The 70,425-nt window shown below is 32.9% G+C and overlaps 9 protein-coding genes across 14 annotated transcripts; 4 read left to right on the forward strand and 5 right to left on the reverse strand.

The window, feature by feature from the left end:
- Positions 1-7,311: 7,311 nt before the first annotated feature.
- Positions 7,312-11,728, reverse strand: LOC124842867 (GDSL esterase/lipase At4g28780-like). The gene is made up of 5 exons (XM_088097285.1): positions 11,404-11,728; positions 11,191-11,318; positions 10,742-10,984; positions 9,093-9,345; positions 7,312-7,761 (listed from the first exon to the last, which is right to left on the reverse strand). The coding sequence occupies exons 1-5, from the start codon at positions 11,720-11,722 to the stop codon at positions 7,526-7,528; spliced, it is 1,179 nt and encodes a 392-aa protein (XP_087953411.1). The 5' UTR covers positions 11,723-11,728; the 3' UTR covers positions 7,312-7,525.
- Positions 11,729-27,627: 15,899 nt separating this feature from the next.
- Positions 27,628-31,975, forward strand: LOC124834644 (tetraspanin-18-like). Its single transcript, XM_047309389.2, has 7 exons — positions 27,628-27,988; positions 28,263-28,362; positions 28,677-28,757; positions 28,863-28,967; positions 30,611-30,814; positions 31,545-31,593; positions 31,698-31,975. The coding sequence occupies exons 1-6, from the start codon at positions 27,789-27,791 to the stop codon at positions 31,584-31,586; spliced, it is 732 nt and encodes a 243-aa protein (XP_047165345.1). The 5' UTR covers positions 27,628-27,788; the 3' UTR covers positions 31,587-31,593; positions 31,698-31,975.
- Positions 31,976-33,791: 1,816 nt separating this feature from the next.
- Positions 33,792-38,380, reverse strand: LOC124834643 (uncharacterized). 2 transcript variants are annotated; one of them, XM_088097839.1, is made up of 4 exons: positions 37,793-38,380; positions 35,671-37,567; positions 34,902-35,013; positions 33,792-34,648 (listed from the first exon to the last, which is right to left on the reverse strand). In XM_088097839.1, the coding sequence occupies exons 2-4, from the start codon at positions 37,483-37,485 to the stop codon at positions 33,936-33,938; spliced, it is 2,640 nt and encodes an 879-aa protein (XP_087953965.1). In that variant the 5' UTR covers positions 37,486-37,567; positions 37,793-38,380; the 3' UTR covers positions 33,792-33,935. The 2 variants fall into 2 exon arrangements, with proteins under 2 accessions (XP_087953965.1, XP_087953966.1); XM_088097840.1 differs by lacking the exon at positions 37,793-38,380 and having other exon boundaries at positions 35,671-37,785.
- Positions 38,381-39,008: 628 nt separating this feature from the next.
- Positions 39,009-43,622, reverse strand: LOC124834641 (uncharacterized). Its single transcript, XM_047309383.2, has 7 exons — positions 43,230-43,622; positions 42,815-42,952; positions 41,770-41,886; positions 41,335-41,418; positions 40,996-41,098; positions 40,867-40,924; positions 39,009-40,784 (listed from the first exon to the last, which is right to left on the reverse strand). The coding sequence occupies exons 1-7, from the start codon at positions 43,258-43,260 to the stop codon at positions 39,381-39,383; spliced, it is 1,935 nt and encodes a 644-aa protein (XP_047165339.2). The 5' UTR covers positions 43,261-43,622; the 3' UTR covers positions 39,009-39,380.
- A 163-nt stretch (positions 43,623-43,785) lies between these two features.
- Positions 43,786-45,311, forward strand: LOC124834645 (photosystem I reaction center subunit IV, chloroplastic-like). Its single transcript, XM_047309390.2, has 3 exons — positions 43,786-44,172; positions 44,816-44,881; positions 44,991-45,311. The coding sequence occupies exons 1-3, from the start codon at positions 43,801-43,803 to the stop codon at positions 45,093-45,095; spliced, it is 543 nt and encodes a 180-aa protein (XP_047165346.2). The 5' UTR covers positions 43,786-43,800; the 3' UTR covers positions 45,096-45,311.
- Positions 45,312-46,287: 976 nt separating this feature from the next.
- Positions 46,288-48,907, reverse strand: LOC124834640 (protein LOW PSII ACCUMULATION 1, chloroplastic). Of its 2 annotated transcripts, none has more exons than XM_088095961.1 (4): positions 48,574-48,907; positions 47,088-47,645; positions 46,904-46,954; positions 46,288-46,648 (listed from the first exon to the last, which is right to left on the reverse strand). In XM_088095961.1, the coding sequence occupies exons 1-4, from the start codon at positions 48,789-48,791 to the stop codon at positions 46,507-46,509; spliced, it is 969 nt and encodes a 322-aa protein (XP_087952087.1). In that variant the 5' UTR covers positions 48,792-48,907; the 3' UTR covers positions 46,288-46,506. The 2 variants fall into 2 exon arrangements, with proteins under 2 accessions (XP_087952087.1, XP_047165337.2); XM_047309381.2 differs by having other exon boundaries at positions 47,082-47,645; positions 48,574-48,906.
- Positions 48,908-50,451: 1,544 nt separating this feature from the next.
- Positions 50,452-50,964, forward strand: LOC148194387 (S-protein homolog 74-like). The gene has a single exon (XM_088097212.1). The coding sequence runs from the start codon at positions 50,452-50,454 to the stop codon at positions 50,962-50,964; it is 513 nt and encodes a 170-aa protein (XP_087953338.1).
- A 2,928-nt stretch (positions 50,965-53,892) lies between these two features.
- LOC124834638 (putative glutathione S-transferase) lies at positions 53,893-55,727 on the forward strand. Of its 4 annotated transcripts, none has more exons than XM_088096694.1 (3): positions 53,893-54,041; positions 54,826-55,166; positions 55,254-55,727. In XM_088096694.1, exons 2-3 carry the CDS (start codon positions 54,852-54,854, stop codon positions 55,608-55,610), a joined length of 672 nt encoding a protein of 223 aa, XP_087952820.1. In that variant the 5' UTR covers positions 53,893-54,041; positions 54,826-54,851; the 3' UTR covers positions 55,611-55,727. The 4 variants fall into 4 exon arrangements, with proteins under 4 accessions (XP_087952820.1, XP_087952819.1, XP_087952822.1 ...); XM_088096693.1 differs by having other exon boundaries at positions 53,897-54,041; positions 54,832-55,166; XM_088096696.1 differs by having other exon boundaries at positions 53,897-54,041; positions 54,832-55,145.
- Positions 55,728-55,905: 178 nt separating this feature from the next.
- On the reverse strand, positions 55,906-59,690 carry LOC124834639 (monothiol glutaredoxin-S10). Its single transcript, XM_047309380.2, has 4 exons — positions 59,286-59,690; positions 58,700-58,774; positions 56,531-56,557; positions 55,906-56,224 (listed from the first exon to the last, which is right to left on the reverse strand). The coding sequence occupies exons 1-4, from the start codon at positions 59,644-59,646 to the stop codon at positions 56,148-56,150; spliced, it is 540 nt and encodes a 179-aa protein (XP_047165336.1). The 5' UTR covers positions 59,647-59,690; the 3' UTR covers positions 55,906-56,147.
- Positions 59,691-70,425: the final 10,735 nt, after the last annotated feature.

The following is a 70,425-nucleotide window of genomic DNA, read 5'->3' on the forward strand; positions in this document are numbered from 1 at the left end:
TATTATCTAAGTCGAATTTTTAAAAAAATTATGTATAGGTTTAAGTTGTGTTTTGTTGAGACAATTTCTTTTTGAAAAAGTTCTCAGATAACTTGTAACTTATAAAGATGAAGTTGTAAAAGTAAATGACAATTTTTTTTTTAATTTTCAAGTTGTAAGGGTTAAAAAGACAACTTTCATCTTAATTAACTTTAATTAATCATACATCCCAAACAAAGTCATGCTAAGTAGATCAATATTTTTCAAAATAACTTATAATCAAATCGTTCAAGAGTTAGTTGACTTCTGCCATAATAATTTTTACTAAGTCGTGTCATTGATGCATCTTTTACCAAAACCTAAGTTGTACTAAAGTCATGCATGGGATGATGATTTCCCTATTATTGTTGAAATCGTGAGACTAAGATAATTTTTATGATTTGAAAAAAAAAGGCTAAAGTTGTCAATTTCATAGACAATTTTCATCTTGTTTGGTAATTGCCATTTTGGCTTATTCTAGTATGCATTTTGCAGATATGGCAATTTGGAAAGCATAAGTGAGCTAGTTGACTAGTCACACTTGAAGAATGATTGTTTTGAGCCTTTTCCAGTTTTGAATTTTTGAATTTTCCCTTTCGTTTCTCAAGTTTTTTCAATTTTGGTCGAGAGATCCTTCTAACGGCAGCACAACCAACATGAGCATCAATCACCTCCTCCACCTAGGCGTTCAACACTAAGTTCACTTTTAAAGCCTCGTCGAGAGTACTCTAAGACTAAGCTAACTCTCGATTCAACCGAGCATATTTGATTGGGTCAATGTCCCTCTCCTCATTAGATGTTAGCTTTTAGTCAAGAAGGATGACACTGGCACTTAATTCCACGAGCACATTTAGGATCTTGGCACAAGAAAGCCCCATGTATAAGTGTTTCTTGGAGTTAGTTAAATCGAAGATCTTCTCACCAAGGCGAATATTAGTCACAAATGTACCCCTAACCACAAGAGTGGAGCTCTCACCTGCACCTCAACGAATCCTCTTCAGAGATTGCGTGGATGGAGACTTCTCCCATGGTGGTAGCGGGAAGACATGTCCTTCTTCCAATTCTTGTTGTTATTAGGAGGAGGCCAGCTGAAACATGCGCCAAGGACCATTTATTTAGGGTCTCCGTAGTAATCATAATGTCAAGAGTCTCCTCAACTTTCTCAATTGAAACAGGCTTGAACTTTTGCAACATCTCCTTAAAATAGGCTTTGTTCTTCGTATTGGTCAACCCCATAACATTTGAAATAAAAACAACAACTTAGCTAAGTTAAACTGATTAAAACTAGAGTTACGAGAAAACACTAGAAGGGAGTTGAATAGGTTTTCATAACCTTTTTCGCGGCTAGAGGACTAAGCATGATGTATGTAACACACATGAGTTATTTGTACTTTATCCATAAACATAATTCCGTGAAGATCATTTACAGAACTAACTCAATATTCTCCAAAAGATATTTAAGTGATAACATGTTGACGATGTAAACGCTAGCTGAAAACTTGATGTTAACTTGAGTGCCTAAAATGATTGCCTTCATCAAGAGCCAATTGTTTACAAAAAAGACTACAACGCACAAACAATTTTATAGTGGTTCACTTATTAAAGCTATATCTAGTTCTCCTTTAAGTTAACTTATAGGGTTTCATTAAATATTTAATGAAGTACAATTGAGTGTTTTAAATCACTCTTGGTGTTCCCAGTCGTATTGAGTAATCATTGTTACTTCTGACTAATTGAGTCTAACTCACTCCTGATTGCGTAGTATTATTCACCACTTTTGGTATCCCTATACGCTTCTAGTATCATTGTGATACATCGTCTAGTTGAGTATCACCTACTTCTTGTTGGAAAGTATTTTTCACCACTCTTGGTATCCCTTATCAGCGAATAACTTCGAGTTATCCCAAACCAGTTGAGTATTCTCACCACTCCTAATTTCTCAGTCAACAAGTAGTTGTTAGTTACCCTTGACAAGATGAGTATTCGCACCACTCCTGGTATCCTCAGCCAGTGAATAATCTCCTATTATCCTAGACTTGATGAGTATTCGCATCACTTCTGGTATCTCTAGGCACTCCTGGTATCCTCAGTCAACGAATACTGGTGTATGTGGCCTGCACACCGGTTAGTGAACCTTTAATTAAGGCCAAAGCACTGTGAGCAGGCTATTATTAGCTTACCATGGAAGAAGATTACAAGGTCTTTGTCCAGAAATGTAAAAGTTTTTAGGAGTATGGGAATTAAAGTAAAGGTGTCACTAGTAGAGCTACACAACATTATCTTTCATTGGTCATTCATGCAATGGGAAATGGACATCGTGGGTCTGTTCTTGACCGATCGTGTGTAGAAGAAGTTCCTTTTGGTTATCGCTAACTACTTCACTAAGTAGGCGAAGGCTGAAGCTTTGGCAACCATCACGACCTAACAAGTGTAGAAGTTTGTGTCGAAGATTATATGTCGCTTTAGACTTCCCCACATGATCATGACTGATAATGGTCGATAATTCATCGACAAGAAGCTCGACGAGTTCTACAAGAATTTGGGCATCAAACATGTCACCAACTCTATCGAGCACCCTCAAACGAAAAGTCAAGCCGAAGTAGTCAACGAGACCATTGTGGCTAAACTAAAATGGCGTTTAGGAGAAGCAAAAGGTGCCTAGGTTCACAAGTTTCCCAAAGTCTTGCGGGTTTATCAATGCTTAACGCACATAACCACAAGAGAGATACCCTTCAACCTTATGTATGGTATTGAAGCCATGTTGTTAGTAGAAGTGGGTGAACCCATGCTCGGAAGGCAAGTTCAAGACATGAGCTTAATGACGAACAATTAAGGATAGAACTTGATACTTTGCAAAAAAAGGAGAGAAAGGGAAGTTGTTTGGGTATAGGCCTACAAGAAGGTGATTACACGAAGATACAACACCAAAATCAAGCCCACAAACTTCAATGAAGGTGACTTAGTGTGGAAGAAGACCTGCGATGCTCCTAAGAAACCAATGCACGGGAAGCTCACAGTAAATAAGAGTTATCGAAGATTTGAAGAACGAAGTTTATCTCCTGGAAGAGTTGAATGGGAAGGAAATTCCCAACACATGGAAGACATCCCACTAAAAGTTTTATTTTAGTTAGAGTATGTCAATTATAAATTTCCCAACAATTAATATGGCAAGAAGTTTTGAATAAATTTCAAGAAATTTGCAAGTGCAAACCACGCGACCTAAGCCAACAAACTAACGAAGAGGTTGGTGAAGGATGAGTTCACATATGAACCCCTGCCAACCTCGTTGAGCCGATGAAGGAAGAGTTTATTCATGAATCCCAACCGCTTGGTCTAAGAACGAATGAGAAGAGGTTAGTGAAGGATGAGTTCACTCATGAACCTCTGTCAAGCTCGTCAAGCTAGTGAAGGAAGATTTCATTTGTGAACCCCTACCGCTCGGTCAAAGAACGAACGAGAAAGAGGTTGGTGAAGGATAAGTTCACCCATGAACCCTTTCCAACCTCACTAAATCAGTGAAAGGAAAAGTTCATCTGTGAACCCTTGACACTTAGTCAAAGAATGAATGAAAAGAGGTTTGTGAAGGATGAGTTCACCCGTGAATCCCTACCATCCTCTCTAAGTTAGTGAAGGAAAAGTTCATACGTGAACCGTTGCTGCTCGGTTAAAAAATGAACGAGAAGAGGAAGGTGAAGGATGAGTTCACCCATGAACCTTTGTCAACCTCAACACACTAGTGAAGGAAGAGTCCATCCATGAACCCCTACCGCTCGGTCAAAGAACGAATAAGATGAGGTTGGTGAAGGATAAGTTCACCCATGAACCCCTGCTAGCCTCGCTTATTTAGTGAAGGAAGAGTTCATCCGTAAACCTTATTGGTCGGTTAAAGAATTAACAAGAAGAGTTTGGTGAAGTATGATTTCACCTATGAGCCCTTACCAACCCTTCCGAGCCGGTAAAGTTTACTTGTAAATCATGGCTGCTTGGGCGACCCTGGGAGGGATCAATGAAAGTCAAATTCTCCAATGAGTTCATTCTAACCTCATCAAAATTAACCCAAAAGACATAACCGCGCAAAGAGATGATAAAGGGTAAGTTCATCCGAAAACCCCTCTCATTGGGTCAAAAATATCTCATAAAGAAGAAAATTTTGATAACCAATTTTAATCACATAGTAATCCCCCAAGTGTTTAGGAGATTTTAACTGAACGTTACGTGAAGAATTGATAACATTAGAGTAGCAAGTCACAAGCGACAAAATTAGGTAAATAAAAACAAAAATGGGAAATGTGATTTTATTAAGTATGGCAAATCATGTACAAAAAATCTAAAGGTCGACGGTTACATAGTCCTTTTAAAATCTGACAAAAAGGTTGTTTGTTTGTTGGCCACAAAAATAATAGGTGAAAAGCCTACTCATGGAGATCCACTCGAGCCTCGCCCTCGTCCTCTACGGCCACCTCTTCTACCGACGGGTCATCAACAACTTCAATGATCGGTTCAGCCTCAACATCCTTTTCTTTTGAGATTTCCTGGATGTTCATTAGCCGATTTTCATAAACGTCCTTGTACACATCGAACTTACCCTCGGCCAAAGGGATTCCATAAAAGAAGGCCGCCTAAAAGAGGGTCTTTTCAAAACCTATTTGGTGCTTGTTGAAGACCTCGTCTTGGGCCTCATTCAGCTGAGCGGTCAAGACTTCCTCCCTCTTGATCCATTATCCTTTTTGTTGGAGCAACTCAGTGTTTTGAGTAGAGAGCTCCTCTTTGGCCATCTCTAGCTTTTGACAATCTAGGGTAAGATCATCGTTCTTTCTTTGAAGCTAATAGACAAGGGTTACGACATCCTTCTCAATCGTTCAAAGTTCCTCGATATAGAGGTTGGCCTCTTCGAGCTACTTTTGATAATTGACCCGTGCAATGGTGGCTTCATTTAATTACACTTGTAGGTTAGCCATCTTAAGAGAAGGACGAGGAGAGTGGCCCGAGCGTTTAGATCAAAAACAATATCAAACTTTCCATCTTAAGAGAGCTCACACACCACCTTGATCTCCTCTTCAACAAGCTTAAAGTTTGTTCGAGCACCCATCTAGAAGTTGGTGCTAAACATACTCTCTCATAGGGTCCTCGACGAGCCAACTTCCTTACGATTATGTTTATGAGAAGAAGATTTATGCCTTTCATGATAAGATCTCTTCTTTCCCTTATTCATCAACTGTTGGGGAGAGATAATCAATATAGGCTTAGACTGAGGGGTAATAGTAGCTTGAGTGAGAGGAGAACACATTTGTTGCCTCTTAGGGGTAGAGCGTTCAGAAGTAAGATGGCGAGGAACTTGACGAGGTAGGATTTGATCATTTAAGCTTCGCACTAAGATATTAAACAATTGATTGAAGACTTCACCGTTAGATGAAGTAGATCGTCTGACACACATGGTATCGTCTAGCCTATGTAAACGCTTTAGATTTTTCTTTGTTCAATTCAGCAAGTGCATTTAGCAAGGTGTTTCCTAGCATAAGTTTTTGGACTATCATTTAGGACTTTTCAACATACTTTCCAAAAACATATTTTGACAATTAAGACATATTGAGAGTTTGTTTAGTTATCGTCTAGTGATGTATAACCTTTGCATTTAGCAAGACTTTCATTGACGCATTAATTTTAGAATCGTTTAGTGATGTGTCTTGTTCATACCTAAATGTTTCACTAAGGCTTTGCTTAAGGTAATTCAGTTTCTCATTATATTCATCAATCACTTGTATTTTACCTATGTTGTTATTCTGATGATAACACCGTCATATGCTCATTTCGTTTAATGTTATTTATTAAACTTCAAAACACATGAGAGCGTTTAGACAGTTTAGTATTATAGACAATCTTGTCTTAACAATTAGTATTTGTGGGAGTTGACCTCGACCATACTCTCCAAAACAACTATCAAGGTTTTAGCTACCAAAGGAATTGGCCTCTAAATTAATCTCTAATTAGGTAATTGTTCTCTAAATTGGTTTCTAAACATATTTTTTTTACTAAAATTGGTTATTATTTAAGAGCTTCCTTGTAGTGCATAAGCCTTGGTTTACTCTTAGAAGATTATTGAATGATTAGAACCGCAATTAAACCTATTTAAAAGTACTATAAATAAAAAGTCCAAATAAAATAGTTGTAATCTTTTTAACCTACATTTATTACAAACTTTATTTGTCAATAATTTACTTAAACGCTGAAGTATCTTATACAAATATACTCCAAAAGACTAACAATGCCGAAAACTCTAAATTAACCAAAAACACATGAGACGAGGGAAACTAAGGAATCGAGAAATAATGAACAATTCCTATTTTCATCATCACTACTATTATTATCCCTTTAGCCATGAATCTTAGTAATTATTTTTCATAATACATTAAGTATAGCCATTTTCGTTTACAAAATTGCATGAAGGTTTTGTTCCTGTTAGGTCAATTCACGTGTCTAGTCCATACAAACTTCAGGTGCCGTGATTTTTTTTTCTGTTGTTTGTGTTTTAATCTTCAACTTTCAATATGTCCTTGGATCTAGTTAGAGACTTTATTATCATCATATCACTATACTTTATATTTCTTAAACATTACGATGTATTTTAATCTTTTATTAGGAAATTAGTTTATAAATTATACCTCATTGTAAAAATTGATGTACTCTTCTGAGATGATAATGTTCGATACATCTGGCCTATAATAATATTTGATATAAGATAGTGACCAATAGTGATTTTCGATAAATGAAATTTTTAGAATAAAATTAACCATTTTGCAATTCTTCTAATCGATTATCATGGAGTGAGTTTAACTCTAAGTGACATTTATAAACTCGGTTTATAAGGTAATAATTTTCTTTACTTATAAATTAGTATGATATTTAATTGATGTAAAATTTTGGACATTCATATATAAGAAATGTAAAGTTTCTATCTATGGTATCATATCATATTAACAAACATATTTTGGGAATTGCAAATAAAGGAGATGGTGTGGGATTGTTAGAGCACAAAAGGCTCAAGTTCAGATGGGTTCAATCTTGGATTTATAAAGGTGTTTTGGAAACATAATAAAGGGAATGTAATGGAAGCAGTGCATGATTTTCAGTGTGCTAGGAAGTGGCTTTAGGGAAAGCAATCCATCTTTTGTAACACTAAACCAAAAAATCCACAAGGGCTAAAAGAGTATAGACCCTATAAGATTATTTCTAAGGCAATGTCAATAAGACTTAAAAGGTTCTGTATAAGTGCCTTAAGTCTATGCAATAAGTGGATTCATCAAAGCATAAATTATTCAAAATTTACTTGTAGATTTTAGAATTAACTTACATATTCATTCCACTGTAACTACACTAACTCTAGAAGTGATGTTGCACTTGCACATACACCAAAATAGAAAACACACACAGCACACTACAATTACAATGATAATGAAGCTTTTGCCTCACTAGCTCACACTGAGGAAATAAGTAAATTAATTGAGGGCTCTTAATAGAGGTTGGAGTCTATGGCCATGATGGTGCTAAGGTTCATTGGAGTCATAATATCAGAAGTTCCGCTGAAGATGTCTCTGACAATAAACCCTAAAGCACGTTCAGATGGGTGATAAGGATCCCAAAATGCATATGTGTCACGATTTGGGCACAAGTTTGATGCTACAGTACACAATCCTATCCCATTGAAACGACCTTGACCGCAACATGCTATTTTTGATGTAACAAAACCTGCTCTCACACCAACAATTCAAAATCAGGATACATGGATTGCATCTGATTCAAAATATATATTCAATATCAATAGTAAAATAAAATATTTTTAAAAAATTTATAATTTAACATCAATATGGTAAGTCTTGTTATCCCAAAAATAATATGTATTTATTAAATATGTTACATATTACATAAAATTCTAAATTTAATTTTAAAAAAATGGTAAAATAACATGCATTAACATTAATTTGATATACACTACAAAGATAAAATGATTATAAAATAATAAATTTTTATATTTTAAAGAAAAAAAAAGATAATATTGTATAAATGTAAAAAATTTCTATATCAATTAAAAAACATTACCTCTCCATCACTTCATGAAAATATCTTAACCATCTACCTTTCTTTCACCCATTTTAAATTAGTTCAAATTCTTACACTTTGTTCACTTGAATGGATTAAGGAGAGTGGTTAAATGAATTTGAGACCATTTGAAGGTAAGACTGGATTTGGAAGTAAATTTTTTTAATTTGTCACATCAATCAAATCCTACAGTAATTTTCTTGTAAACTTTACTTTCAAATCCACTCTCACTTACCTCCAAATCCACTCAAATAAACAACAAAAAATTTATCTTCAAATCTTCTCAAATTCATTCAATCAGTCTCTCCGAAATTCATTCAACTGAACAAAGCCTTGGTGAAAACTTCTGATTGTCTAAACTTTTATTACATTGTAGGCAACTTTTATTCAAAAAATATATAAATACAATTTTATAAGTATTTTTCATTTTTTTTAAAATTAAATATGTTTACAATTCCTTATATGTAAAATTGAAATTTATACCTATTCCAAATTTTAAGTTTCGAAACTTAAAAAATAAATGAATATAAATTTTTTAATCCATTGATTTTAATTTTCTTTTATATATGAAATGGTATTCAAAATTAATATTTAAACTAAAATATATCAAATAACGTAAACCATCTAAATCTATACATTAACATGAAACATTTCTTGTTAAATTAGAAAAACTACTTTTTAAAATTAGAAAAACAAATTATATCAAAGGTTTTGTAAGATGTACTTTCAATTTCATAGTTTAAATAATAAAAACGTATTTAACTCAGATGTAAAAAAAATTAAAATTAGAGTTTTATAGGAGTGTCCATTTATATACTTGATTATTGAATTTAAACTCGAAACTAATTAAAATGCACTTAAAGAAATTATTAATAATTTGATTGTTTTTAATTTGAATTGCAAGAAGTGATTTAAAGTGGGTGGAAGAGTTAAAAAATGAATAGGAGTATTTAGTGATAAAAAAGAAGAATGAGAGAGACCAAATCTTTGAGGGTTGGTGATGAAGTTCATGTTCATTTGGAAGGCATTGACAGCAACAAAAACGTCAGAGCCCAGTTGAGAGTTGAGATCTCTGATCATTTGGACCAACAGTGGGTTGAAAATTTGAACAGCTCGTTGTAACTCAGCTACACACTCTCCATTCCTACTCCTCGTAGCAAGCTGAGCAGGAACACAACCCAATGGACCAGTTCCAGTCACTAGCACCCTTCTACCTCCCAACTCATACAACCTCTGCATTTTCATAAATACATCATTTACCAATCAAATTAAATCACCCCACATCAATCATTTTCATCATTTTTTTCACATGAAATTGGTAGTGCCTCACTTTCTTAATTACTCGGTAATCCATCTCCTAGAAAATCTTAGGTCCAAACTTCTTATACATTTATTTAAAAAGGAACTTCTTAAGTAGGAATAAGTCATGTTTAAATAGTATTTTTTTTTTCTATACAACAAAAACAAGTCATTAACAGTTTAAAATAAACCAGTACATCTATTTTTTTATAAGTGAAAAAAACAAGTACAAAAACAAATCGATTTAAATTAAAAAATATATATTTTACTTTTTCTTAATTATTTTTTCCTTTTAAAATTATTAGATATCACAATATAAATAAAACAAATTTGTAACATATAAATAGATGAAAATTTTATTTTCAAAAATTTTATCTATTAAATTTTGGACTGGAGATGTATATGTTTTCAAATTTATTGAAAATTTTATATTAAATAAAAATAAAATAAATTTATATGGTATAAATCAGTCCAAACCTTGTCTTATAAATAAGTTTTATAGGCTTAAATTAAAATTTAATTTTACTTCTTCACCAAAATGTTCAGAGAAAAAGAAGTAAGTTTTATAGGCTTAATTTAAAATTTAATCCTATTTCTTTACCAAAATGTTCAGAGAAAAAGAAAAGGTATATAGAGAGGATTTGTAACCTGACAACTTTGCATTACTCCTATGTTTTAGGTCATGAGGATGAAGATTTTACTTGCGAGCTACAAATGCTTGTTAGAGCATACTTCAACCAATTCATTCAATAATTAAAAATGTAAATTTTACAAAAAGAATAATAATATAAAACTATCACTACAGCATAACTGGCACAAAACTCACAACCTATAAGACGTGTTTAATTTTTGTAAAATGAGAGAAAGCAGCCCTAGGTAAAGAAAACTAAAGGGAAAGAAAATCTCTATAAACGATAACTTTTTTCTCCACGCTGCTCCACAGTCATCTCTGTTTCCCTTTTCGTTTCTTTAAAATAATTAAAATTTATAGGTAAAACACTAAGTTACTTTTTTATTTTCAAAAGATATATAATATTTATGATTAACCAAACAAATTTAATAATTTCTGGAAATTATGAATTTTAATGTAAAAAAAAACATCACAGATAAAAGGTCTTATATACACATATAATATTTATTTATAGAGATACTATATGATTATCATCTAAATTTTAAAATTTACTCTATGTATTTCTTTCTTTCCCCCAAAACTCACGCAGCTATTATCGCCATCACATGAATTGGTGCAGTTCAATCAATACAGTAACTGAATATAGCAGACAGGAAGAAAGTGAAAGAAAGAAAAGAAGAAAGTGGAGAGTTCGTATACCATAAGAATTTTTCGATACTCAGAGATTAGGTATCGGCAGTACTGAGGGATAGTAAATTGGCGAGACCTGGCTGACACAGGAGTCAGAAAATAGTTGTTAACAAAGTCGTTGCCGCCAAGCGTCATCAGCACCAGCGCCCCATTCACCACGCGCTGCGCCTGCGCCGCCCCCACCTCCGCACTCAACCGCCCCTGGTACTGCTGGAACAGCGCAAACTGCTGAAACATTCTCAATATCCCCACCTGCACCGTCTCACGCACCTCAATTAATTCTCAATTATGCTTCTAAACACTAACAATTAATGTAATCAATAATACTTAATTTCGAATGCAACGTGAAGACTTCAATTAATTGCAAATGTCGTGGTTAGGTTAGGGTTAATTTAACCGCATTGATCAATTAACTACTACATGAATGTATAGACCGAGAAAAAGAGAGGTGGATTTACGAATTGAAAACCGGTGTCGTTAAGGATTCCTATCCCTGCGGAAGCGAAATTAGCCCCAATCAAGAGCCTCTGTCCGGTTAATTGAGGGCTCAAGTATGGTAACGTTGGTTCGGATCCTATATGCTGGCCTGTGTGTAACAATGTTGGGAATTAGTAATTCCACAGAATAAATAATATGCATGAAGATGGTGGAATGTGTTATGTGAATAGTACTGATTAGGTCAGGGAGGTTGAAGCCGTTGGAGAAGCGACCGGTGGGGCGGTGGGTGGGGTAGTCGATGCCGTAGGGAGGAGAGTCGGCGCGTGCGGTGGTTGGGAGGTAATTGTTGTTGCCACTGTCAACTAGTGAGTCTCCGAACACGAAGAACGTGCGAGCACCTTCTGCTGTCTTCGTGCTCGTGAACACTGTCACCACCGTGAGGATCAGGGTGATGAAGATGGTTCTGGAAGTTGACATGATTTTGAATGGGTTGTGGGTGATGGTGCATTCTAGGAATGGGGGAGCTCCTCTTATATAAGATTCTCGTGCCATGCTGTGCTCCGTTATACTCTTAGTTCGTTATCGCTGAGTGTCGAAATTAAGCAGATTAAACAACTACATGTTTAATTATTTCTAGTTTTGGTTTCAAATAATGTTTAATTAAAGAGAATATATGTTTTCCTCTCTCTACTTCCAACAACATTCATTATAACATGGCTTCTAACTTCCAAAAATAAATAGTTATATACGTGTGTGTATATATATAACATTAGAATATAAGATAAAGAATTTTTTATTTTATTAATTTTATTATCCATAAGAAACTATTATTAATAAATTCATAAAAATTATTTATTTTGTAACTCTCTTTTATGACTTTATTTTTATTTTTCATTTTAATGATTATTATAACAATTAATTTTTAATTATAGTTTATTATACATTATTCAAAGAAGAAACTAGAGAGAAAAATGTTAGCACATATATAAATAGTATATATGAAAATTTGAACTAAATTAAGGAATGGTTAAGAATCCACTTATTCAGGATTAAATAATTGGGTTGGAAATTTTAAGATAGATGGAAGTCTCCATTTTAGGGTTCATTAGGGTTTTAATTTTCCCCCATAAAAAGATTCTTTGCATGTCATATGTAAGGTCGATTTCAAAACTTTATCATTCTTTCTACTTCATCATACTCTCCCTAAATTTTTTACTATGTTTCTCATATATTTCATGATCTAGTCATATATATAGCTGAAATCATTTTCTTTTAAAATTTTTGTTCTTTTGAATAGTAGCTGGAATTGTCAAATTAATTTATGCTATCTTTGTAATATGCATGTCCTTTTATACATTTTAAACTTGTTAATAATTTTGAAATGGTTTATTTTGGTTTTAGAACAAATTCTAAAAAATTATGTAGAATTTCAAAAGGCTTAACAATATTCATATTTATCAAATTTAATTATTCCAAAAAATATTTATATATTTTAGAGTTAGAATATTCAAGATATTACTAAAAAAATAATATATTTTTGTAAATCATCAATGTTTATAAATTTATTTTTCATAATTATTATGAAATTAAATAATTTTATTAGTATTTAAATAGAGAGACAATAACATCTTTCCTTCAATATGTGTCTGTATTAAAAATTGGAAAATAGTTTGTTATAAAGTTTATGATAATCTCGTTTTTTTTTTTAAACTTGACAGATTTTAGCTGAACCAAATGAATATATTTAAAACGTCAATTTATAAAGTACAAAATTGAAAAAGTAATTTTTCATTTAGTGGCAATATTTGTATAAAATTTATTCTTTATTTTTATGATTTAGATTATTTATTATATGTGTCTATTAACAATATAAAACATTAATACAACTGTGTTGCATTGAAGTAAAAATTAGAAAAACATTTTCTAAGAGCTTAAGTCAAACTGGCTACTACAGTAGTCATTTGTTGAGTTATTGCTAGTATGCCCCCAAAAAAGATTTGTAGTAATTGCATTGACAAATGAGGAACATATTGTGCAGTGTTCCATCTTCCATGGGACACTTGGTCAACGAAATAAAAACTGGTTAAATTTAATGCACCAATCAGTGTTCCTTTCCAATTTTCATATTCTAGTGTGTCTTTTTTGCCCTCTTTTTTAACCAAAACAAGATTTGTTGATATTATATATGTTTAACTTATAATAATCTTTAATAGGATCTCATTTTAATAATTGTACTATTTAGTTTGACTTAAATTTAGAATCCTATTCCAATAATTAAAATTTAATTTCACTCAAACCAAGTTGAAAGTAAAAATGTTTTAGCAAGACTATTTCATCCCTTCTGATCTTGTCTGCCTTCTATATATATAAACAAGTTTTTTTTATCCAAGGAAATTGAAAACATGGGAAAGAATTCACATTTGTTCGAAACTTTATGGAATCGAAGTTTGAATTTCTTAAAACCGAGAAGTTGATTTTTCATTGAAATTTTAACTCACATTTTATATTTTATAATCAATATCCGAGTTACAACACAAAAATATTGAAATTATTTTAATAATTTAAATTATACGTGTATGCAAACTAAAAATTATATGAAATTAAACCCATCTTCTATATCCATTTATGTATTTTTTATATTATTAGGAACATACTAGTGCAGAACGGGCTATAGACGTCCGTTCTGTGGCCCTTTTGACGTCCGACCTCCAACGGACGTCTATGCGGGTGACGTCTATGTAGACGTTCGTTGTGCCAGGCCAGACGTTTATATAAACGTCCGTTGTGTCAGGTCGGACGTCTATATAAACGTCCGCTATTTCAGACCGGACGTTTATATAGACGTCCGTTGTGTCAGGCCGGACGTCTATATAGACGTCCGGCGCCTCGACCCTTGACGTCTACTTGGCTGTATTGTTAGTGGTAAGGGCTGGGGGGTTGGACGTCCGTTTGTGCACTGCCGGAACGGCCTAAGAATTTAGCCCAAAAACAGTCAAAGGCAGGGAAATCGAGGAGGGAACGACATAAAACGTAGCCCAAAAACAGTCAAAGAATCCGCCCAAGAACACGCAAGAGACTGCAAAAAAACGTACCGAAAATGATTTTTAATCGATTCAAATCAAACGTATTTCATCATAGAGCAACGTAATCGGATTGAAAGTTAATTTAAACGGTCCAAAAAAGAGAAAACGCACATAGAAAATCAATGGAGCAGACAGCGTTCGCGGGGGGAAGACGAGCGTAACTGCTCGCGGGTTCGCGTTTACAATATTAATACTGTTATAGACGTCCGCGCCCTCCCAGGACGGAGTTCAAGTGGCTGACATGGGGAGTTGAAACGTTCAGTGTTCAGCCTAGTGAACGTCCGCCCCCCTCCCACGGACGTCTATAATATTATAAACGTCCGCGCCCTCCCAGGACGGACGTTCAAGTGGCTGACACATGGGGAGTTGAAACGTTCAGTGTTCAGCCTAGTGAACATCCGCCCCCCTCCCACGGACGTCTATAATAATATAAACGTCCGCGCCCTCCCAGGACGGACGTTCAAGTGGCTGACACATGGGGAGTTGAAACGTTCAGTGTTCAGCCTAGTGAACGTCCGCCCCCCTCCCACGGACGTCTATAATAATATAAACGTCCGCGCCCTCCCAGGACGGACGTTCAAGTGGCTGACACATGGGGAGTTGAAACGTTCAGTGTTCAGCCTAGTGAACGTCCGCCCCCCTCCCACGGACGTCTATGATACTATAAACGTCTGCGCCCTCCCAGGACGGACGTTCAAGTGGCTGACATGGGGAGTTGAAACGTTCAGTGTTCAGCCTAGTAGACGTCCGTCCCCCTCACACGGACGTCTATAATATTATAAACGTCTGTCTCGCCCCAGGACGGACGTTCTAAGGGCTGACCATGGGGAGTGAAACGTTCACTTGTTCAGCCTACTAGACGTCCGTCCCCCCCAGACGGACGTTCTAAGGGCTGACCATGGGGACTGAAACGTTCACTTCTTCAGCCTACTAGACGTCCGTCCTTCCCAGACGGACGTTCATAATATTATAAACGTCCGTCTCGCCCCAGGACGGACGTTCTAAGGGCTAACCATGGGGACTGAAACGTTCACTTCTTCAGCCTACTAGACGTCCGTCCCCCCCAGACGGACGTTCATAATATTATAAACGTCCGTCTCGCCCTAGGACGGACGTTCTAAGGGCTGACCATGGGGACTGAAACGTTCACTTCTTCAGCCTACTAGACGTCCGTCCCCCCAGACGGACGTTCATAATATTATAAACGTCCATCTCGCCCCAGGACGGACGTTCTAAGGGCTGACCATGGGGACTGAAACGTTCACTTCTTCAGCCTACTAGACGTCCGTCCCCCCTAGACGGACGTTCATAATATTATAAACGTCTGTCTCGCCCCAGGACGGACGTTCTAAGGGCTGGCCATGGGGACTGAAACGTTCACTTGTTCAGCCTACTAGACGTCCGTCCCCCCAGACGGACGTTTATAATATTATAAACGTCCGTCTCACCCCAGGACGGACGTTTAAGGGCTGACATGGGGAGCCTAATAGACGTCCGTCCCCCTCCCACAGATGTCTATAATATTATAAACGTCCAGCTCGACCAAGGACGGACGTCTCGAGTTTCACTTATTTACGAATATGCCACCGGTCAATTATATACGTTGGAGCTTTTGTGGACGGATGTATATGAGAGGACGTTAAAAGCCAATTCTGCACTAGTGAGAATTCTCACGTTAAGTATAAATTTTGTAATTGATATTTACTTAAAATATGTATTTCAATTATTTTGAATATTTTACATTACGTAAAACGGAGACTGTGTGCTTATTTTCCAAACACTTAAAATCAATTTCTTTTATCATACATCGCACCTTTTAATGTAAAATGACTATATTTTTTTATTCTCTGAAAACCATGTTATGAGCTTATGCTTTTTATAATGTTTAAGTTTTAAAGATTTTTTTTTCTCACACCTACATTGAAATTTTGGGTTAATACATTGGTATACACATTTGATAATATATTAAAAAGTAGCAGAGGGAACACGATTGTCCTTAATTTAAAGCTATTTAAATCACTTCAATCAAAACTAATAAGTCATAAAACTGATACTAATTAGAATAACCTACTTAATGTGCTCTTAAAAGCAAACAGGTAGCCACTATAAACAGACATATTCCACCGAATCCTTGTTCATCCTTAAATATGCTAAGTAACATGATTAGCTTCAAGAAAAAAAAAAATCTACTCTTCAACATCGTGTCACAATCATGTCCCTGTATTTTCGTAACACGATGATTGAAGGCCAACACTCCCAGTTCAATTTTTTATTTAGTTCTATATTGTGAATATGTATTTTATATATTAATTTTAATATTTTAAAATATGTTAAAATTATTTTAATATAACAAAATAAATATACTTTAAAGACACAGAAAAATAACACAAAATATAAATTAAAATGCTTTTACAACGAAACAGAGTGTTTCCATATTACGTTAATTAATGGCACCAGATTTTCTGGGCATTAAAGTTTAACGTATGTGATACTACTGAGTGCAGGAAGTTTGGGTCACTTTCTGAATTAATGATGAAATGCAATGGTTGATCAGCGCCACCAGCAGAATCCGAGAGGCTATTATTACGTATCTGTTTTATTTATTGGGTCGGTAGAAAACAACACTAAAAGGAGTTCATCATGCATGTAAGTTGCATAAATGGCTAAGGTTTTCGACAAAAGAAACAAATGACTAAGGCTAAGCCGCGAAGGTAGTTCGTCTCACTTTTAATTTTACATCAAATCACACAAAAACCAAAATCTCTGTTTACCTTTTTCCCTCACAATGTTCGATCAAAATTCAATGCTATGTCCCGAGACAAGCACAAGCACAAGCACAGGATGATGATCACTATAGACATACCTAAGATGACATTTTCCCTCATAAAATTTCCAACCTTTATCAAGAAAAAACATTACACATTTCACAAGCTAATGGTCTTCTTAACAAGTACATTTTAACATATATTGAAATATTCATTAACTTACTCGTCAAAATATATTTGCATGTAATTATTGTGGTCTCACAATTGTCTATGTATGCATGGAAAGTGATAATTTGACTTTAACAAATTTTACTAGTCTAATTTTATTAATGTTCTGTTTTACCTTCTCATCCTTCTTTTAGTTAAATACTAAATTAACTAACAAAATTACATTCAAAGAAAAAATTATTGATGGAAATATAATCAAATCATTCATAAGTTTGAAAACAAAACCAAGTTTTATATTATATTTATAAATAAATATTTAAAGTACATGGTGGGTCGATGGACTGACAAAATGATCCATCACTTTTTTTTTTATATTTTATTTTTAAAATTTGTTAGTCTCTCGTCTCTCTCTCTCTCTCTCTCTCTCTCTCTCTCTCTCTCTCTCTCTCTCTCTCTCTCTCTCTCTCTCTCTCTCTCTCTCTCTCTCTCTCTCTCTCTCTCTCTCTCTCTCTCTCTCTCTCTCTCTCTCTCTCTCTCTCTCTCTCTCTCTCTCTCTCTCTCTCTCTCTCTCTCTCTCTCTCTCTCTCTCTCTCTCTCTCTCTCTCTCTCTCTCTCTCTCTCTCTCTCTCTCTCTCTCTCTCTCTCTCTCTCTCTCTCTCTCTCTCTCTCTCTCTCTCTCTCTCTCTCTCTCTCTCTCTCTCTCTCTCTCTCTCTCTCTCTCTCTCTCTCCTCTCTCTCTCTCTCTCTCTCTCTCTCTCTCTCTCTCTCTCTCTCTCTCTCTCTCTCTCTCTCTCTCTCTCTCTCTCTCTCTCTCTCTCTCTCTCTCTCTCTCTCTCTCTCTCTCTCTCTCTCTCTCTCTCTCTCTCTCTCTCTCTCTCTCTCTCTCTCTCTCTCTCTCTCTCTCTCTCTCTCTCTCTCTCTCTCTCTCTCTCTCTCTCTCTCTCTCTCTCTCTCTCTCTCTCTCTCTCTCTCTCTCTCTCTCTCTCTCTCTCTCTCTCTCTCTCTCTCTCTCTCTCTCTCTCTCTCTCTCTCTCTCTCTCTCTCTCTAACACATTTAATCATCAAATATTTTTTAAAATTTTAATTGATTAATTAAAATAATTATTATATTTCCATGTTAAAATATTATATTATAATTAATAATTATTGAAACTTAATTTATAAGTGTTAATGATTTAAATTATAATATATTATATATTTACCTCTTTAGAACAATATAATATAAAATATTTAATCTTTTTAATTATTTAAATTTTAATTTTAAATTTTAAAAAATTAAAAAGTTAAAATATAGCACGGGCTAGAAGCAGGTTAGGCAGGCCAGGCTAAAATAGGTTGGCAGGTTAAAAATTACAACCCAGCTTATCTCGTTTTGATAAGTTAACGAGTTGGTTCATAAGTCACAATCCATTTTTATGGATTATTATTTGAATCATTTTTATATAATGGTAATCCAAATACTGACACAAAATTGTATTTCCTTCTTTATCACCACTAGTCATCTCTTGCAGTTTCTTAAATGTTGATTTAACAATATAAACAAATGTCTCATCATCCTTTCAATACCATTTATCCTCCTTCTCCCTATTCAATGTCTGATTTTGAATCTCTTCTGTCAACATATGTACTTAACCTGTGTTTTCATGGGAACAATTCTCTCCTCCATTCCAATTTCCAGACCCATTTATTATCTAATAAACTCCCTAATAACTCTAGTGTTGATTCTTTACAATTTGAGTTTGCATACAATCTTGAACAACAAAAAGTTTCAGAGGATATATATTCTTCAACGTATCTGTTGTTAGCACTAGTAAAAAATTGCTTTTTAACTCGCGGTATAGGCATCGGTTTAGGAAAAATCGAAGTCTATCAAAACGCGATGGCATTTTTGTAGTTTAGGCGAACTTATACGCCTCGGTTCAAGGGAACCGAAACATATAAGTAATATTACCTCGGTTCATAGCAAAATCGATGCCTAAAAGTTACCTGACACGTCTGAATTTTGAAATCTGCAGAGAGCCCATGGTTTCGGTTCATGAAGAACCGGTGCAAATCCATGTTTATGCCTCGGTTTAGGCGGGAACCGAGGCGTATAACTATTTCATGTTTTTTTATTTTTTTTAGGACTATATGCCTCGGTGGAGAGTGAACCGGTTCAAAAAAAATTACCCTAACTAGATATGATGTTTCATTTCCCATTTCACATTTCACTTTCCCTCATCCCCTCCCTCCTCTCCTGCAACCCCTCCCTCCTCTCCTGCAACCCCTCCCATTCTCCAGTCCCCTCTCCCTCAACTCCTTCATTCTCTCACCAAATGGCTTCTCCCTCTGCATCCCCAGGACGGTGCGGCGACGGTGCGGTGAGGCGAGACGAGACGAGACGAGATTTGACGAGACGAGGCGAGACGAGACGGTGCGGCGACGGTGCGACAAGGACAGATCTCGCGACGGTGCGGCGAGGCGAGACGACTCACGACGGTGGGGCGAGGCGAGACGACTCGCGACGGTGCGGCGAGGCGAGACGGCTCGCGACGGTGCGGCGAGGCGAAAGAGCTCCGACGGCGCGGTGAGGCGAGAGAGATCGTGACGGCGCGGCGAGGGAGCTCGCGACGGTGCGGCGAGAGCCCGCGACGGTGCGGCGGGACAGCTCGCGACGGCGGTTGCAATGGCGGAAATCCTTTTCTGCGTTTTTTGGTTTTTATTTTTGGTTTTTGGTTCTGTTTCTTTGCAGGTTGATGGCGAAATGGATCTCTGATTTTTGGTTTTTGTTTGGATCTCTGATTTTGGTTTGGATCTCCCGTCTGCTCTCTCTGCTTCCTATTTCCCCCTTCTTAAACATCTGAGTTTGTTTGTCAAAGTAATTTTGTCCAAAGACATGGATGAAAAAAATTGCAGAAAAGAGAAAGAAGTTTAACCACAAAGAGAATAAACAAACATAACAACACTGATCTCGGTTGAAAATAAAAAAATTAAAAAATTCTACTGCCTCGGTTGTTTGTGAACCGAGTCAGAATCTGAATCCTTTTGATTCGGTTTAGGACCGAGCCAAAAAATCCATTCTTTTTACCTCGTCTGAATATGCACCGGTCGTAGAACCGGTGTCTATAAGTGAAAATAACCGAGAGTATACCTTGATTGCACTAGTGTAGCATTGAACAATATTGCTTGAGTTGATAATGTTAAATTGACATAGTAATTTTCATTGCTTGAATCATCATGCAATATCATAAAACAACATATTACACAATTCATATTCAATCACACCTAACCCTTCAAACATGTCTTAAACATTACAATAAACACGTTTTTTCACTTTAATTAATAAATTTTCTTACTCAAACTAACTTTTACTTCCCAACACTCTAGCTAAGTCAAAACTAGCGTAACAAAAATGAAAACTTTATGTTCCAAATCCAAAACACTAATGCAACCTCAGAATATTTTCCAATGCATAACTCCAAAAAATTTCCAAATATAAGTTGACTTCTTATTTAGCGATAACTTACTAAACTAAGTAAGAAAAAAGTTTGAGTTAGTTTTGGAGCCTCCTAAATAATACCAGCACAATCTAGAGAGGTTTAGAAATGTAAAATCTAATTTAAAATTAGGATATATCTATTGTTAACCTCTCAACCAGCACAATATTAAAAGGTAAGCGGGTAGGGAAGAGAGTAAGAAAAAAAAAAGACATACTTTATGTTTTATAAAACTAAAATTACTTAATAATAAATAATAAATTCATTTTAAAATTATTTTCTTCCTCCATTTAACTAAAATTTATTCTCATAAATTAACAAACTCGATCTTATGCCAAAATTAAAAAAGTAATATAAAAAAAATTCTTATTGAACTTATGAAATTATAATAATTCTTATTTAAAATAAAATAAAATTAATTTTAATAAAAAAATTATTGGTATTAATCCCAAGGAGTAATTAATATTAAATAATAAAAGAAGTTTATATCTTTAACATACCAGATATATTCTTTCTAACTTCTTTCGTTTTCATTTCTTTAACTCCGCTGTTATTTTTTTTTTTAATTTTATTAACCTTGACACATTTTAAACAATTAAAAATATTGAAATATAATAAATTTGAATTTTTGACAAATTACATATATTTTTTTCAATAAAATACTTTATTTTGTATTAGTTAAAATTAACCTAGAACATAAATATTAACAACAACGTGTTTTTATTTATAAAAGAGCACAAAACAACTGAACCAAACTAAATATATAATAAATGAGCTGACATGATTTTCTCAATCACATCTACCCTGCAGTGCCAATTAATGGAGAAATCAGTAAACCTGTTTCAATTAATCAACTATGTCGGGCATTGACTAATACATACTTTTGTTGAAAAATCTTAATCTATAAAAAGTTCAAAAATTAGGATAATTTTTTTTCTTGTATAATTACCTAAAAATATATTAAAAAAATAATTATGCAGATATCTCAATAACATAAACTACAAATCAGTCAAAGCACATATCTAAACAATATAATATATTACAAAATCATCCACTACTTTTTCTTTATGTAATTAGTATCACTAATATTTCCTTAAAAAATATTATAGCATTAAAGGATTTCCTTAAAATATTTTTTTTTCTCGAAATGGAAGTTTTACTCTAAATATTTGTTAAAAAATATAAATTAGTAAACAAAAAAATTGATAACAATGAAACAGTGATACTTAAGAAATAATTAAAAATAAAATGTGAGGTTGAAAAATTAATAAAAATTGTTTTTTATTCTTATTACAGTGAAAAGATAAAATTTATCTTTTAAATTTTTATTTTAAATTTAAAATCAATTTAACATAAAAAGAAAAAAGGAGTATTAACGGTTTCTTATTTTTTAAATTCAATTTCATTTTATAATTTTTATTTTAGATCATGTAAATCTTTATACGATATTGTACAAAGTTATCAAACATTCATAAATATAAAATGTCAACCCCTCTCCTTCTTATTCTTATACCTAAAAAAAACTCTTCTTATTCTTATTCATTTAAAAATTTTATTCTTTATTACCTTATTAATTAAAGTATTAAAATTTTAAATTTTATTATTGAGAACTATACATCAACTAAATATATTACTAAATTATAATAAATAACGAAAAAAAATTAAAGTTTCACCTTACTAATTAATTTATATCTTATTACCTTATTAATTATTTTCTATCGGTTAACAACTAAATTTGAGAATCCATGTTAAAATAGAAGATTTTAAGAGTGTAATTTATTTGTATAGAGGACATAAATATGAAAGGTAACATTCCAATTAAATATTATTACCTTATTAATTAAAGTATTAATAAAAAATTATAAATATATAAACTCTGTTTACAATCTTTCACAAGAAATCAAATATCAAACGTATATAAATTATATGTGTAACATCCCAGAAATCTTAATAATTAGAAAAATATATAAATATAGTTAAATATTTTAAGTAATGATGATTAGTTATAATTTAAATGATTTATTTATTTTAATAGATTTTCTAAGATTTGATGAATAATTATTTAATTAGAAAAGTATTCAAAGATATTGTTAAATAGTTGATAGTTTTAAATATTGTAATATTGTTATATATATTATTATTAAATAATAATAATTGATAATAAAATATTATATTTTTTTTAGAGATATTAGGAGAAAGCAAGAGGGGGAATTTTAATAGAAACAATTGTAAGTCAAGAAACAATGAAAAAAGTTTTAAAAAGCCAAAGTTTTGAAGGGGGTAAAAGGAAGAAGTGAAGAATAAGGGAAGTTTACATTTCTTTTTCTAGTTTACTTTTCTTGTCTTCTTGTTTGTATATAATATATTGTTTATGGACTAAATGTTATTTAGTATGATTATGATGACATGTTAATATGTGTTTGTTTGGAAATGTAAATGTATGTTCATGTGTGATGACTCAACGAAAGGTGGTAAAGGATAATTCTATGTATTTATACTGGAGGTAAACTTCGCCGAGACTATTGAGGGTGATGAGAAGTGACACTTGTGTTCACTGTGGAAGCTATCGAGCAGAGTAATGGAGAGTGAAACCTGTATTGGTGAGCTACATGCGAGAATTACAACTCAGTTTCCTGATGCTGAGTTCATTGATTGTTGTATTATTTGCAGTAATGACATGTTTTTGTGTGGATGTATAAAACAATTAGTATAATTGTATGGTGATGTGAGACAAATGGCTATGTACGGTTTGAGTGAGTTGCTATAGTATTATTGATATGTATTCTAGTTATTATGTTTTGATGGCTATGTACGGTTTGTGTGGTTGTGGTTTCCACCTGAAATGATAGTAAAAGTGTTAAGGAAGACTCACGACACTAGGGAAAGTGATCAATATTGTGTGACATCTAAAATAATCTTTTAGTCTTATGTTTTTACTTTTCAATAAAGTTTGTTTGGAAAACATTTTTTTTTGTTTACTGAAATTTTCAATAAAATATGAATGAATTTTTATTCTAAAGTATGTAATTTGTGTTAATTATATATTTTAGAAATGATGTTACAATAATTATAGTTCTAAATGAGAAATCAAAATTTTAAACTTTTGGAATATATAAAAAAACTCAATAAACTAGAAAGATATATACAATACAAAAGTCATACGCTTAAGTGACAACTACATTTTAAACAAGCTATCAACAATCTCACTTTGCACACTTCTCCCACCTACATCATCCTTTGTTCACGTATAACATACGATCATCATAGAAGGAAAAACACAACATAACAAACTATTGAATAAGCTAGTGAAATTTTAACAAGTTATATACTCAAACACTTATAATGTTACCAGTCAAGAAGGTACTGATATATTTCGGAAATACTCAAGCATTAAGTTGAAACTCATGAGGTTATGCACCTATCATGTAGCATCATAGTGGATTTTAGCAACTTTAAGGCTCCACTTGGCCAAAAATTCCTCATGACCAACCTAGTTATGCTTGGTTTAACATCTCTCATGACAGGATTAATTCACTATAGCCTAGCTAGAAATGTGCTTTTTCACACAAATTACGTTATAGGAACCTCCCTCAACTCTCACTCTTGACTTCATTCTCTATATGAGTCTGTGATTTTAGTAGAGTTAAGATAACCTATTCTCTATACTTCTACTCAATGCATGCACTTGAAACACATGTAAACTCTAGAAAGGTGGGAGGGGTGTTTGAATAGAGTTTAAAAACTTTTTCGCAAATGAGCGTTAGACGCTTTTGCAAGGGTTAGATTGTCTGCAAAGTGTTTTGAACACTTAAAGCTAGAGTTTTGAACACTTAAAGGTTTTCAAGAGTGTTTAGAAAGCTTTCAGAACTAAAATAGAAAGAATATTTGTTTTTATACTAGTTCACTCCTTTAAGTACTCTTAAAGGGTTCCACTAATCTTTCAAAGATTACAAGCAAGTTTGACCACTTATGGTTTACAAACTAAGCCAACTGGTTAAATAAGTTTCACTACTCCTGGTATAATGCTAGTCCAACTGATTAGATTGTTTAACTCAACTGAGTTAAACTAATAAGTGTTTGAATTACTTTCGAATATCTAAAACAACAAAGTGTTTTTAAAATATAAGAACATATGATTACTCTTTTTGAGAGGATATAAATTCAATACAAAGAATATATGAAAACTTGTAAATAAACTTTTCTTATTCAAAGAAGAGGTCTAAATAACGTGAGCTTAAGTGAGAAAAACAACAACATGTAAGAAAGTAATAAATCTTGATTTTCAATTCTTGTTCTCTTATCGTCATGTAGTCCTCTTTATATAGACTTCTTCCAAAAAAACATGTTACTCAAAGCATTGACTTTTGCATAGGTGTGTATCCTTTAGGATACGAAGTCAGATGTTATGTTGCTTCTTGCAAGGTAATTATGCTGCTTGTACGAAAACATCATGCATAAGGCATTAGGAAACATTCACATAGTGTCTTCCTATCTTTGAACGCTCTTCTAATCCAATGCAAAACTTTTGAATGAACCTTTCCACCATATTAATCTACACAGAAAAAGAGAGTACAACCCAATAGATAAGAGAGTACTAATACGTACATGCATTAAAAATTTCATGTTCCAGTTTTATTCATTATCCCACTTTGAAGGCACGTAAAAGGGGCTTGTAGCTGTGGTAATCTAAGCTTAGATGAGCAAAATGATAGAGATGGGGGGTTGTCCTCATGGGAAAGAAAACAAGATGAAAGGGGGTTTTGGAAATAGAAAAAAAGTGGTGTTTGAGATGTGAAACAAGATAAGAAATAGGCTTGGAAAGAAAGAGAGAGAAAACAAGTAACGTGTAGTTCACAAAAAGAGAGAAAGAGTGGATGAGAAATTTGACGTTTTTTTATCGATATATTTACCGACGAACTTTTTCATCAGTAAATTTAATATGTATTACCAACAACTTTTTCTGTCGATAAATTTAACATGTATTACTGATAAATTGATTGACGAAATTTTTCGTTGATAAATTTAATATATATTACCAATAAATTTATCAACGAAAAATTCTGTCAATAAATAAAATATGTATTACCAACAAATATATTTGTTAGCAATTTAAAAATTTGTCGATAATACATATTTACCGATAGACTTATTTCTATCAATAATTTAAAAAAAAGTTGTGATGATATATAATTTCTTGAGTCTCCCTAACTAAAATCAAAATCACATTATATATAATTTATGGACTAAAAATGTAATTGATTATATAAATATTTATATATTTAGGTAATCTGGTTTAGAAAATATATATATTTTTTAGAATTAACTTTTCTTTCCACTTTTTTTAAAAAAAAGAGCATGTAAGAGATTTATTTTCAAATATCTCAAATTTAGATTTTAATTTTTTTAGAAGTACTTATTTTTAATATTCATATAAAAGTCACTTAAAAATAAATAACTTTTTCTTAGCCCAAACATAAAACATACAAGTATAAAGTCGGAGATGAAAAAAGCATAACCTAATTTTATAAACGTAAGTACAGTCTATGAAGGGTTGATGCATGTAAAACTTGCTTTTGAGTCTTGCATGCAATCTATACGAATACTGAATTTTTTAAGTTAGTCAACAGACCAAGATTTAAGAAATATTTAACATATCCGCTTTAACATGTTCCTACACTAATAACTTTGTTCACTTCCTTAATTCCAATTGCATTTCGTACCAATTCAATTTCCCAAATCTGTGTTCCTTATTAATGAAGGAATCATGCTTTGCCGTAAACGCACGCCTCCTATGAAATTCAAAACTCCTACCTAATAAATCATTGCCACTCTTTTGTATGGGTACACATTCAAAACTTTTCTTCTCATGTAAAAACAAATGTACTTTTATTTCTCACTTGGATCACACTTTCATCTAATAAACTACCCAACATGTCTCATTACTTCTCTAAGAATAGATGGACCCCTTTTCTCAATTATTTTATTAACTTTTATTTCTTTTATAGATTTATATAATTTTTTCTATTATACTTTCAAAATATTTTTCTATTTTTATCATTTGAATTTGTTGTTATCAAGATGATATGATTATTATTTTTGTTTACATGTCACCAATTTATAAATTAATTTTTATTTTTTATATGATTTTCTCTGATTCATCGTGACTAAAGGGTTTCCCTGCAATGAAGAAGAGAAAAGATTGTCAATTGTTGAACTTGGTTTGACATTTTTACTCTTATTTAATTTTACTATGAATTCACTTGGTGAGCATGCCAATAAGACATTATTTTCTTGGGTTGTAAAATAATCCAAATTGAAAGTTGAAGAGAGCTTCTTTTTCTCAATGAAGAATCCACTCCTGATCATGCAAAATGGATTCTACACTGTGCTACATTTTATTTTTCACATGTGACTTTTTAGTTTTCTTTTGACAACCATAAAACAACGTGCAAAAGAAAATAATAATAATAATATGACAATAATAATAATAATAATAATAATAATAATAATAATAATAATAATAATAATAATTTTATACATCTAACAAGTTATATTAATATTAATACTTTCAATAATACTAATATTAGTAATTTTTTCATTTTTTACCATCTTTTCCTTAATTCAAAACAAATCCTAAAATATATTGAAAAGAAAAGAAATAAATTAATTTATGAATTAGAATTAAACAAAGAGAAGTAACCATCATACCATTTTAATTATATAGGATTTTATTTTAATATTTATGAAAACATATTTTTAATAAAAAATAAATTTAAAATAGTTAAATTTACTAGATTTTAAATGTATAAACTTGTTCTTAGGAAACTTGTACAAATTTGAGAGTAAAAATGTCTCCAGAGGGGCATGGGATTGTAATTCGGTTCGTACTTGTTGATCGAAAAATAAATAAATAAAATTCTGTTTATTATATATAAATTAGTTCATATTATATATATACAAAATTAAAAAATTGAAATAAAGAATAGGAAATAGTGGAAGGCAAAGTGTGGAGGAGAAGGAGATCAGCGAATGTGGTGTGGTCGTCGGAGTTGCCGATAAACAAATTCAGTGAAAATCTTGAATTCAGCTTACGCAGGAAAATAATAAGGGAGCCCTAATAAATACGATGCGTTTCAATACCTGTCACGTTTCGCTCGCTTTCGTTCTCAAATTCCTCAATTTCCTTCAATCCTTCGTTGGCATTTCCATTTTGCTCTATTCCATATGGATGTTCAACGAATGGGAGCATCGTCTTCCTCCTCCTCCTCTTCCTCACGCTTTCGATTTCTATCTCAATCTCGCTTCAATCGTTCTCCCCGCCCCATGGTACCTCTAATCTTTTTCATTCTCACTGTTTCTGCTAATTAATTAACCCTTTCTCATTCGGCTGCTTCAACTCTATTATTAGAGTACATGCTATCAACTACTTTCGCGTCGGGAATTAATACTTAATACGTCATTGTTCTACTGTATTAGTTTTTTTTTTTTTTTTTTTTTTTTAAACTATGATGAGATTGCAACAGGTGTGTGAAATGCTTTGGTTTAGATTTAGACGGTTATTTGCTTTTGTTCGTTTCTTATGCTGAACTCTTTTTCGCAGGTTTATCTACGCTTTCTTGGGAGTGGGAATTTTGGTGTTATGCATTTCTCTCTTGGGTTGCATTGCAGCTGAAATGATTAATGGTTGCTGCTTGTGTTTTGTATCCCACTCAAATTTTGAATGTTTATTTTCGTAATAAAGGTTGGCTGCTCAAGTTTTTAAATTGCGGTCGCATTTTTGGGTCATTGTTTTGTCGTGCTTTTTCGTGTTGCGGGAAATTACAGACTAGGTGACGAAACCACCGTTGGGGACTACTTTTCAAAACTTTTTGGTTTAGAATCTATTGAGCTTTATAGGAGTAGAGTAAACTTAGTGTTGAATGCTTTGAAGTAGTAGCTTTTACTCTGCTTTTTTGATTTCAAATGTTGAAAGTTATTTTTGCTTTTCACTCCTTGACCCTTTGGAAAATTCTAGTACACTTTACTCATCGCGGTGCTTCTTCTGCTGGAAGCTTCTCTGGTGGGATTCATTGCACTTGATAGTGATTGGGAGAAGGTTCTTACTTTCTTCTTCCCCTACGTTATTTATGGACACAGTTACACTAGTTCGCGTTTGTGTCCCTCTTTTGAGGTCTATAGTTAATTATTATTGTCTTTGCAGGATATTCCACTTGATCCAACCGGTCGACTTGACGAGCTTCGAACTTTCATCGAAGATAATATAGATATCTGTACTTGGGTTGGCATTACTGTTCTCGTGGTTCAGGTACTTTCTTTACTGTTGCTGTTTTGGTGTTAGTATCTGGTATTTTTTTTCTTCACCTCTCATTGGTAAATGAATTATAGTCTACTAGTCCATTTTTTAGAGTTAAAGCTTGTTCATGTTGATGTTCAACAAAATGCATTATTATATGTTATCTGAAGTTGATGTTTCTTTATTAGCACTTTTAAACTTTTTGGAATCGTCTATAACTTGTATCATTTAGGTGTCAGTCTTCTTTTTTTCAAGCATCTAACCAGTTATTCAACTATCTTAAGTTGTTATTTTTAGTTCATTAACTTTAATTGTGTAAGGAATTGGACATATATATTAATTCAGCTCTGTCTTAAGGTTATCTTTCACCCTGTTCACTAGATTCATGGATGGAGTCAGAGGTGTTATTAACTTTGTAGAACACTACATTCTATAGAATGCAGTCACTGTAGCCTTTGGTTAATTTGGTTTCAGTAATTATATGTAAAAAATGTTCATAATAGGAAACAGAAGTTATGTCTTGAATTTGGTTTTGGAATTTGAATTATTGCAATTTTTTTGACTTGACTATATATGTTAGTATTATACCCTCCAAACTATTGCTTTGATTATTTGGTAGCATTCTAAACTTCTGTTGGTTAATTTTTTGTGGTAACCCAACATGTCCTTTGAAATTCTTGAATTACTCATTATGAATTTATTGTGAAGATTCCAAAATAAGGTAATGAAAATTCCCATTTTCATAACATTCATAAGGTAATAAGGTTTTTATTAAAAGAATCATTGGTAGTATTGGTGAGTATGAGAGACAGTGATGAAATTTATGAGTTTTTTCTAAACTATACTAGCATTTACAGCAGAACATTAATTGCTTCCTTTATCTCATAACCTGATTTGTTTTTTAAGTTAATACACACTTTTTAAGAAAATTGTTCATTGCACTAAATACCACCGATTGGTGTTATATATAACCTTTTTTGGACAAAATAACTCCTTATTAAATGTAGTTGTCAATCTACTTAAGTATTTAGGTGACTTAATATAAGAGGGTGTTGTTGAACAATAATTTATGTTTTCTTAGTTTTTTAAAATGAAAAATATTTTGAGATATAAAAAAGCTCATGTGACAGCTGGAGTAATAAACAAAAATAATTGGTTATTAAACAAAGAATAAAGCATCCAATGAGCATCTTAGTGATCTTCTAACATGCTTTCTTCTTCCTACAAAATTTGTTTATCCTTTACCTCTTGTCCCTACCTTAGTTGGGCATGAGCCCGTAACTTCTTTTTTATTTTAGATTTTAGTGCTCTGTTGACAAATACTGAAAGTGTTCGGAGGCAGAGTCTGGTATAAATATGCTAATCTTTTTAATTCATTATGGTTGAAACAGGAAAACTAGACAAATTCTACCCTAAATTGTGTCTAGTATACTTCATGTCTGTGTTTTACATCTTACAAAGACAACCTGAGATTTCTATAATCATTGGTTTTAAATTTCCAGCATTTTACTTGTATCCTCATGAAAATAGTATCAATAAAAAATCTAACTATCCATATAACAACCATGCTGGATAATGTAAAGTATTTTCTGGATTTTCTTTTATTCCATTCCCTCCCTAGTGCTTTTGCTCATTTTACTTGCTGTCAATCTCAGGCATTGGCTCTACTACTGGCATTAATTCTGCGAGCCACCGTGTCTACCCGGGGGACTGATTTTGATTATGCGGATGAGTGTGATGCTAGGGGTAGAAGTTGGGAACCCCTACTAAATCCTCAATCTGGCCAACCATCTGGGTCTGGCAAAGTTGATAATAGAGGAAATCACTCGGATATTTGGAGCTCACGGATGAGAGAAAAGGTACGCTGGTCTTAACCTTAATTTCTCTGATAACCTTTAATGGAATTGAGTCTTTCAGTGATAGGAAATATAATGTGATTTGTCAAGAGTTTGTTAAAAAGCTTTTATCATCAACTATCAACTAAAAGTTTCACTTTTTTTTTCTGTTTATCTTTTTCCATTGGTACATATTATTTGTGACATTTGTTAATTTCGATATTATCATACAGTATTTTGGTTTTAGATTTATAGTTTTATTATTCTATTTTGCTTGGATGCTAAACTCTGATCTGTCATAGATAACTGCTTCGAAAAATTACGTTTTCAGTAGTAGTCTGTTGTCAGTGCATGAAACTATTTTTATTTATACTGTTTGAAACAGAAAGGATATGTAAATGTATTGCACAGATCACTAAATTTTCCTTTCTAGTTTTGTCTGGGTTTAGAAACTAGAGGCATTTCTGTTTATTACATAGGCTCAACATCAACGCTTTCTCCATTCTAAGCATGTGGTTCTTAGGATAAACATCGATAAATTTATGGTTTTCCAACTTGTTTTTGAGTCTTCAAAAAGGCTTGTTTGTCGATCATTTAGTGAATTTATATGTAGTCTCTTTTCTTCTCTCCTTCGTATTTAGTTTGATACATAGGTGTGTCTACTACTCATGTAATCAAATTACCGTGGTGCATGACTGTTATTGAAGTGTCTCTTAACATTAGTAATGTAGGAATTACTATTTCATGTTTGCAGTACGGATTGAACCATGGTGATAAGAGCACCTACCAACCATGAATTTCAGGCAATCACCGCTACTAGACATCAATCAATTCAATGATGTGTCGACATTTGCGTACATTCATGTATATCTTTGGTTCTAATGTTGTACTTACTTTCATATTTCAGGAAAAATTATGATGTAAGCAAAATATAGTGGTGGTATATGTGTTGTAAAACCAAACAAGCTACCAGATTGAAGTTTAAGAGTGTCTTGTACTTAAATAGCGTAGCATAAGAGAAAAATTAATAACAAAGCTACATCACAAAGGATCCAATGTAAGCACCTTCCTCGTGGCTCTACTGCTAGTGCAGTCTGCAGCACAGAACTTTAGTTGACATTGCTCAATGGCCACGCATACAGCTATATACTTTGGATATGGTACACGTGAAACATACATCTCTCATGTGTCGGTGTTCATTTTTTTCTTTTCACAAAAAACAAATATCATAATTTTGTATAAAATTTCAAAAAGCAAAATTGGTTGGTAAATATTGCAGTGTGGAAAGCAAGTATCTTTGAGAACTTAGCATGACTCAACATCTAGTGAAATTGGAGGGCAAATTTTCAGTATCTTATGGTACTTACGCTTGATCGCACACGATATTTTTCTCTCTTAGTTTTATTTTAGAAATTAATTTTAGAATATGAAAAATGCTAGTTATATAGGCATATGATGATTTTAATAAAATGGGAATAATTTTTCCGTGTGAAGATTTCAGTGAATCAAGACAGTTTGAATCCACATGACAAATGGTAGTTACATGTTTCTCGGTGGTAAAATGCTGTGCCATTATTATTAGCACTTGATTTGTACTATTCTGTTTCACACTAGTCTGTTGCTAATATTATATTCCTCTGTTGGATGTATTAGAAATTATCCATGTGACCATTTCTTACAACTACAGGACGATGTTGATTATTGGATTAGCTGAGATCGTATGTTAGTATTTTGGCTTAGTAGACCGTGACAACCTTGTTGAATATGTTCCTCGAGAGAACTGCAGATTTCATTTTATTTTTAGAAAAGGGAAGAATAAACAAAAGCATACACTTCTACTCTGCAAAGTACGTTTCGCAACACTCTTTCTACTCTGTTTCTGTTTTTATAGAAAAATGACAAGTTATGAGAGATTGTACTCTCCCAAACTGCAGTCACTGATCTATTCTTAATAATTTTGGAAGCTTGTCTCGTGGAACGTGGTCCACGGTGCTGTCACGGGACTTGAACAGTGATTCAATTTGTAAGCTGTAGATACCATGATTTGTTGTCTAGTTTGGTTAGAAATTTCTCGTCGAATGGTAATTGGGAAATATTCTCAACCTTTTATCCATTGGAAAAAAATGGGTCTTTTTTCCTTGTTCTACTTTAAGGCTTCAGCATCATCAGATTGCAAATATTGGAATTTGTTTCGGATACCGAATGTCTATTTCAAACAATTTTTCGGTTGGTTATTTTTCAGTTGTCATTTTCATGTTCTTTAAATGATTGAGTATATTTACTTAAAAAATATTTTGACGCTTAATTCAGTTTGTATTTGGTTATATAAATTATTAATGTTTTAATAAATATGTTCTAAAAATATTTACAATTATATCTTTAACCTATATTTATAGTTTCTCCATGAATTTCTGATTAGGATCATTCTAAACACAGTCAAATTTTTGTTTAAATCTGAACAATGATCTGTTTAGTTGATTCTGATCATAACCGATCCGTTTTCTTGATCGATTGATCATGTCATTTCGATCAGTATATATCGATTGACACATATAGTACAATACTGATAATTTCGATCCGTATATATCGATTGACACTTATAGTACAATACCTCTCATCTCTTTTGCGTCGTGTATTGTAAGAATCTTTCCATGATTTACGCAAGCAAATAAACCTAGTTGATCACATCTTTTCGGAAGATGAAAATTTTAAAAGGTAACGATGATCTTGTCCAAAGTAGGAAAATTTTCTAAGTTATAACTATCTCTTTTGTTATAAAAAACCCTCTATACGATCACTAAAAGAGATATACACATTAAATGTTTCTGGCCTAAGTCTCATTTTAGATTTAGCATGAACATATATATATATATATATATATATATATATATATATATATATATATATATATATATATATATATATATATATTCATGTTCTTTGTAACTAGTGTAGTTCTTTACATGTTTTGTTCAGGTAATTAAGTTCCAAGTCATCAATCTCAAATAACTACAACTTTATTGGTACCATAGAATTTAATAAATTGGGTAAGTAGGGCAGTGTGGATGATCGAATGCAATGATAATAAACTTACAATAATACTTATTTAATTTGAAAATTAAAAGCAGAAAGGCTCAAGAGGGACTCAGGCTCTGCCTGTAAAATCAACCACTGCATTCTCCACAAGCTCTTGAATCAAGTCCCCCTCTATCTCCTTTCCCAAAACGTCTATCTCCAATTTCATAAGGTCCACCCACCCTATCTGCACAATCTCTTTTCTGACAACATTTTCTACCACCAGGCTGTTGCTGTCCCACTCACACCTCACCCCACTTGCCATTAATTCCTTTATTTTGGCCACAATGTGGTCCACCAACAAGGTAGATTCCGGTGCACTCTCTTGGATTAGGACCCTGCAGTGGTTCCCACTGCCCTTTAAGAACTTTTCTGACCCATAACCAACAAGTTCCAATAGTGCAGCATTGATATAATCAAAAACAAGTTTATGATTTGATCTCATCTTCCTTCTTCTGCCCTCGTGCATTGGCTGAGGCTCCTTCTCATTGAGTAATGTGTCCCTCAATGACGGGTCCAATGGGCTTTCAAGGGAATACCATCTGGTGTAAAACGAGTCATATTGCTGCTGGTCATCAAGTCCAGCTGCTGATAGTAGGTTGTGGACCAAGAGAAGCCACTCTTTATCCTCTATCTTGGAGTCCAAGGAAGGAACCGTTAAGGGTTTTAATAGATGGGGGCTTGCCACTTCTGCAGAAGAATCATCCCATGATAGGGTCCTAGCTATTGATTCTATAGGTGGTGATTTGTCAATTAAATTGGACTTCAGTTCCACCTGTGATCCTATACATGCACAACAAGTGACACTCAGATAATAATAAAAGTATAGAAATTTAATATTTAAGACATGGTTTATATCCACTCTTACATTATAAATCTGAATCCTTATTTAAATGGAAGTGTTTTTAAAAGCTAATCTTCAGGTTCAGGTGATGGCAAAACAATTAACAATAATTAAGATAAGGTTCATATATTTATTCATATGAAATAAGAACTAGAGTTAATAAAGAAAGAAGAAAGGCTTAAACATTATTACCTAGTTGATCATCTTCAAATGGAGGTTGTAACACTGAGAATGGACTAGGCTGATCTGGGCTTTCGCTCGAATTAATCTCTAGCATCATGGACCCTGCCACTGCCAATCCAGGCTGTGAAAACAAACAAATAAAGGATTTCATATGTTTATATACAGTGTTGCACTAGGATATGTGCATTCAATTTATCGTATGCTATAATGTCATCGACATGAGATGTTGTGGTCTAGGCTTACTAAGAAAAGTTATTTCCACTGATTATCCACAAGTACCCAAACATTTTAATACCAATAATTTCGGTTTTCCATTTCATTTATTTCATCATTCCAACGCATATGAATACCGACCATTTAAGAGGAAAATTAGTTTTACGTGCACAGAACTTGCGACCATACTTATTCAATTCCCTCGTCATGCGTTGAGAATTTTAAAGGAATTAATAATTTCATTAGTTGGGAAGACAAGGCACAAAAATTCCTGTGGATCATAAAAGGGGTACTCTATATTATAATTAAGGACTGCTTTTTTGGTGTTATCCCCCAAGGCCGTAATAAATAAAGGTTAAAACAACAATTAGCACTCAAACTTCACAAACAGATATGAATGTTAATTCCGTTTATTCGGTGTACATTCCTTTCTGTAGTCTTTACTTTTCAATGCACTATGTTATCCCAGAAAATTCCTGACATATCCAAATTATCCATCGACAAAATAAAATTTGCATTATGAAACAAAAAATGACGATATTAGCAGAATAATAGCAGCCATTACCTCTAGTGTAATCATGTCTTCTTCTTGTCTGTTAGCGACTGAATTTGTGGAAGTTTTCTCTGATGATTCACATAGAGCTACAAGAGAAAACTCTTCAAAACTATCCACATTGATGATTTGAGACTCATCATCCCTAAGGACTTCACGTGGAAGAACTAATGCTTCAGTGACGATAGGAGCGGGTTGGGATGCATCTTTAGATTGAGGAGAACTTGGCTTTTCCTTGGTTGATTTCTTACTCTTTGAGAACAAGAGACTGGCTACTTTTTCTTTAAACGTTGATCTCCTCTTTGACTTTGTCTGTGCCCTGGAGGCTTGTGATTTGCCAGTTTTTGGAGCAGCAACTTGAACTGTGAGATCAGTTCCACTGACAGTAGAGGATGCAGACACAGAATTTGACCTGGGAAGATTTTTAGGAAAGCCCTGATTGCTTATTTCTGCATTGAAAGAACGACTGCAAGAAACAGATTTTCCGGGTTCTTGGTCCTCTTGAATACTCTCAACCACAGATGTTGCAGATTTCTTCATGTGGGTAAGAGAAAGCATCTCACCCAAGGTAGAGTTTCTTCTCACTGTCGTTTGTTCTTGAGGACCCTTATTATCCGATGTCATCATAGTCCATCTTTCAGAAAGCCTTTTCTTCGCCTCTCTGCACACTGATGACTCAGGGGAGCAAGGCACGCGACCCAAGGACATTGTAGAATAAGGACTGCTACAGCCATTGATGTAATTGTAATCCCATGAAAGCCTTGGCAGCGATGACATTGACATAGCTTCCAAATCACTGAAATTTGCTGATGCATACTCGTGATATGATTTGTTGAACGAACTCTCATCATCAGAATAGCCATTGGAAATAACTGAAGAATAATGTGGAGTTTTATCCTTTTGATAGCTCCACAGATCCTTATGCATTTGCTGTGTGATCTCTTTTGCCACTCTAATGGATTCTATTGCATCGTCATATTCAGGTCCCTGATGGCAATTACCACTTCTCAGATTTGGTGGTGATGTTGTTGTTGGAGAAATTGGATCCTTTTGCTCAGGTGTCCTCCCAGGGCTAGGTTTCAGCAACACAATTCGAGTGGTTCGAACTGGAGATTCATCAACTTTCTGACTATCTGGAGAGTTTCCAGAATTCTTGTTCTCCCACCCAGCTGCTTGATCAACATTTGGTGATTTCTTAATTAGTCTATTGTTCCTTTTCTCCTTTCTGGCTGGTTTGTCATTGTTGTCCATCTTCGAAGGTTTAATAAGAGTAATGCGCTTTGTATCAGTACGTCGACTTGAGTAAAATTCATAAACATTTTGAGAATCCAATAACCTCATTAAGAGATCACTGTTGGAGCTTAGAACTTCCAAGGCATCTTTAAATTGTTTAGATTGACGCATTCTCTCATCGGTTGACAGATGTTTTGCTTCTATGAATTTCTGACGAATGAGAGCCATTCTTTTCCCATCAACATCTTCACTCCATCTTCCTCTATCAGGTACCTTGCCACTTGCATGCCTTGCTCTCTGAGATTGCTGCCATATTTCATACATTTCTTTGTAAGCAACCTGTTCTGTGCTTGGGTGAACTTCATGAAGTATTTCCCTCTCCATAAACCTATCTTCCTGCTGCCAATGCCTGAATGGGAAGCCTACAGGACGATGCATTTGTTGAGGATAAGCACTTCTGTAGCTTCTTTCCATAGATAAATTAGGCTCTCCCCTTGGAAGGGTTTCAAGCCCCATTAGTTTTGCTACAACATTTGGTAGGTAGTGCTTGGAGTCTTTCTGTTTGGACATTTCTTTGTCTATGAGCATCTGCATTTTAATGGGTGCTCCATTTACTTTTGTGACTTATCCTCTATCCCATCACGACCATCTGATTGACTTGTTGAAAGAGACGAAGCTGCAAGACAAATAGCCAGAATGCATGGGAATAATATAATAGCAGAGAACACTTCAATTACAGAAATCTTAAGTACAACCTTTCCACACAACTTGGAAAGAAACAAAAACTATTGACAATTTACAGAAATTTCCCTATAGATCACCAGGAAAGGGAGATATAAGTGTATATCAAAGAAGAAAAAATGATGGGCAAGGTGCGGAGATGTAGGTTTGATGTTCCTACCTCTTACTCTGTCTGTCCTTTGCTTTGTTCTATCCTATATCCTCCATTCACTCCCTTTGCAAAACGCTCTCATCAAACTACTATTGATTGCAAATAATTTATTTACTTGTTTGCAATGAAATTAAATGACAAGATCAAATGAGCAAGTTTGGGACAAAATTAACCACTCTAACAAAACAGGCAAGTAGTTACATCTATATGGGCAAATAACTAAGAAATCCCAACGTAATAAAAATCGTTGATATTTCCAAATCTTGACCTGTTAAAGTTTGTAAGGAAAGATAACATAAATATTAAATGTGTCATCAATTGAGGTATAGAATAAAAATCACTTGAAAAAAATATTTAATTTATGAATCAACTTTACAAGGTCAGGTACTTGACCCAATAGCAGGGAAACCACTGAGATGTTATCTTCATATTTTTGAAAATGAGTGATTATCAAATAGATGTATCAGACGCAAAGAAGATCATCTTAAAGGGCATTGCTTTAAAGGATTAAAATAACAGGGCAGGCAAACAAACAATAGAACGGGAGAAAAAGCCATATCTGTTGAGGCCACAAAATTTTCCACATTCTGTTAGTTTGACTTCATTAAAATGATTTATTTGATCTCACCTTTAATGCGACAGAGGGTACACAAAACTCAGGAATTTATAGGGGAGTGAAAACAAAACATTTGTATCATAGGGTGACTTTAATCTTGGGTAAAAAAAAAAGAATACTGAACCGGTCAGATATCGTTTTCTATTTATGAGTGACGTACAAGTTGCACATGCGACTGAAAATGACCCTTTTATTAGAAAAACAAACAAAACAAAACATAATATAAATCTCACTTATGATGTGGACTTTATGGAAAATTAGAAAAGCAAACGAGAACGGTATTTACTACCTTTTTCATGTGCCCATACTCTCACACGGTGCCGTGGGGCGTGTGGTTCGGAGACTTTGATGTAGGCCTTCATCAATACCATACATAGAGAAGAAGAACGTAACCAAATTGAAACCTGGAGTGGCATGAAGACCACTCCAAAGAATACAAGAGAAAGAAGCTAGAGATAATTTTGCATTCAAGTTTGTGGTTTGCTTAACGTGAGGATTGTAAAAATGGTTACGAGAGTAACTCGTAATCTTTTTGACAAAGGCAAGTAAGTCGGTTATAAATGTTAGCTGCAAAAATTTGTTACACTCTTTTAATAATTTTAACATTCGTGAAATTCAATTCTTGATGTTTAGCATTACAGACATGATAAATGCCAAAAAATCGTACAGCTTTTCCTGGTGAACCACGGGAAAGTTCTTTGGATACGTCACAATTTTACAGTCACTTTAGATATTTGTACAATTAAAAGTATAGACAAGGTTCGTTTAATGCTCCGAATTATCAAAGATCCAGCAAAGTAACAACACTAATTTCCACCAAAAGGTGAAGTTTGATAGACGTGTCTTTTTGTAAACACATGGCGTAACAGTCCGAAATTAACCAGAAACATGTGCAGGGTAACGTTTGATCAAACATTCTGGGGTGTTAGACTCTAACGGAGCAGCTTCTGCGTTTGCTCTTGCTCATTGGCATAGTCACTATCATCCAAAGGAAATGGGCATGGACATATGGAGAAAAGAAGAGTTATATATTTCAATCAAGCTTTTCCTAAAATGATAAAGCACTTCCTCGTGATTTTCACCATCCATTTCTGGCTCGTCATTATCATTAATTTGAAAAAGAGAAGGCACACTTTCCCTTTGTGACAATTGTAAAGTTCTTGAACTTGAACTTTGGCAATTTAAATGGGAACTAGTTAGAGATAAGCTCCTCTGCCATTCATCTAGTGAAGATGGAAGCCAGGTTTCCAGATTAGGATGATGATGGTAGGCACTAGAAACTGTCCTTCCGACCCAATGTTTGTATGGTGAAAAGAACATGTCTTGATCACATGACGTGTCATTCTTCCAATTTTCCTGAACATTAAAGTAGTGCTTACTGTGTGACAGAGACAATGCTGTATGGTTAAAATTTGTGTCCATGTCTTCATAGACATATCTTCCAAACTTGACTTCTTGATATCTTAAGAAACCAGAATCCAATATTGAACTGAAGTTCTGTGATTTGTCCAGTAGCGAGAATGAGGGACTAAAGTGGTACCTATCTAATGTATTATATAATGTCTGCTCTTCAGGGTGGCCTAAAATTGATAATTCAGGGGGCATATTTGGCTTTGTATGCATGTAAGTGATAGGAAAATTTGTCGCATTTGCAGTGTAGTCAAAATCTTTTTCCATAAGAGGAATCGATTCTTTCTCTGGTATCCCCAGCTCTTTGAAATGATTGGATGTAAAGATTTCACGATCTTGGTTATTACTCAGAAACCCTCGGGTTACATCACTCTTGTCAATGAAACTTGGAGTTCCACCAAAATTGCTTCTAGCTTCTGTCATACTGAGCAGAGGTTGAAAGTTGAGTGGATAAGGTTGAAAGTCGGCATGAGGCTTAATCATCTCAAATGATCGCAGAAAAACAGGAGACAGAAAATGATCATTGAAGGATGAACTTGATTCAAGTTCAAGAGGCTTCCTCTTAGGTATTTGATGGTGTTCTGCAAATTGAACATCTAACTCCCGAGAATCATGCAAACCATGTCTGGTAGCATTTGCTGCTTCGTTAAGCAAAGGTTCAGGAATTACATCGCCCTTGGTTGCGACACCGAAACTTTGATTTGCACTTTGTTTGCAGTCAGGTTCCGTTATTCGAGGCGGAAAATTGTTTGAATCATAGGTTGGAAACTTCGAGTGCAGATTAAATCTCCCATCTAGTCTGAGATAGGAAGGAGACAACACATGATCTCTCAAGTATGGGCTTGATTCAAGTCCAAGAAGTTTCGTTTTAGGTATCCGATATTGGTCCTTAAATTGATCATCTGACTTTCGAGAATCAGGTAAATCATATCTTGTACCATTCGCTTCTTTTCCTGGATGTGTATCCTCATATTTCTGGCACAGAAAATCATTCTTGATAAGGGAATGCAGGTCACTGGATGGATTTTTAGAATGAGAAATGGCTAAAATTCCATACATTTTCTTCAGTGCTCGTAGGGAACAGCCGACTAAGGAGCATGGAAATAATATCATGCCTGAAAAATTCCAATTATATTCATGATAAAGGGAAAGGACAGTTAATATCAATATCGAATCTGTGCCTAACCCTTTTGAACAGAGCTTCTCTAGGTCTGTAAACAAGGCATCTGCAGCACTCAGTCGTAATTTTTGTCTCTTTCTAGCAAAAACTTCTCCATGCTCATGCTGATCTGAAGTATTAACACAGTAATTGTTTTACAAAAGCTGTGTCAGTACATTCTGAAATATGAGAAGTAAATTGCGCGTCTTCAGTTAAACTACATACATTTTTTTACAGTAATAAATTTGACCATCCGAAGGGTAATTTACAAATCAGTGGCACCGAATAAATGTTCAGACTGTCCTATGCATTATTTTACCCCGCAAATACCTTGCAACCAAGCAATCCAAATGAAGAAAATCAAACCTTCATGTGAAAATATTCGCTGGGATTTGAATTTGTCACTATAATCCTGGGAGCCCTTTGGCGTGTTGCTGATGCAGTACAAGCCTGCGTTACCATCGGTTAAAAGATCTTGGGATACAGATTGTTGTTTAGTAGGGAATTAAAAAATGAAATTATTGCGGGAGAAAAAGGCATTTCCCAACATTTTGGAGTACATAATCGCCAATTAGAGAAAATATAAATGCCACATGATACTAACTTAAAAAGCAAATAAGAGTGCAGAGGAGTAGATATTGATACAATGAGAAGAAATAAGCAAAGTTTTCCAGAACGAGGAACATTTCTTTACAAATGGCAAGTATCTCCTTTCCTAATTATCCTGATTGTGAACACCATGATCCTACATATCAGTATCTCTGCGGCTAGAATGACGTGGAATTTTCCTCTAATACGCACCTGATTTATTCCAAGCTTTTACAGAAGGTGAGAAACATGAGTCTGTCCTTACAGTTGATACGTGCTCAATGATCCTTGAAGAATTCTCGCAATTACTTCCAATCTCACCCATCTTCTCTGCATATACATAAAATATTTAAATACACTTTTAATCTCTATAGAATATTGAAGTTTTGGTTATAGTGCCTCTAAAATTTGAGTTTTACTTGATGTGCCTTGTCACTGTGTAGTGAAGTTTTACTGTTTAACAGATCAATAACAATGACAGGGATCGAAAGCACTACAGGAACCTAAGACCTAAATCCCAATTTTAGAGAGACTAAAACTAAAATTTAGTATATCAAATAAGAACCAAAATATACTTTGAATCTTAAATAAAACGCGATGACTATTCTATTGTGACAGAAGATGGCACATGTATAATGTCTCCGTCTTCAAAGTAAGGGGAAATATTCAACTTTCAGAGTGATAAAGAAATTAAATCAATGTATTATACATAAGAAATTCCCCAACTTAATTATATTAAGATGGCTTTGATACAGGGAACAATTTAACATGGTTAAGAAAAGTTATAGGGGAATAAAAATTATCATGTTTTATAAGTACTTTTTGAGAAAAAAAATCTTAATTATGCTTATTTATAAATAAGCAGGAATAAAACTTTTCCACCTTTACAGACATGATAAACCTTTCACATTAATTCTACACAAAACCATTAAACATTTTCTTCATAACCGACCGCAAATATCATTTCTGCCAAAGTTATAACAATGACAAAATCCTCTTTTGTAATTTTTTTTCCTGAAAATTCTATGAATAAACAACACCTCCATGGTCTTTTAGACGTATTTTACACTGCTACCTAAAGTCATGTAAAATAAATTTATTGAATTTTACAACAAGTTCATCTAAACTCACATTGAAAACGATTTCTGATTACTCCACATATTCTCACAAACATATTAAACTTAACTCATATTCCTAAGAATCTGTCTAAACTAAAATGAACATAAGGCAAATTTATTATCTTTGAAATCCAACCAACCTCTGGAATAGTCTGTGGATTCTAATTTCTTAGATGATTGACGAGATTCCTTTTGCAGTGGACGTAAATGAAATCCATCGCTTGCATCCTTCTTCAATTTCTTAAAGAAAGCAAACTCAGAAGTTTTTGGATCTGTTCCTGCACTTGAATTCCAAATCCTTGTTAAGCGCAAAAGTAAAACAAATAAAATAAAACGAAGTTATTTAATTCTAACTACTATTATATCAATGTGCAAGCTAAGATGAAATAGTAAACTCCAATATCGCAGACTTTTGTAGAACACAGAACCATGAAAATGTGGAGCAAAACGCATCGTTCGTAGCGAACAAATCGTTAGGTATTGATTGCAATCGTAAAGGTTATTAGAAAATTAATAACGAAAATTCGAAAATGTGAAAAGGAAGAAGAAAGAAACCTTTTGTTTGAGAAATTTTCCTTTTATTCATTGCAATGCTCGCAAACTACACAGAACCAATCGCACGCTCTGCAACACAATCGCTAGTTAAAAGAAGAAACACGGAACGAGAAACTAGAGTTGGCGCCAAACGGCACGTGATTGACAGTTCCGCACGCGTGTAACATTCTTTTCATACGTATTAATATTACGTATTATATTTAAACAAAAGCATTTCCTTGTTTTACCTGGAGAAATAATTTTCCAAATTCAGCACCAGGGAATAAATTGTTGTTTGATTTCACTTTAATTTATTATCAGGACGTATTTATAATAGTATTGAATAATTTCTTTTAATTATAGTCACCTCCCCAGTTATGATTACATACTAATGAAAACATAGGAATTGTGTGCATTTTTTTTATTAAGAGAAAGATACTATATTTGAGAAGAATAAATCATATGTAGTGTTTATTTTATATACTCTTGAGTGAGTCTGACTATGTTTTGTTTTGGATGAGTTGTAATAACATTATCCAATGGAATGGGATATGGTTCACAAGTGGCACCACCCCAGTGGTGAACACGATTGATGCACATTTCTGGGGATCAGATAATTCGCCAAACTAAACATTCATCTTCATTCAAAGCCTCTCAGTGCTCTGTTGCTCTTGTCCTTTTGCAACGCTTCAGATCACCAAAACTAGAGAGACAACCTACGTCACACAACACACACAAGAACATGGCATCAGCAGCATCTGGGTTTGTGTTGTCTCTTAATGTTGCAGCTGCCACCACAAACTCATCCCCTTCAAGGGTCATGTTTCCCTCAAAGAACAATGGTTCTAGGCTTGTTGTAAGGGCTTCAGACGAGGCTGCACCCGCACCTGCCACCGCCACTCCCCCACCTGAAGCCGAAGCAAAGCCAAAGCCACCACCTATTGGCCCCAAGAGAGGTGCTAAGGTCAGTTACCCCCATAATTCAACTTTTTTTAGTTATGCAATTGCTCATATTGTGCTAAGTCACTTTCAACCTTTGAACATCACCCTTAATTCTTGATTTTTTTGAATATACCCTACCATCCCTCTAGAATTGGATTGATAACACTAAAAGGCAGATAAAGTTATTGAGTTTGTTCCAGAAAATGTTTCTTATTTTCGCCAATATCTATAAACTTGTCGACATCGTATTTTCATTTTCTTTCTTGCTAGCAAAGATTTATGAATTTGGATTTTTTCAAACTATAAACTGATATGTGTTATCTGGTTCAATTGTAAGCTTATGTATTGCATCCCTGACCCTAAGTGTATCGATGCCCTTGTTACAAATATATATGGTGAGAAGGGGAATTCTGGAGGAACATGGTAGCACCATATTCTTGAGCATAAGAAATGAGATCTTCAGAATTCTATAATTTTCAATAAATTTTCTGTTGGGAGTCTATAGCATTTATCTTGAAGCTATGTAGGAACGAGGACAGTGATGAATCTTGCTAGTTGTATTCATTGGAGACTGTCATTAATTAAATAGTTTTAAATTTGAAATTTGTGTTGACCAAGTTGTGAAGCAAGAGGGTTCATTTATAATTTTTGTTTACAATCAACAGGTGAAGATTCTTAGGAAGGAATCGTATTGGTACAAAGGAACTGGGTCAGTTGTTGCTGTTGATCAGGTTAGTGCTCCTAAACTCCCTCTAAGACAGTGACTCCTCTCAAATCTGTAGCATTTCATGCATTGTGCAAACCCAATTCATATTTGATTGGTTTGTGATTGTTGTGCAGGACCCCAAGACTCGCTACCCTGTTGTGGTTCGATTCAACAAAGTGAACTATGCCAATGTATCAACAAACAACTATGCTTTGGATGAGATCGTGGAAGTTGAATGAGTCCAATTTAGTTGTAGTTTTGATGCCTCTCTTGTTATCGCTGTTACTAGTCTAAGGTTTTATCATGTCACAAAACAAAAGAATCTGTATCATATGCTCTCTGATATCTACCCCTTGATCTCTATTCTCTGTGAACAACATTCTATGTGCAGCTGCTCTTAATCTTCCACTACCCAGATTCTTATTTTATTGAAATCAGCAACTAGTTTTGTTGGAGCCATCGCTTAATAGCCACATTACAACTACTAAAATCGGCTTAAAAATGAAAGTGGATTACTTACTACTATCCATGCACTTGCTCGAGTTTGATCTGACTATAACCAACTTAATTTGATCTTTCCAACTTTTTTGTGTCACGTCTTAATGTAACGTAGAAAACACCAGGTTTTGCCGCTCATGGGGGTTGAAAGAAAAGATGAGAGAATAGAGTGAATGAAATATTTGGTGAGTGATGCCCCGAAGAAAGAAACATTTATTACCGGGAAGATCAAATAAGTTCACATGTGAACGTATACCATGGCTTTTGATGAAAAAATAAAAGGAAAGAAGAGTGTATAAGGTTGGTTTAATGGCAAAGTTATGAAAAAGGTTGTAGATTCAACTCTCCTGTTAACACTTGAGAGATATAAAGTTGATTTGATAAGTTTGAAAAGAAAAGAGCCGAGAAGTTGTACGACCAACTTTCTACCAATAAATACTAACAACTACTTTGGATGAAAAAAAAGGATAACGATGACAACATCTTTTTGACAACATTTTAACATTATCTACGTGTCATTATGTAAAATTACTCTACAATCAATGATAATAATAATTATAAACACCAACATGAACCAATCATAGAATGACATATAGATGGTGTTAAAATAAAAAATGTTGTCAAAATATCATTATAAAAAGAAAATAGTTAGTTATGCTAGTTCTTTTTAAGTACAATTAATAAGACTGTGCTGTGTTCTTATGGTTGTTTCAACCTAAATGACCAGTTTATGCCTTTTGGCATAGATATGTTATGAAAAATAAACTCAGAAAACACCTTGTAAAGAGTTTGAGACTTACAGGAATGCAATGTTGTTGTCAAAATATTAAAATATTGATCATGATACATATATGGACTGTAATACGAAATACTACAGCTAACAGCTTCTCATTGTATTCTGTCATCTCAAAATTAACCGCCTCAAAACAAAACTCAGTTATAAAGTCTCAATCATATTTAACGTGTAATAATAAGATCAACTTAAAAGAATACATCAAAAATCAAATCATAAAAGTTGAATAGAATGTCCATATAGGGAAACAAAACCAGGAAAAGGAAATGAAGAAAAAGAGGGTGCACTCTTTTGTTTTGTGGGGAGGGGGAAATGAGAAATGAACCCTCAAAAGTAGAAAAACAAAAACACTAGTCCTTTTAAAGAACTCTACCATCCATGCCATCTAGTAGACCAGTCCACATTCCCTTCACTGATGGTAGTTGTGCAACCAAAGCATTCCAAGGAGGATAACCGACACCACTACCACGAACACGACCATCCATGCGTAGGGATAGATACCTGTACAATGAAACAAAAATACCTAAGTTCTTCTGCAATGTTCACTCCAACACATCCATCAAAAAATAAAGACAGCTTTTACTTAGAGTATCTAAACCATATAAAATGACTGCACAATTTCACTGCAAAACTATAACCTCATGAATGTGAAGCTTTTCATTTTAAAGGGAAAGATGTCAATGATCTTTTGCGGGAAATTTAAACATCTCCACACATCTATCTATACCAGTGAGCCGTAACATGGATAGAACTTACACTGGAGAATCAGAAGGTACACCAGCTAACTTCTTTTGCTCATCTAACCACCTATTGACAAATACAGGAACGATTTTTAAAAAAGCAGACAAAATAAATTGAGTAGCATTTTCATTTTTCATTCTTGAAAACTTATTAGGAATGAAAGTTAAGCTTTTTATCATTCTCATAGCCATACTCAGACCACTCATTGATGTAAACTGGAGCCAGTTGCCATAGTCTTTTCCTTCTTGTGGCAAGATCCCCAGTCTCCTCAAACTCAAAAGCAGGTGAATTTCCATCTGTTACTAAGGGCACAACAAGCACCCCTCTGTCCAAAAGGCTTTCAGTGAAAGGTTCACTCCGCTTAAAAGACTCGGTTACAAAGGATGCAGGGCCAGCACATATGACAAGACGAGCAATCCCTCTCAAGGAATTCATAGGAATGATCTTCTTCTCATCCACACGGAGCTTAAGGTTTGATAAGCTTTCTTCTCTTGAGAGGCGAGCCACCTGTGCATTCTTTGCTTTGTTCTCTCTAAGGTACAAGAAAGCAAATAAAGACACTGCAGCAATGTCAATGGCAAGGCCCTTCAGAATTTCAGGGACTTCAGTTGCTCTTGATGAGTTAGCCAGTGCTCCAATTAGTTGTGTGATTGCTATGAATGCCCCCAGAGAACCACTTGCAACAAAAGCAATATAAAAGAACATCCTAACAGACCGAAAAGGTGAGAGAACCTCGCTCCTTATCTTGGCTGTAGAGCTGAAGAACAAATATGATTAATGATTGATTGATGAAGCATCACTGGCTAATACAACCTGATGAAAGAAGCATCGCATAAAGAGGAAAAACCATAAGAAAAGAAGAAAATTGAGTGAACTCTGCATTCATTTGAGTGGTTTGCCAAAACAAAATAACCATGCAAAATTGCTGACAGAAACGGTGATTGATATACATCTTAACGAACTCGAGGTTAGAACACTAATAATATAACTGACATTCCAACATGATTTCTTGTTTCTCAACAAGTTTCTAAGCATACTATTATAAACACTTTCATTATGTAATGTTCCTCATAAACACTCCATATAAAAACTTAGAGCTACTCGGGAAGCAACAAGAAGAAATATCTATAAAAGTGTTTATAAGGCAAAGATAATTCCAATGAAAACTATATCTGTTTGATCCTAATGTTTCTTTTTCAAGCTTCAGTATCATTAGGAGGTGTATCAAAAATTCCAAGCATACCATGAATAGGTGAAAACTGTGAACTTATTTGTAACCACTAAATTCTATTCTTGGCATTACTTCCCATAATCAATTGAGCCATACACACACAGAGAGGCACACACACATATACATAAGAAAATGAATTATGTATATAAAATATTTTGTATGATCATGTCATGCATGTATGCACATCCTGATTACATTTAACATACCAGAACAATAAATATATGTAACTAGCCACTGTTTCTCAATAGCACGGTTTGCAACTGCAAAAACATTATTTTATCTGTTTATCTCTATGTATCACGTCAATTATCTTGCAACACAGTTCCTCTCTATTCTTCTAAACTCTCTCTTTTGTTCCATATATATAGAAAAAAATATATATATTCATACAATTTCTCTTATGAGCCATAGACCATTTGAAATAAAAGAAGTGAGAGAGAGAGAAAAAGGGTACCTAATATCTGGTTTATTGGCAGCAGAACAAACAAGAGTGGCAAAGGAAGAAGAAACCCTTTGCTCTGAAAAAGACAGAGTGTGTCCATAGCCAACACTTCGGCCACAGAACACAAAATTGGTACGATGATTGGTGATGAGGTTGTTTAAGGGTTGTGTGGTGAGAGTGAGAGACATAGTGTTGGAGTTAGGAATCACTGAACCGAACGTTATAGCCATTGTTCGGTTCCTAACTTAGTAGTGAAAGATTTGATTGAGTTTGCCATGAGAAGTTTCATTGCAGCTGAACCAGCTCATCTTCTTATTTGGTTGATTCTGGTATTGCCACGCTTACCCCAACACCAAACCCATAATTATTACTATTTTGGAAATATAAAACAACAATGTAAAAGGAATTTGCTTTTTTAAGATAAATATGTTTAAGAATAACATAGCACTTATTTTTAATTTTGTTTATATTTTTAATTTATATTATATATATTTTTTTTTGTAAGAATTTAACCTTTACATGATTTCGTTTTAAATATTATTATTTATACTAACATATAATAAAATTGTATACACCATTTTTTTTATCATAATTTTATTTCTTTTATAATAATTTTTTAATAACAGTTTGTTTTTTTAATTGGTTATTATGATAATTGTTTTCTAGTATTAAAATACTCAAAATTGATTATGATAAAAAAATTATACTAATTGTAATAGTATTACGTTAACTTATTTTTTTAATTGGTTAGGATCACATCGTTTTTATTTTTTTTTTTCTTTTTATACCTTTATTTTTCTACTCATATATATGTCCTTAAAAATTTTACAACAAACATTTTTCATTAAAAATATAGAGAATGCGTTAAAAGTAACTCAGACTATCATCCATGATATTTGAAATATTTTCTGCAATTTTTAGCATCGTAAATTTAAAAAAAAATTATAATTAAAATTCGTCAGTGGCAACAGTTTAACTGATAAAAAGTAATCATTATTAAGACCACTTGTAAATAATGAGAGCAAAAAAGGACGTGTAGTGCAAATAATCTAAAACAGATTTCTCTTATTGTAATATTAATATTATTACATATACATATATTTACTGTGTTTAATTTTATCCAACTTAAAAAAATATTAATGTCAGTTTAATGTTAATTTAAGATATTAATGGACTCCTATGTTGAGCCATCACGTTAAAATATTACTTAAAAATGAAAAAGAAACAAAAAATTAAAAAATAAAATGGATATTTTTAAATTTTAGCGAAACTAATTTTAGCTATTATATATAAAAAATTTGATATATAAATTTTAAGAAATGTATATAATTTTAATAAATTAATATTATTTTTAATTATTTTAATTTTTAGTTATTTTTTTCAAATATTATTTATTTGGTGCAAATGATGAAACCAAAAAGACTCGTTCAATACATTTATAGATATTTGGATCAACGCAGCATATTAATTTAGTTAATATTTGATTGCATAGATTTAAAAGTAAAACCAACAGCTGAAAATTATAATAGAATCAAATACAATAACAAAGTGTAATCAATACCAAAAACTTTACATATTTTATCCTACTTTTTAGAACTACCTCGTAATTACTATTTTCCATGTGTAAGCTAATAATTAATTAATTACTTACGGTAAATACACATCAATGCATTAAAATATCAAGCCACACCAAACTTTTCCTATCTAATTAAACGGCAGCATGCTATATCTTCCTTTCTGATAAACCAGCATGGCACTTCATTAATGCTAAAAACTCATGCTCATGGATTCAATCTTTGCATAGAATGTGAAAATTTTACAACTTATGTGTGTATATATATATATATATATAATTACAAAGCGATCAACATCTATCAAAAAGCAACAAAAATGGAAAAGAAGAGAAATTCAGGTTTGTTAGCAAAAAGTGGTTATCTTTTGGCTATAGGGTTGGTTTTGGTTTTGGTTTTGGTTTTGGCTCCACCAACCCTTTCAAATGCCTCAAGTGTTTTCCCTGAATTCATAAAGTGGCATGTGTACGTTATGAATGAGTTGAACAACAAGGAAAGTTTACTGGTTCATTGCCAATCCAAAGATGATGATTTGGGTAGTCATAAACTTTTTGAAGGTGGAAATTTCACTTGGAGTTTTAGGACAGATTTCTCACACTCCACTCTATTTTGGTGTCATGTGAAGAAGGACAACGATAACGATAACAACAACAACGATTGTGACGATGGTGTCTCGTTTGACGTGTTTTGGTACGACGAACGTCTTTTTGAGAAGTGTCATTGGAAGAATTGCCTTTGGAGAGTTAGGGATGATGGTATTTACCTAACAGCTTTATATGAAACTCAAACTGAGGAATTCTACTATCACTGGGGTGCTACCAGACTTCCCTGATTTCTTCTTTTCTTTCTTTCTTTTCAACAAATCTATGCTTTTTATTTGTTTAAGCACCACTCCTCTCCAAGCATCAATATGCATTATGTCATTCTTATAATATCTTGAAGAAAAATAATAATAATAGTTTGTCTTTTTTTTCTTTGATGATGATATATATTTGTTTATTTCCTTCTTTTAGGTTTGTTATTTGATGGAATGTGGCTTCTTTTTATGAACAATAATTTTTAGTGATAAGAATTGTGTATTGCTTTTGGGATTAAGCACCTTCATATATAATTAAAAAGATTATCTAATTTTTTTTTCTTTGCTGAAAGTACAGACTGATAAGAAAAATTGGCAGGAAAAATGAAGAAAATGGAGGTGAAAGTTAGTGAATTGTATCAAGATGTATAATTTTAGCTTACATGTTTATTATTAAATGGGGTGAAAAAGAAGAGAACTGATGATCCTTTAAGAGTTTCAATAGGTAGAATAATTGTGATTTTTTTCCCAGAAAAAAACTCCTTTATTTTAATCTTTTTACCATAGCTTCTATCAGGTCAATTGGGATATGTCAAGAAATATTTATTTCCTTATATAAAAAAACCTCTTGGCTGTATACATTTGTTTTTACAAAGGTTGTATACATTATACATGTAATAAATATAGATAGAAGAATGATGTTTTAGTTTGAAAAAATATTTATAAAGTATACGATTAAGTTTATTAATTTATTATTATATTTCCTTATTAATGCAATTGTAAATACAGAAATTAATAAAAAAAAATTAGGTGTTACTGTATTAATAACTCAAGAAATGTAGAGTTGTAGACGTTCGTTATAAAACTATTGAAATGTAAATGTTACTAATTAGTGAAGATTTAAAAGAAAATAAACCATACTTTTCCAATGAGATAAACTACAATTTGAATTTGATTTAAATATATTTTATTCTTTCAATATGAGACAATTCTTTTATTGCTTCAAAACTAATGTAGAAATTAATCATCAGTTATGTAATTTTATGTTTCTGTTCTTTTAAAAGATATGCAGAAATTAATTCTTAAAAGAACGTATTTTTCCATTTTAATGAGCATTCTTCTTATCATCATGCACCGGATCATGATGTTAAGACTTAAATTTTACAAATCTTTTATTAAGATCATTAAATTGAAATATAAAAATAAGACTAAGTTTTATAAATAAAATTCATTCTCTCTCTCTTCTCTCTCTATATCAAGAATTAAAAAAATATTAATAAAAATATTAAAATTAAATTAACATGTTTTATAATACATGGTGATCCTACACATAAATCATTATAAGAAAAAAAATGTATTTAACTGAAATTATATTTAACATTTCAGCATTTCAAACCCCAAAGTATGTTATATTTATGGTTATAAAATGAATTGTTAATAAATTATGGATTAATGTCTGAAATCCCAAAACTTACATGTGGTTTTTCAATTTCTTGTTACTTTTTAGAGCTTTTCAATTTGTTTTTTATTTTTAATAAATGAAGAATTATAACTCTTATTTATTTATATATATATATATATATATACCAATTTCTTTTATAATAGCTTGGCTACGCCAACTCCAACAACTTGATTCCTAATTCTCGCTCAAAAATTTCACTTTCCTATTCTAATTCCAAAAGCATGAAATATAGTTATAGAATTTTCAAATCACCAGAGCATAGAACACCACAACATCTTAGTCATCGACCTCATTTGCTTCCATTTTCACCAAGAAAGTTTCAATTAAATTCCACAAGTAATAAATGCATACTTAATTTTGGAATTAATAGGAAGTTAACAACCAAAAACAGAGACATGTTAAAGTAAGTTAAGGTAAGCTTCAAAAAGTTCCACTGATTTCAAATTTTTTTATGCATTTTCACATAACCACGTGTAGAAGCAAAGGGAGAGAAATAATAGTGAAAACAAATAAGTCTATGAAGCAATCGGTTTCAAACTCAGTGTGTTAAACCAAATATACCAAAAAAACAAATAATACACTAAAAGTTAAGAATAGAAGTAAGTTAGGACGTGAGAAAGAGGAAAACTGAAAAATAATTTTGAAAAGACAAAGATGATAAAGACAAAACTATTACAAATAAAAAGTCCAAAACATAATGAAATTGAACTTTTACTAAAATCAAAAGACGAAGTAAAATTTGAAGAGAACTTCAATTTTTTTTTTCTTAAGCACAAACAAAGGATAAAACGAATATACATAACACAAGGAAAGAAAGAAATTAAAAAAGTCAACAAATTTTATTGTAATTTTTTAAAAACACGGTCTATACTTCTGGTTCGAAGTCTCAACTAGAGATAACCAATTTAGAATATATACATATATATATATATAAAAAGTGGGTGCAAATCTCATCTTACAAGTCAGTTTTGTGGAATTAAGTTAAGTTTAGAGTACACTTCGTAACATAGTATTAGAGTCAAACTAAAATCTATCCAGTGTGTTTGAAGTCTCACGTGAACTAGAGAGGTAAAACTAATTTAAAGATTATTACAACCTGTGTCAATAAGCTCCAATAAAATTAAAAAAATTTGTAGTGAATCATTTCCACGTCAGCTACTACTAATGAATCATTTGATTGATGAATAAGATATGTATAATTGAATTGGACATGTTAACTTTTATTTTTTATTTACTTCTATATATTTTATGAGAAACGTGCGTATTCACTCAAGAGACCATGAATTTTATTATTTTAAAGAATGAAATTGAAATTGGTTTGAAATGTTTCTTAAAGAACTAAAAAAAATTAATTGTATTTTTTAAAAAGATAATTTCTATAACTTTTATGAATATAAAAAAGAGTTATATTGAATTTGAGAAACTAAAAAACATGAGGTTGAATTGGCACAACAATGATGGTATGGATTGTATTTAATGTTTGATTGTAACTGGAATAAAATTGTTTCATAAATAAAAGAGACAGAGAGAGACAGAGAAAATATGGATAAAGTAGAAGGCAGCTATGAATTGTGAGACAATTCCTCTGAATTGGATTCAATTGCCCTCACTTTTGCAACGCACTCTACCTTAAAGATCAGCACCAACCACTGTGAGCCAATTCTTTTCAATTTTTATTTGAAGTATGAACTATATTAGCTTGTTAAAAATGTATGCAATCTTGAAATTTGGTGCCATATGATTGATGGTATCATGTCTGTCAGCTGATCTTGCAAGGTCTGGAAAAGATCTTTGGCTGCTTGCCCATAAGTAACCATTTTATGCTTTCTTGTTGTCTTGGGGCTATATTCTCAGGGTTCATAAACTGATAATTATGTTATTGAATTAAAGAAAAGGTTTGAAGTTTCACCAGCAGTTTTTGGAATCTGTAGAATTTGGTTCGAGGTCGCTTGTCCTATCCTATTTTTCTTTCTTTCAGCTTCATTTTCCTTTGGATTTCTTAGCGGAGAAAAGAGGGAAAGAAAATCAGCTCCACAGTCCTCACAGACAGCAAAAATTGTATTAAAAAAAACACATCTATTCAATGCTTATTCTTTTTTAAGTAATTTAAAACATTCAATCTTCAAGACAGAAAAGGTGGGGATAGACGATGAAAGGAAACGTTGCTCTCTGTTTTTGATAATTCCTACCATGCCAACCTATATCTTGACCATTTGCACTGTTTTTTTTTTATCTTTCAATTTAATCGTATGTTTTCAATTTTTATAATAACTATTTCAAAAGTCGTACTATGATATGTTGTTGATTGACAGTGTATAGAAAATCAATTTAATACTTCAAGATATGAGATGTAAGGTTTACTACTAGAGAGTGTCCTTTTGCGAAAGTGGCGAAATTGTGCAACCAGTCTATTTTAACTTCTCTAACAATCACAGTAGCAGTGTGCAGTTACAGTCGTAGAATGGGAGAACTGAAGCTACTGGGAGTTTGGCCTAGTTCATACGTTTACAGGATCATATGGGCGTTAGAACTGAAGGGCATAAAGTATGAGCATGTACAAGGAGAATTCCACAACCCTGATTTCAGTGATTTGCTACTGAAGTATAACCCAGTTTACAAAAAGGTTCCTGTCCTTGTTGTTGATGGAAAGCCAATTGCAGAATCCACTGTCATTCTTGAATACATAGAGGAAACATGGCCACAGCCACCCATGCTTCCACAGGACCCATATGAGAGGGCCGTGGCACGGTTTTGGGTGAGTTTTGCTGAAGAAAAGGTAACAAGGCTGTTTGTTAAGCAGTAGAGATTTTAATTCTCTCTTGTTCTCTCATTTATATATCTATGGTTGCAACGCCAATTGCAGAGTACTTCGTTTATGTCATTCTTTGTGGCTGTTGGAGAAGAGTTTCAGAAGGCAACAAAGGAAGTAAGAGAAGTGCTTAAAGTATTAGAAGAAACCATTGGGGACAAAAAGTATTTTGGTGGTGAAGAAATTGGAGTTTTGGACATAACCTTGGGATGGATACCCTTGTTCTTTGGAGTCATTGAAGATATTGTTGGTGTAAAGGTGTTGGTAGTTGATGATTTTCCTCGCTTGTTTACTTGGATTCGGAACTTCAGTGAGCACCCCTCTATCAGAACGAACTTTCCAAGTCACCATGAGTTGTTTGGTTATTACAAGCAAAAGAGAGACACTATTATTCCACCCAATACAGCATGAATGCAGGCATGAACTGATTTGTATCTATACGATATATTATATTAGTAAACTTCCTTGTGCTTGGATGATTGAATTAGACTGATAATTTTATTTCGAGGATCCAACTTCACATTTCAATCTCATTCAATGCATAAAATATGCTCATTATAGTTTGAGGTTTAATGGTGGGGTCCGGTTATAAATTACGAGCATTTTCCTTCTTGATTGATTAGATATGTCCTTCGAATAACGGTTTACGTTGTTCCTTATTTATAGTATTACGAATTTAATTGCATTTTGGCTTGAGACCAGTGCGTCCAGTAAAACAAAATGGCGGAGTAGAACCATCACCTAACTGAGAAGTTGCAACTTCTAGTTCTGCAAACCATTAAACGGCAGATTTGTAACAAGAAGGGCCTGACTAAAAAGGTCAATGTTTAAGCTATCAGTGCGCTCCGATGTCTTTCAACCAACATTTGTGACAAACATAACATTGAGAGAACTGCATTGACCAACAAAATGACAAATTAGTGGCATATCAGGTTTACTCTTGGATGCTTAGCTCTCTGGAGTTTTAGCTTTAGCTTCTGATAGCAAAGGTTCAAGTTCTCCTTTCCGGTACAGCTTCAGGGTATCTGCATGAGTTAAAAACAAATGTTGGACAAAATAGGAAAAAACAAAGAAATTGCACTTCTATATTTTAATTAAACTGTAGTGTTAAACTTCTTGAAACTTCCAGAATACTAAGTTCATATATGCAGACAATATACATTGGCAGTTATAGATATTTTGCAATAAAAACAGAGTGGTAATTAATAAGAATGTAAAAATAAGGATGCGTCCACTTTGACAATCAAGAATATAAAAGACAATTTGAACTGTGGATATATCCCCTCTCAGACAATCAATAATATAAAAGACGAGAAAACAAGGAAACATACCTGAACAGCCGCCAATGTGTTTGCCACCTGCAATGAAGAACAGTTTTAGGATGGGTTATAAACTATTCCGTTCAAAAGGTGAACTTAAAATAAATGTAATAGAATTTAGTGCTTTTATTATAGATAACGTAAGGATGCAAAGGTTCACGCATGAAAAGAAATGAAATAGTACATCGAAACCTGCTTGCTTTCAGGGTACGTGAAATGTCGCCTGGTTTTAAAGCTGAGTTTCAAGTTAGGTTGAATAATGTGGCTGAACAATAATAACAAGATTCCTTTCTTAAACAAAAATTAATTTTAGTTCATTTCATAAAAACCATGACCAGGACAGTAGGTTATACATTACATCGTGATTTTTTGAACCAAAAATGAGATTAAAAGAAATTGTGGATCTATTTATTCCACCAATAACCAAGCGAGATCGGGTGTAACATATGAGATTTTCCATTTCTATTGACTCCTCGTGAAACTGGAATAGATCAACAACAAATATTGCATATGGTATTCAAAACTGGGATGAATTGAAAAACAAATATTTATCGGCTCTAATCTAACTCTTCTTTTTATGAAGAGAATGAATCCTGTTATTGAGGTATCATCATAAAAACAACCCCTTCTGCAGGTACTTGGATCTGCTCATTTTTCTCCATTACCCATTTGGAAGTCCATGTTTGTTTTAAGGTAGTTTTGTATCTCACATTTGCAGAGAAATCGGGCAGCTTGGTGGATTATTTATTTGTTTCTCCTTACCTTCATCCCCTCTTTTGTCGTTCTGTCATCTGTGTACATTATTGCAGGATAAACACTCCGGTGGTTTTGAATCTCCCCAGTTTCTTGTCTATTATTGCAGGATAAACACTCTGGAAGTCCACTGTTGTTTTAAGGGAGTTTCTGAGAATGGGCAACCCCGGGGCATAATTGGTTTTCACTCACCTTCAAGACACCTTATTCAAGTACAACGGTAATAAATCTTCTTCTCTCAAATGATTTTATTTAAGAAACAGTGAACACTTTCACATCTGAACTTGTTCCATTCTCTCTCTCTCTCTCTCTCTCTCTCTCTCTCTCTCTCTCTCTCTCTCTCTCTCTCTCTCTCTTAAGGCACATAGACCCTTACTCTCCTAAATCATTAGATTTTAAGCATGCACACCATGTCCTCATCCTATAAGGCCCTATTTTATGTCCTATTTAATATCATACAATTTTCAATTTTCAGTATAGCAGCAGAAGTTGAACATACACGTATGCAGAAGATTGTGTCATATCAATTACGTCTTCATAACCTAACGAGCATGAGGGGAATATAGTAGCAGAAAAGTCATATTATAATATGCTTAGCATCTTCCCTTGGATAAAGTCAGAGTTAACGTTTCATGAAAGGAACAAAATATTATCACACCCAAAGTTGAAGTTTTAACACTTCATTTTATAAAAATTATCTGAATCGTTGATAAGAAATTTGAAAACTGAGAAGCGCAACCACATTGGTACCCCACTCAAAATTATTTTATAGCCTCAAGACACCAGCTACCCAGCAGTCAATAATACATGGATCCATAAAATCACCAATTTCTAGTTCCAATTAAAATCGTATTAAATGGCAGTATTATAGGTGCCTAAGTTGAAAGCGGGACACAAACTGATACAGCAAACTGCAAGTTTGATATGCAAAGACTTGGCACTGAAATCTACAACTGAACTGCATGGTATCATTGACCAGGCATTTAATACCTTACTTCACTATTAAGCTCTCTTAGGATTATTTTATTAGATGAAATCAGCCCATAAAAAAGTCTTAAATTGAGTAAAATCTTAGAAATCCCCTTCCTCGCTCAATCTCGTGCATATCCATGTGTGCAAGTATGAGAAAAATATTCTCATTTCTGCTCCATTTATTTTCTACATCCCTACTCTTTAAACACAAGGTTTCAGGATGTACCAAGGAGAAATGATTCAAGGGGGAGGGCATGTCAAATAAGTGGCTTATCAACATTAAAATAAATATCCACCAGTCAGGCAGTTTCTCTTAGCATCCAATCAACCAACAGTAATAACAATTCAAAATTCATAGAAGCTAATTGCATAAATATTCTACTAACAATGAGTCACCAAATGCTAATACAAGTATGATTAAGTAAGAATAATGCATCCAAGATGGGTACTGCTTACCAATAAATACATTTGGCACAGTGTGTTGCCCCGTGATCCTCTCCAACACCTTTTGCAACTGTGGCCCTTGAGGACCTAAACAGAAATACAAAATTTATGACACAAAACAAGTGCTCAAATGCACAACTGATAAGGCAAATTGCAATGAGAGAAAGGCAAATTCCCTCATTATGTTAAAAAAAATGGAGAATTCTGCAAATTTCTATCGTCAGTGAAAATTTACTGGCAATACACTAACCAAGAGAAAGGCAAATCACATTTATAGAAAAGACTAAACTTTTACGTAGGATACAGCAAGCTGTTAAATTTGTAAACCTGAGCTGTGGCAATTTCGTTGCCATTCATTCAAGTAACCATACTGAAATCATTTTAATTTTTCAACAAGAAGGAGGCAGTTCAGGAATAAGCAAACGCAAGTCAATATAATCAAGAAACGAACTCGGATTGAAAACCACTATAACTAGGCGCGTATATAAATTTGATGGAAAATGAATAATACGAGAAAGGACAGTTAGGGCTAAGAGAAAAATGCTAACATTAATGAACAATTCAGAAGAAGAGATGAATAGAATAAAAGAAAAGATACCCATTTCGTCTAATTCGAAGACCAGGGGGTTGACACCGAGTTTGTTGAAGAGGGATTTGACCTCAGAAGAATAGGAGCACCAGGTTTTGGAATAAACGACAACAGGGTTTTCTGCAACGGTTTTCTTAATGGAGTCTTCGAGTCGAGAGCCGAAGGAGGAAGAGGAAGAGGACGATGAGGTGGCTCGAACGGAGGGGAAGTTGCGGTTTGGCGATGGAGAAGCATTGATGGAGGAAATGGGAAGAGAGTGAGAGAAGAAGTGTTTGGTTACACAGAAGGAAGAAGAAGAAGAAGGGAGCTTTGAAGAAGGTTTGAAGCTTGAGAGAGAAAGAAGAGCAACGTTTCCCAAAGCCGAAGCCATACTATACTCTTCAATTCTGTTCTTTCCTTTTCTTCCTTTCGGCTTACATAGCCCTTCTTTTCATTCTTTCTATTTTTCACATTCATTCTACCCATTTTTAATTCTTTTCCGTTTACTCATAATTTTAATCAACTAATAGAATAAATTTTTATTTTCACCACTCTTTTTCTATGACAATTTAACTAATTTTCATGTTATATTAATAATAAAAAACTGAAGGGTAAAAATAGGATCTCATCTGGTCTAGTAATAATGTTATTCATTTTTATGAAAGTTATGTCTAATTTTACAAGTGTCATTGTTACGTTACAGTCCATTAGAAGGCAATAACAACTTTGACACAATTTTAAAAATAATGAAATCACATTAAACATTTTTATTAAAAAAGATTAAATAAAAATTAATAATCTATAAAGTATTATAATATTTGACGTAACGTTTGAGTTGCTTATATTATTTAACACATTTCAACTTAAATGCTAGTTTGGAAAGTCATTTAACAAATCTAAAAAGGTTAGTGTTGTTAGGTTAAAAAGATCATATCCAATCATTTTTAAAGTTTAAGACCAAAATATATCAAAATTCGAGATAAGGACGCACTCTGATTTTTTTGTTCAAGTTTATAAATTGAAAACATATTTAATCCAATTTTAATTATATATAAAAAAAATACTAACTTCGTTACAAGGTTCTAAAATGTTTTTCCTAAGAAAAACTTCTTTACATAGTTGGTTGTACAATGTAGGAATAAATTACACTTCATATATTGTGTGATTATATGAAACATCTTTATAAACACATACAAGATAAGATTGATTAAAAAAAAAGAAATTGGTAATGTTAGAAAGTCTAACTCAATCCCACAAAACCAACTTGTAAGGTGAGGTTTGCACCTTACTTATATATTCTAATTTGGTCTTATCTCTAGTCGATGTGGGACTTCCAACACACCCCTTTCACTCCGAGGTATAGACATCTCGTGCGTGATAGTAGAAATTGGATGGTCCGATAGTGGCCTGACAACGAGTGAAAACAAAAATGCCCACTTAGAACTCGCTAGGATAGACTTCAACCTGGCTCTGATATCATGTTAGAAGTATACTTTAAGCCTAACTCAACCCTACAAAATTGGCTTGTAAGGTGATATATTATAAATTGACCTTATCTCTAGTCGATGTGGGACTTCCAACACACCCCTTCACGCCGAGGTATAGACATCTTGTGCGTGATAGTAGAAATTGGGTGGTCCGATAACGGCCCGATAGCGGGTGGAATAGAAGAATAGAATGCCCACTTAGAACTCGCTATGATAGGCTCTAACCATGACTCTCATCCCATATTAGAAAGTGGATTTTTAAGCCTAACTCATCCTCACAAAACTAGCTTGTAAGGTGAGGTTTGCACCTCATTTTTATATATATATATATATATATATATATATATATATATATATATATATATATATATATATATATATATTTATATTATATTTTGGCCTTATCTAGTGGATGTGGGTGGGACTTCTAACAAAGTAAACTTTAAGTCTAACTTAATCTTATAAAAATGACTTATAAGATAATTTTTTCGCTCACCTATATATTGTAAATTGACATCATCTCTAATCAATGTGGACCTTCCTATTCACCCTTCATATTAAGACATATATATATATATATCTCGAGCATGTGAAATAATAGACTCAACAAACAATAAATTTCAATAGGATAGACTTTAACTTATGACTTGCATATCATATTAAAAAATAAATTTAAAGTATAACTCAATTATTAGTGATGTACCCAACCAAATAAAACAATTAATTATATACTAGCAAATGATCTCAGATCCTCTCGGAGTGACTATCATTTCCAATCAAATATTCCAATCCAACACAAGTTAGGGGGTTTGACAGATTTGAAAATATAAGCTGAAAAGTAATAAATAATAGTGATAAAAACGTATTGAGTCCCTAATTCAAATACAAGTCCACTTATAATAGGTTACGAAATTGGTGCCTCTTTTAGTCTCATTCCACTTGAAATTAACCAACTAAGTAGAAATTAAAATAAATTTAATCATGCAATTAAGCAATACATACATTAATTAATCAATGATAGTGTCAATAACACAAACTACATTCATTAAGCTTGAACAAGCTTAGTTAACATAAATATTCAACTCTATATTAAACACACATAGATTAAATTCATTCATTAAGCACAAATTAAAGATGAAGAACTAATAACAACCATAGGTTGGGTCAAAACATGCAGATGTGCTATAGTTATGATGGAGGTGCGAAAGCTATTATGGATAAAGGATAAGACTCAAGACTTTTGGTGTTTTAATAGTAATGAGGCGATGTTTTTATGGTCCTTTTAAATTAGAACATTTTAGGTCACTAAAGATTAGAAAATCTAATATTGTCTTCTCTAACTACCTCTTCTAGAGTTGGCACAATCTCTTCTTCAAGAGAACAATCAAACATCACTTTATCACTGAATACCAAAACACTAAAAATCATAAGTCTTATCCCTTGTGTCTGTAACTTCCGCATCTTCGTTATCACCATAACATTTTTTTATGTTTTCCTCAGCTTTCTCAACCATTAATTGAAGTGTCACATGCTATCAGTGAATATGGTCGTATATTTAGTACTAGTTCATTCAACTCTATCCCTTTATACAACTCGTAATTTTAGTGGCTCATTTGTTTTCTATTTAAGAAAGAATTATTATTATTTGTTCGCTTTCTTTCCAATTAAGTGTTTACGATTACCAAAAACAATATATTTAAAACAATCTAATAATACAGAATATGATTCCCATTCTTAATTCTTTTTTTTATTCAGATTCTTTCTCATTTTTCTTTTTATTTTCTCAAATTTCTTTCTTCAACAAAGTGTAAATGTTCCTTGGATTTCCCCACCGTTAGTTGTAGTGACATAGGCTTTCCGTGAACAATGAATACGGTCACAGATGAGTCCATCTCCTATATATATATATATATATATATATATATATATATATATATATATATATATATATATATATATATATATATATACTTGAAAATAATAATTTTTCAACCATAAATATATCGTAAATATATTGAAATAATATTATTAAAATTATTTATTATATTTAAGATATTATCTGTTTTAAAGCTTAAAACTTTATTACTATTTTGTTTTTAAAAAATATTATTTGTTTTGAAGTTTAAAATTCTTGTTTTTAAAATTTTAGAAGATCAAAGAAATGTGTATTTATATTGTTTACATTCTCGACTTGGAGATATTATCAAAACAATAATAATATAATAGTTTTTTAATTGATTTTTATAAAATTATTTTCTAACATGCAGGATAAATCTAAACTAACAAGTAAATGTTAATCTATTTTATAAGATTGAGATGGGTATGATAATTTTACATAAGGAACACATAAAATTGTCACAAGCGTTCCACAAAAGAAGAGAAAAAAAAGAAAAAAAAATGTAAACAATGGATTAAATATATATATTTGTAGTCTTTAAATTTGGATGAAAAATTACAATTAATTCCTTTATCGTCCTAGTCATCTGGATTTGACCCTATATTCAAAGATGAATAAAATGTCCAAAGGTTGATTCAAAGTCTATAGATCCAGAATTTGAGCTTAAGACATATAAGAAGTTTTGATTTGATTAATAGTTCTTGTAATCTATGAAATATTTAAACAAAAGATAAATGAGTATATTTTATTATCTTTATATTTTGTAATTGAAATATTATCTTATTATTTGGAAAAGATTTATGATTTGTAACCACTTTATTGATAAATAGAAAGGCACAGGTAAGGTTAAGATACTTGGAAATATTGTTAACAATGAATGGGATTATTTTTTTTCATATTTGTTTTCTAATTTAGTAGAATCAATTTTTTTACTCAAAGATCATATCTCAAACTTTGATATATTTGAATCTCAAAACTTAAAAAATAATGGATATAGTTCTTTTAATCCAACTTGGTTAAATTTTTCTTATGTATTAAACGGTATTTTAAGTTGACATTTGAGTTAGAACATGTCAAATAATATAAACAACTCAAAGGCTAGTCGTCGTTTGATACATTAAAAAAAATTAACATAATGAAGTTAGAATAACCATGTCTATTTACTTTTTTAATTTAAAAATCAAAATGTATTAAAGTTTTAGACGAATTCTAATTTTATGTTAAAATTTAGAAACTAGAAATATATTTAACTTTTAAAAAAAAGTTAAATGTATAATAAACAAGGAAAACTACCTACAAAAGAAAAGAGAGACACCTACTTTTTTTTGTTAATTGTGAGTATGGCAAAACACATCATCTTGGCATGAAAACTTTTATGACAATGAGAAAAGTTTGAAGATTAATCAAAGGGATCCTTCTTTTCTTTCTCTCTATTGTAATATTGCTATCTCCTTAACAAGAAACTAATAATGGTTTAACACAATAAAGAAAATGACTATCAAAATCAAATAAACCTTGTTATAATTTGGTTAGAAAAATAATTAATTAATTTATTAAATAAGAATAAATCAATGTTAGTCTTTGTATTACATACGTTATGTATGCTCCTAACCATAAAATATATTCTCACGCGTGTTTGTATTACAATGTTAGTCTTTGTATTACAATACAAAAACTGTTAATTTTAATAGAGATTATATTTGGTATTTCTAGGGATTTTAACAGGCTAGCGGGGTTTTTTAGAAACCTTTGGAACAACGAAACTTACCCATGGCTCCCGACGTTTTGATACCCCGGTTTAATTCCCAGGGGTTTGTAGGAGTTTGTAAAACCTCCATTACCGTTGATGATTTATCAAACTCCTTGTACTTTCAACGGTTTTAAACCCTCATTATGATAACACTTTGAGTGTTTTTTTTTTCAAACTCCCGATGACTTTGTTGTATTTTTTATATCTATAAACAAATGAAAAATTATTAAAGGTAAATATTTTAAAATTTTCATATTTATAATTTGCATGTAATATTCATAAAAGTATCAAAGAATAAAGTTTAAAACTTCAGTATCAAATAATATAAACGATAAAGTGTAAAAGTTAAAATTAAAGAATCATAATGAAAAATTAAATAACATTCTTTTATTGTGGTTCTTTATGTTGATTTTTTGTTTCTTTGTTAGGAATACTTCCTTTATCATATATCTAACATATTAAAAATAACGATAATTAAAACATCTAAAATAATTTAATCAAAATTTAAATATTATTGGTGGTGCATGAAACATAGTAAAGTTACCATATACAATTCCCCTTGATAATTTTGTACACAAAAATATCATCATTATCTTCGTTTCATTGACTTTTAATATAAGTTGAGAAACCTATTTTAAAATACAAATTAATCAAAATAGTCAAAATAATCAAAATAGTCAAAATAATTCTTATTTTGGAACTCACTTGTAACACCTATTATATGTGTCTCTAATCATGACATAAGTCCTTGTTCTTTTAGTATTGTTATCTTTTTATATAGATAGTTTAATCATATAATTATATAGATAGCTTATAAATTTGGGTTATGAATGTTTTTAATTCATAAACGCAAAAAATAAAATTTATCTATGCCTGAAAATTTGATATATTTTGATTCACTAACTTTAACAATAAATCGTTTATATTTTTGTCCCCTTCATTTGTCTTTATAATTAATGCCATTTTCGTCCCATTCATTTCTCTATATAATTAATGTCATATGTAATTAATCACAATAAGGAGTTTTTGGCAAAAAAATAAAATAAAGGAAGGTTGAATGGGTTGTTTTTTTAGAAACTATGTTCTTTTTTTAATCTGTAAAAATCTTTTAGAGTAAAATTAAATTGATTATAGGATTTAATAATGTATAAATTTTGAATAAGACATTTTAACTTTATCACTACACTCTCAGTTTGTAGGTTTGATTGATTTCATTACTAATATCAACCACAATAATCACAGGTACATTGATTTATATCAATTTTTTATGTAATCATGAAGGAATTATTACTAAAGATAAATTAGATAAATTAAATTTGTTTTCTTGATAAAATCTACTTAAAATAATAAAATATAGAAAACTAAATCGGTGCATATGGATTTTTATACTGATTCATTCTAATAAAGTTACGTCTAGTTAAAGACTTTATGATTTAAGAAAAAGTTTATACAGAAATATTTAATTATCTTTATTTTACGTGCATGAAATTTCGTACAATTCATATATGGTTTCTATCTGTATCCTTTTTATTATATAGCCTTAAGATTTGTTCTCGACTATTTGTTTAGAAAACCAAACTTTTATTCTGTTTGATAATTCTATCAATAGTTTCACACTGTATTCTTCTAACATTTTCTAAAATCCTTACACATTCATTTTTAAATAGTTCTCATTCCCTCCTCTTTAATAAGCACAATAAATATTTTGAATCTTGTGTAATATAACCTAATTAAGGTTGATGTGATGATGATAAGATCGGATGGTAAGTGGTTATTATCTCATAAAAAAAAAGACTGTCTTATTTAGGACATAATTTTTATAAATGTACCTTCTTTTAATTATTTGAATTGGTAATAAGAATATCAACTAGTAATGATCAGATTATTGAGCTTGCCTATCTTGTAGTTTGGATGCTAACCTATTTGTTAATACTACTTTGTCAGCTTCTTGATTTAGGAAATAATACCATGGCACGTGATTGATATTCATTAAGAGCATATAACAACATCTCAATATGAGCATCTGACACCATGTTAGCTTCTTCAGGTGTTAGGGTCACATCAATACCTTCGTTAATTATTTTTGTGAAATCTTTAATTTTTTCATCATGTAATCAAATTTTTTTTAGTATTATATAAATAATACAATTTTCTTTTAAACTTTTTTAAGTTAAGGCAGGTCAACTAATTCAATCATCAAATTATGTTTGGTTGGATCAGACCAATTATTTTAAAACAAAGTTAGTTAGATTAAGCGAATATTTTATATTGTGATGCATAAGTTGCGTTTAATAAGAAAAACTAGTGCTCGTGACAATTCTAGAAAGTGAGTGAGAAAAATAAGTGTAAGTGTACCAAGAAGAGGTTATTTTAAAGGTGTATCAGGGGTAGGGGTATATGTTCCTTTTTAATGTAATGAAGGGCCATGGGGGTTTAGATAACATTTACGGGGGTTTCATCAATGGACCTAACACTAGTTTACTACATTTATTGGAATTCTCATATGTAGCGGCTCGTTTCTTTCTGCACCTCTAAATTTCAACTTGCATCCTTATAAATTTTTGTAACATGTGTTGGTTGTATTCTAAACTATTCATATGGAATTCATAATAAAAAATTACTTTGGATGGTATAATTCAGAATAATTTTTTATCTTCTAGATTATTCATTTCAAAATACAAAAGACTGTATTCTAGATTATATATTTTAGAATACAAAATAAAAAATATATTCTAAATCATATTTTTTAAAATATAAAATTTACATATCAGATCCTATAATTCGAAATATAAAAATTTATTGGGATGCAAGTTAAAATTATGGAGAAGCAGGAAGAAATTGATTCCATAGTGCAGTGCATGTAGTATAAAGGCCCATATATATACTAAATCTAAAAGGATGAGTGTAGAGCAACATCCTATACTTCTTCCACCTCCTTACATTATTTTAAATACAATTATATCTTTAATTTAAAAAGATTTTTACTTTTACCCTATTTTAAATAATTTGAAACCATAATTTTACTTTCTCAGCATCCACTCACGGAACTCTCTTTCCTTTTCTCCATTTTCGTTTCACCTCCCCACCTCCCGCACTTCCATTCCTTTTTCTTCCTAGTTCTTTTTGGTTTGAAAGTTTCCATTGTCGTCATGGTGTGAAGGAGCGTCGCCGCCGTGGTGTGGAGGAACATCGAGGAAGTATACATCAACTAGGAAGTATACATCAACGGAGGTGACATCCTTCAACGGATGTCCCCTAATAAAACAAGGGTGTTGCTCCCTCCACCACCACACCTTTCTCCCTCCACCTCCCCTTTACTATTTTGTCCCTCAGTAAAATTTTATTTTTAGAGTTATTATTTTTTAATTTTACCCATTCACAAACTATTTCACTAATAACCTATTCTAATCTCGTACATGAGTAAAATATTTTTCTTTCATTTTAATATTATATTTCTTCCTCTCTTTCTTTCGTCGTTGTGAGATATTACAAGTTGCAAAGGTTGGTGGTGGTGGAAAGAATTATCAAGCAATCTCCCTCTCGTGGTGCAGTGCGTGGAGTGGTGCAGTGTGTGTCGTGCTTCCTCGTATTCTAATAATCCATGAAATAAAACCCTAAAATAAAAAACGTAAACGGGCGGATGTCAACATCCTTCAACGGATGTCAACATCCGTTTAAGGAAAAACGGATGTCGACATCCGTTTTACCTTAAACGGATGTTGACATCCGTTGAAGATGTCACCTCCGTTTAAAGGTTACGTTTTTTATTTTAGAGTTTGTTTTATTAGGGGACATTCGTTGAAGGATGTCACCTCCGGTGATGTATACTTCCTCACGCTGGTTGATGCTCTAGATGCTCCTCGATGTTCCTCCACACCACGGCGGCGACACTCCTTCACACCACGGCGGCAATGGAAGCTTTCAAACCAAAAAAAAAAACTGGGAAGAAAAAGGAATGGAAGTGCGGGAGGTGAAACGAAAATGGGGAAAGGGGAAGAGAGTTTCGTGGGTGGGTGCTGGGAAAGTAAAATTAGGGTTTCAAATCTTTTTAACTTAAGGATATAATTGTATTTAAAATAATGTGGGGAGGTGAAGGAAGTATAGGGTGGTGGTGGAGGGAGCAACACCCATAAAACAAACTCTAAAATAAAAAACGTAAGGTGACATCTTCAACGGATGTTGACATCCGCTTTTCCTTAAACGGATGTTGACATCCGCTGAAGGATGTTGACATCCGTTGAAGGATGTTGACATCCGTTGAAGGATGTTGACATCCGTTGAACGATGTTGACATCCGTTGAAGGATGTCACCTCCGTTTACGTTTTTTATTTTAGGGTTTTATTTCAAGGTTTATTCTAATACAAGGAAGCATGACACGCACTGCACCACTCCACGCACTGCACCACGAGAGCGACACTGCACCACGAGAGGGAGACTGCTTGATAATTCTTTTCACCACCAACCTTTGCAACTTGTAGTATCTCACAACGACGAAGGAAAGAGAGGAAGAAATATAATGTTAAAATGAAATAAAAGTATTTTACTCAGACTAGAATAGGTTATTAGTGAAATAGGTTCTGAATGATGGGTAAAATTAAAAAATAATAACCCTAAAAATAAAAGAGGAACAAAATAGTAAAGAGGAGGTGGAGGGAGAAAGGTGTGGTGGTGGAGGGAGCAACACCCATCCATGAGTGTATTATGTATTTTTACATCTCGTTTTTCATGCACCCCGAATGATTTCTCCTATATTGACAATCAAGTACTATGGACAAAACATGGGGTGTAAGAAGAAGGATCATGTTCCACAAACTATTTTTATCCATCGGAGAGGCCAATTCTCTATCTCTCTTTCTCTTCTCTGTCTCATATCTCCTTGTGTTGTTACCTCAGAAGGATCGGTCTTACAAGATCCACTCTTATCTTAACACTAGCTTTTGTCCAGTAAGTAAAAGAAATGAAATTTTGAGGGTCGAAATGAACTTGGACACAATAATATAGTTGGGTAAGAAGCAAAATGACCCCAAAGGATTGAAGTTGTGGATGAGAGGTCATTATTCATATGTATGCATGAGAAGTAACACCTCTTACTAGACTTGTTTCGTCCAAATTGTCATGCACTCACCCACTCAAATATGAAACAATCCTAACGGGCCATAACTATGGTCTAGACCTGTATAGTCATGTCAAACGAGCTGGTGTTTCACATGCCACTGTTTTGGTGCTTTCACTTCTTTGTTTCTTCTATTGAAAATTTCCTTGTGGTAGCATTAATGCTGGCCCGAGAAAATGCTAGTTCATCAAGCTCCTGCTCTGGTCCTCATAATGGACAACAAACTCAGATTATTTTTCCTCATTCAAATGTTTGTTTGCTTTCCTATACATGCCATTTCTCCAAGGCTTCAGTGTTTCTACTTTGGAAAGTTGAAGTGAGTTTAAATGTGAGCCTTGTGTCCTTGTCAACCATAGCTGGTTGGTTTTGGAATGAGTTGAAATTTTTCATTCAATCATGAACTCTCAGGTTGTGTATGGTCCACTCTTGCACAACTTCATTGGAGGTAAACAATTCACAGTGATGGTAATGTGGTATCATTGTCCAGTAGTGAACATGAGGGTGGACTGACAACTAGGCCTGCTTCATTAGAGGTGGCAGCCTTGGGATCAGGATACTTCCATTGTCTACTCAACAGGCCATGAGACCTTGCCTTTGTTTCTTACACTGTCTCTTCTGATATTTAAGGATGTTTGGTTTGATCTGCCACATGAGGATGTTCTAAAGGTGCAGTAGAACATCTCAACTCATACCCATTTGACAAAAACCATGTTGCCCTATCAATTTATCTTCCGCTTGTAATTGGGTAAGAGATAGTTTGAGTGGTTAAGATCAACTCAGAAACATTCTTGAATTAGTACTAAAAACACCATATTCTCTTTATATCATATATTTGAAACCTTTATGAGTAACAATATCCATTTAGTTGTACTAGTGTAATGGAGTAATAAGTAGGTGTGCATAATCATCCAACTTCAACATA

This window comes from Vigna umbellata, chromosome 8, assembly GCF_029865625.1.
Source record: "Vigna umbellata cultivar VRB3 chromosome 8, Vumbellata_1.0, whole genome shotgun sequence".
Classification (NCBI taxonomy): Eukaryota; Viridiplantae; Streptophyta; class Magnoliopsida; order Fabales; family Fabaceae; genus Vigna; species Vigna umbellata.

Coding starts and splice junctions, on each gene's coding strand:
- LOC124842867 (XM_088097285.1), bottom strand. CDS start 11,722: ATGGCACGAGAATCTTATATAAGAGGAGCTCCCCCATTCCTAGAATGC. Junction 9,346..10,741: donor AGTATCGAAAAATTCTTATG/GTATACGAACTC, acceptor ATGAAAATGCAG/AGGTTGTATGAGTTGGGAGG. Junction 7,762..9,092: donor CACCAACCCTCAAAGATTTG/GTCTCTCTCATT, acceptor GTGTGAGAGCAG/GTTTTGTTACATCAAAAATA.
- LOC124834645 (XM_047309390.2), top strand. CDS start 43,801: ATGCACATTTCTGGGGATCAGATAATTCGCCAAACTAAACATTCATCT. Junction 44,173..44,815: donor GCCCCAAGAGAGGTGCTAAG/GTCAGTTACCCC, acceptor TACAATCAACAG/GTGAAGATTCTTAGGAAGGA. Junction 44,882..44,990: donor CAGTTGTTGCTGTTGATCAG/GTTAGTGCTCCT, acceptor ATTGTTGTGCAG/GACCCCAAGACTCGCTACCC.
- LOC124834643 (XM_088097839.1), bottom strand. CDS start 37,485: ATGCAGATGCTCATAGACAAAGAAATGTCCAAACAGAAAGACTCCAAG. Junction 35,014..35,670: donor AAGACATGATTACACTAGAG/GTAATGGCTGCT, acceptor TTGTTTTCACAG/CCTGGATTGGCAGTGGCAGG. Junction 34,649..34,901: donor ATTTGAAGATGATCAACTAG/GTAATAATGTTT, acceptor GTGCATGTATAG/GATCACAGGTGGAACTGAAG.
- LOC124834641 (XM_047309383.2), bottom strand. CDS start 43,260: ATGAATAAAAGGAAAATTTCTCAAACAAAAG. Junction 41,419..41,769: donor AAAAGCTTGGAATAAATCAG/GTGCGTATTAGA, acceptor ATGGTAACGCAG/GCTTGTACTGCATCAGCAAC. Junction 40,925..40,995: donor GAGAAGCTCTGTTCAAAAGG/GTTAGGCACAGA, acceptor GGAATTTTTCAG/GCATGATATTATTTCCATGC.
- LOC124834644 (XM_047309389.2), top strand. CDS start 27,789: ATGCGTTTCAATACCTGTCACGTTTCGCTCGCTTTCGTTCTCAAATTC. Junction 27,989..28,262: donor ATCGTTCTCCCCGCCCCATG/GTACCTCTAATC, acceptor TCTTTTTCGCAG/GTTTATCTACGCTTTCTTGG. Junction 28,758..28,862: donor TTGATAGTGATTGGGAGAAG/GTTCTTACTTTC, acceptor TTGTCTTTGCAG/GATATTCCACTTGATCCAAC.
- LOC124834639 (XM_047309380.2), bottom strand. CDS start 59,646: ATGGCTTCGGCTTTGGGAAACGTTGCTCTTCTTTCTCTCTCAAGCTTC. Junction 58,775..59,285: donor CTTCGAATTAGACGAAATGG/GTATCTTTTCTT, acceptor ATTTCTGTTTAG/GTCCTCAAGGGCCACAGTTG. Junction 56,558..58,699: donor TGTGCCAAATGTATTTATTG/GTAAGCAGTACC, acceptor TCTTCATTGCAG/GTGGCAAACACATTGGCGGC.
- LOC124834640 (XM_047309381.2), bottom strand. CDS start 48,791: ATGGCTATAACGTTCGGTTCAGTGATTCCTAACTCCAACACTATGTCT. Junction 46,955..47,081: donor TACATCAATGAGTGGTCTGA/GTATGGCTATGA, acceptor ATTTGTCAATAG/GTGGTTAGATGAGCAAAAGA. Junction 46,649..46,903: donor GTACCTTCTGATTCTCCAGT/GTAAGTTCTATC, acceptor TTCATTGTACAG/GTATCTATCCCTACGCATGG.
- LOC148194387 (XM_088097212.1), top strand. CDS start 50,452: ATGGAAAAGAAGAGAAATTCAGGTTTGTTAGCAAAAAGTGGTTATCTT.
- LOC124834638 (XM_088096694.1), top strand. CDS start 54,852: ATGGGAGAACTGAAGCTACTGGGAGTTTGGCCTAGTTCATACGTTTAC. Junction 55,167..55,253: donor TGAGTTTTGCTGAAGAAAAG/GTAACAAGGCTG, acceptor CGCCAATTGCAG/AGTACTTCGTTTATGTCATT.